Below are 72089 nucleotides of genomic sequence, written 5' to 3' on the forward strand. Positions count from 1 at the left end.
TAAGGTTAGTTTGGGTTGTACAATGTCATGTGGTGTAACTCCAAATTTTTAACTGAATGATATTTCTAAATGATATTTAAGATAGATAGATAGATAGATAGATAGATAGATAGATAGATAGATAGATAGATAGATAGATAGATAGATAGATAGATAGATAGATAGATAGATAGATAGATAGATAGATAGATAGATAGATAGATAGATAGAAAATGGATTAAAAGTCCCCCCTCCCCAACAAAATCATATAAATCTGAATACAAATAATACATTTCCAAGTATTTATTTATTTTATTTATTTAGTATACACTACATCAAATATTGATCCAAATATTGTCTGGGTTTGAATTATGTTATCTAATGTACATTGTTTTCCACGGGAGTGACTTGGGATTATATAAACACGTGTTTGTGATTTGGGAAAGCCCAGACTCGAGCAGGTGTTGAGGTGTGCTGGTTCATGATTAGTTACTTCTCTCTGGGGTCCTGTAGAAATATTTGTCCCAGGTGGAGGGCTGGTCATACATCATGCTGCCTGCAGACGTTTCCCCAAAGACTCTGGTGCTATCACAACTCATCTGTGTGAATATATGTATGTGTGTGTGTGTGGCATGTTTATCTGTGATATCAGAGAGTGAGCCACAATGATATTACTGCTGTCTCACCGTCCGCCATCACTAGGAAATCTATCAATCTATAAGAAACAGGAAATAGTCAGGAAAGGGTCGGACAAGACTGAAAAATGAAATGGAGAGCGTAACAAGAGAAGCACAATCCTTTCCCAGGAGGAACTCCTCTGTTTGTCAGGGTCACTACCAATCAAGAGGAAATGGGCAGAGGTCATTGCCATGGAGAGTACTTGAGTCATCCCATAAATAAAGTGAAGCGCAGTTTGTCACTGATCCGCAGCACAGAACAACATGATGGGACGGTAATACACTTCCCCATAGACTTGCTCATTGAAGTGACTTGCTCATTGATGCTGGGATGACAATTAAAGGGATAGTTCTTCCAAAAATGAGAATTCTGTCTTCATTCTGTCATAAACGTACCTGCTTGATGTGCAAGAACTAATGAGGTTTGTTCTCGTGTGTCACACAAGCACATTTTAGCTTCTGCATAAGCCAATGAAGCAGTCAAGATTCTTACTGCTGTATTTCATTTGCTCTATATTTACATTGATTAGTGTTCATAAAGTATTTGGATAAAATTCTGCTCTGTTCATTAGAAATAAAGGCTTCCAAAAGGGGGCGTTCACAGTAAAACCATAAAAAAAACCATAAAAAAAAAACATTTAGGGTTCCCCTAAGAACCTTTCAGTAAACAGTTCTTAAAAGAACCACTTTTTTTCTTAAATAATCTAAAGAATCTTTTTCCAATATAAAGAACTTTTTGTCCAGTAGAAAGGAAAATGTTAAATATTCTTCAAGGAATCATCAGTGCCATTGTGTCTTTTCAGAAGGCTTAAATTAAACCACTCAATTTCTATGGATTACTTTTACAATATCTTTGAACTTGGTGGAATGGAATTTTAATGGAGAGACAGAAATCTCTCAGATTTAATTATAATGTCTTCATTTGTGTTTTTAAAATGAACCAAAGTCTAAAACGGCGTAAGGGCAAGTAATGATGACAGAATTTTCATTTTTGGATGATCTATCCCTTTAATACAATCATAGTTTTTGTGGTCATACTCGTCATTCATGTTCAAACTACTAAAATAAAAAGTGATGAAATCATTTGACAGTCATTTAAATAAATGGAACATAATTTATGAACAATGTATGTTGATAAACACAAACATGTATGCTATATTGTTACAGTAATATGTTACCCTAGTTGCAAACTACCATTAGTATAATTAATAATATTACTTGCCAGGTCATTGGTGTGTTTTAATAATAAATGTAACTCTTTATTAAACATTAATGCCTTTTTAATAGTACTACATTCTGCGTTCTGCAAAGCAAAATATTCTGCTTCGTGTTGAGAAGAACATCATTTACTCATAAGAAAATCATCTTTTGTGACGTCCTTATCTCATATTACAGAAGTTAAATAACTTTTATATAGTCTTTAAATTGCAATTAGTGTTGAAAAAAAAAAAAAAAACTTTCTTGGCAGTTATATTATGGATATTTACAGTTCCACTGTTTACAATTCCTTATTCTATATTCATGTATAACATAAATTATATACAAGTATAAATAATTAGTGCTGTCAAATGATTAATCGTGATTAAACGCATCCAAAATAAAAGTTTTTGTTTACATAATATGTGTGTGTACTGTGTATATTTATTATGTAGCTATATATAAATACATGCATGTGTGTGTATTTATAAAAAAAATAAAAAATTCCCAAAAAGTTGGGACACTGTACAAATTGTGAATAAAAAAGGAATGCAATAATTTACAAATCTCATAAACTTATATTTTATTCTCAATAGAATATAGATAACATATCAAATGTTGAAAGTGAGACATTTTGAAATGTCATGCCAAATATTGGCTTATTTTGGATTTCATGAGAGCTACACATTCCAAAAAAGTTGGGACAGGTAGCAATAAGAGGCCGGAAAAGTTAAATGTACATATAAGGAACAGCTGGAGGACCAGTTTGCAACTTATTAGGTCAATTGGCAACATGATTGGGTATAAAAAGAGCCTCTCAGAGTGGCAGTGTCTCTCAGAAGTTAAGATGGGAAGAGGATCACCAATTCCCCCAATGCTGCGGCGAAAAATAGTGGAGCAATATCAGAAAAGATTTTCTCAGAGAAAAATTGCAAAGAGTTTGAAGTTATCATCATCTACAGTGCATAATATCATCCAAAGATTCAGAGAATCTGGAACAATCTCTGTGCGTAAGGGTCAAGGCCGGAAAACCATACTGGATGCCCGTGAAGCGCAGGCGTTTTCTCTGGGCCAAGGCTCATTTAAAATGGACTGTGGCAAAGTGGAAAACTGTTCTGTGGTCAGACGAATCAAAATTTGAAGTTCTTTTTGGAAAACTGGGACGCCATGTCATCCGGACTAAAGAGGACAAGGACAACCCAAGTTGTTATCAGCGCTCAGTTCAGAAGCCTGCATCTCTGATGGTATGGGGTTGCATGAGTGTGTGTGGCATGGGCAGCTTACACATCTGGAAATCTGCTGAAAGGTATATCCAAGTTCTAGAACAACATACGCTCCCATCCAGACGTCGTCTCTTTCAGGGAAGACCTTGCATTTTCCAACATGACAATGCCAGACCACATACTGCATCAATTACAACATCATGGCTCCGTAGAAGAAGGATCTGGGTACTGAAATGGCCAGCCTGCAGTCCAGATCTTTCACCCATAGAAAACATTTGGCGCATCATAAAGAGGAAGATGCGACAAAGAAGATCTAAGACAGTTGAGCAACTAGAAGCCTGTATTAGACAAGAATGGGACAACATTCCTATTCCTAAACTTGAGCAACTTGTCTCCTCAGTCCCCAGACGTTTGCAGACTGTTATAAAAAGAAGAGGGGATGCCACACAGTGGTAAACATGGCCTTGTCCCAACTTTTTTGAGATGTGTTGATGCCATGAAATTTAAAATCAACTTATTTTTCCCTTAAAATGTTACATTTTCTCAGTTTAAACATTTGATATGTCATCTATGTTGTATTCTGAATAAAATATAGAAATTTGAAACTTCCAAATCATTACATTCTGTTTTTATTCACAATTTGTACAGTGTCCCAACTTTTTTGGAATCGGGTTTGTACATAATAAATATACACAGAACACACACACACATAGTATGTAAACATAAACTTTTATTTTGAATGCGATTAATCACGTTTAATCGTTTTGCAGCCCTAGAATGTTTGAGCATTTGTCTACAACATTACCTTCCCTATATCTGACTCTCAGGAGACTGCAGAATGAACTCTGCGCCTACTATCTGACTGACTGCACCTGAATGAGTTTAGCGAGCCTGTTCATGCTAACTGCTAATATATCATGTCAATACAACCCTATGAAACCGCCAACAGAAGCAAGCTAGAGAATAAGCTTCGGATTAGCGTTTTCATAGAGTCTCCCCACCTCCGATTCCCCATCTCCCCGTGTTTGAAAAGAGAGTCGGCAGTAAAAGACTAATGAAGCCTAATTGGTTCACAGTGGGTCTCATTGCTAGCGAAAGTGGCCTTGGTTTCTGGGAATGTGGCAGCCGTTTTAATTTTCACCCTGTCCGATTGTGTGGTGGAGTGTGTGAGCGTGAAGCCGCGGGGGGGATCAGAGTATTTGTATGTGTTGATAAGAGGCGCTAGAGCTTCACTACAGACTCATGTAGGCCAATTCCAGCACATGACTGCATACAGCACAATTCATGAGGGGGAGAGGCTGCCTACAGCAGTTTTACCATTTTATAATTTTGTTTTTAAATATGGTTCGCTGTGTATTTCTGCCAATTTCCGTGCAGGTTTGTCTGGGTGGTTGACAATATGCTAACAACCCAGTTTAGAAACAGATGACGAATCAGAACGGGGGAAGAGAATGAGACTGGGAGAGAAACGAGGACAAAGAAATTGAAATGCAGTCCTGCCTGTTTTGCAGAAATAACCAGAAGGAGGTTTGTTATTGCCTGGAGATGCAAACATGATCCATAAACATGCATGTTTAACACATTTTGTGGTGTTAACCCTTTTGCATTGATCTTTTGTATGTGGTGAGGTGTGTGCAGAAATGACTGTATGGGATTGGTCATGGTTGTGTTGATGTAGCAGGTCACGTTTGCTTCGGGCAGCCTAGAGGGAGAACGAACAGACATATTCTGTCAATAGCTGTTTTCTGTAAATAAATTGATATGCAATTAATGTTAAAGGAATATTTAGCAAAGAAAATGGTCACTATTTAATCTTATCATACATTTTTTTGTGGAACATAAAGGAGCATTTTTTCTTTTTCTTTTTCTGCTCTACGATTATAATAAAAAATATATGTTGTAACTTATTATTTTACAACTTTGAGAAAAAAAAAAAATCAGAAATGTGAGAGAAAAAGTTGCAATTACCTTTTTTATTTTATTTTTTATTGTTTTATTCCGTGGTGGGGAAAAAATAAAAATTGTGAGGTGTAAACTTAGAACTGCGAGAAACAAAGTCAAAATTCTGAATGTTTTGACTTTTTCTCAGAATTGCAAGAAACAAAGTCTGAACTATGAGATATAAACTCTGTGGAACCTTTTGTGGAAATTATATATTATTTATAATTAAATAATTAATTAAAACATTTATGTAATGTTGTGCATGTTTTTTAGCATTTCATTTATGATTGTTAAAGGGATAGTTCACCATAAAATGAGGTAGGAATAGTTCACCAAAAGATGTAGGTGACTTTGTTTTTTCTTCAGCAAAACAGTTGAAGAAACCGTTGTCCTTGGTGATTCATCAAATAATATTGTAAATAATGTTTAGTTTCTTTCAGAAACCAATTGTTTCGCTTCATAAGACCTCAATATATCATCAGGAGCCACAGGTATTAATTTTGTGTTTCCTTGATATGCTTTTTTTAAATTCTCAAATATGAGAAGTTGCCGACTTGCATTTTATGAATCACCAAGGATCACGATTTCAGCTAAAATAATGTTCTTTACTGTTCTACTGAAGAAAAAAAAAAAGAGTAATCTACATCTTGGATGGCCCGAGAGTGAATAAATTAACAGGAAATGTTCATTTTTGGGTGAACTATCCCTCTAATATAACTACATTTAAATAATTTGAAGACTTATTGGGCCCCCTTGGAAGATTTCGGTGGGCCCGGCCACCTGGTTGAGAACCACTGCATTAAATAACATTAACCATTTTGCTTGTCCATTTCTGCAGTATAATGCCAGGTAGCCCCACCCACTGTAAAATCTCATTGGCCCAAAAACCTGCTCCTCATAACTGTACATTAAACATCAAATAATGTTCTGATTGGCTGTGATTTTATCATTTTGTGTGGCAGTTCGTGTTCAGTTTGGACAGAATATCCATGTCTTGTTGGAACATGGTATAATACTTTTTCTTTCAGGCTCTCCTCCTTTAATTTATGTTGCTGTAAAAGCTGTTACATTGATGGTTGGGATTTGAGTTGATGTTACTTGCACTAACAATACATAATAAATCACACCGTCCTGATATGCTCTTGATTTGTTTGACAGCAGATGCAAAATGTTGTCTGTCTTATATAAATTGTATTACACCTAAATATGAATGAGAACAGAGACAAAGAGACATGCTCAAACCTGTAATTGTGTGTCGGCAGCTTTTGTGCTGTGAATTACAACTGAGGAACCTACATATGAATGAGACGAGGAGAATACCAATGACCATGCAGAGAAATAAAGAGAGAGCGAGTGAGAGCTGGCCTGAGAGTGTGCTGTGGGTGTGAGAGAATGACACAGGGAGTGAGTGGGAGTTGTGCTGTTAGCCGCGCTGGCGCTCTCAAAGCATGTTTGGCTAGGTCACATCTGAGAGAGAGAGAGAGAGAGAGAGAGAGATTTCCTGCCTGCAGGAGTGCTGCCTATGGAGTGGGCATATTTAGCTTACAGGCTGACTGACGTGATTACACATTTGTATATAGCAGGGGTCCTCAACCTTTTTGACATGAAGAGCCACCCTGAACCCTTCACAAATATGAATTCTGTAGTGTTGGATGATGGACTCTGCTTCCCAGTATGCAACACACGTGAATAAATCAGGCAAATTACTGCATCATTGTTTATTGTTTTTACTGTTTAATGTGTTGTTGACACAGATAAATAAATAAATAACTATTTGTAAGTAAATAAATAAATAAAAGAGTAATAACCACATTCTATAACCACATTCAATAACACATATATACATATATATATATATATATATATATATATATATATATATATATATATATATGTATGAAGAGTTCAGATGCAAAAGCCTCTAAATGTCGTTTGAATTTTTCTTCTACAACGGGCGTTTTTATCAGGCTCCTATGTGTAGGTTCAATAATTTCACTTTAATGGCAATGGATAGGTGCATTTCTTCGCCATTAAAGTGAAATAACTGAACATAAGCAAAGGAGCCTGAGAAAATGCTCATTTTAGAATAAAATTTAATATATATATATATATATATATATATATATATATATATATATAAACAATAATCTTAATGACAAACAAACAATATATATTTACTTCCATAGTTGGTTATTTAATATTTGATGGATTCAGTATTGGCATTAGTTTACAGTGCTGTGGAAGAAGATCTTTGATATTCTCTTGCTATTCTATGTGTTATTCGCAGCAATCACGAGAATAAAAAAGGAGCTTGGCTTCAGTTATTCACTCATATGGGCAATATTTGAGTCACTCCTGTAAACTGCAGTGTGAACAAGACATTTCGAGAGTCACATCTGTTATCACACTAGCTGTGTGAACATAGTTGATCTGCATGTGTAATCTCTGTGTGTGTCTGTTTGTGTGCTTGTGTGAGTGTGTTTGGCACGTTTAGCACGCATGCGCACGTGTCAAGGGCTCAGGGGCCGTTTGACAGAAGATAAGATGGATGACTCTGCAGTGAGGGTTAAGCCTGACTCCCAGCACATCTCCACACACACACACACACACACACACACACACACACACACATACACATAAAAACAACTCGTTAACATACTCCTACATGGATGGATTTATTGCAGTTCTCAGGTGAGAGAGAGAGCTGATATATGTTTATAATGTAGAGGGCTACAATAAATTGAGGTATTCGTTTAGAAACATATTGATGCTCACATTATTTATTTCAAACATATGTCTGTATTGAGTTTAATCTTTGTATTATAAATATTAAAAAAAGAAAAGACAAAGGAGGTTCTTGCACTCTCTTCAACCCACATGTAAGATGAATTGCCATTGTCATGAAAAGTCATTAAGTCATTAATAGATTCTTCCAAAAAAAAAATTTTGAAATTAAATTTGCTCAATACTTGAAATTAATTTGCTTCCAGATTGAATTTGATTCAAATTACAAAGTGCAAAAAAAAAATTGCTCACAGCATTTTAAAATCTACAAACAGAAACTGAGGAAGTAGTGAGTTCATTATTTATGTATTTATTTATTTATTTTTATGCATTTTTGAAAAATTGATTATAAATAATATATATATATATATATATATATATATATATATATATTAAAATAAAATTGTGTTTATTAACTTTAGGTGTAAAAATATTTATTTTTATACATTATTTATTATTTCGTTTTCATATTTTTTATTTTTATTTTAAAAATGCTAAAGTTTAAAAATGCTAAAAAGTAAAATACTGCCCTAAAAAGGCGAAAGGTCTTCAGAAAATGCCTTTTAATTTGAGTAAATTGTAATAATAATAATAATAGCAATAGTTGGTCACACTTTATATTAGGTGGCATCAAAAATAAGTACAATGTATTTATTGTGTTCATATTGTATTGCAAAACACCTTTGCTGCTATTGAGGTGGGATACGGATAAGGTTAGGGACAGGTTTGGTGGTATGGGTAGGTTTAAGGGTGGGTTAAGGTGTAAGGGATGGGTCAACAATGTAAATATAAATGTAATTACAGAAATTAAATTACGGATGTAATTACATATAGGTATTTTTAAAAATATAAGTACAATGTAAAAACATGTATGTACACAATAAGTGCATTGTACCAAATGATTAATTTAAATGTAAGTACATAGTAATTAAGGCCACCTAATATAAAGTGGGACCAACTAAGAATTTTCATTGCATTAATATAATTACTACAATTATATATATATATATATATATATATATATATATATATATATATATATATATATATATATGTATATATATATATATATACACATACACACACACACACACACACACATTTTTAAACATCTTACATTTATGCATTTAGCAGACACTTAAAAGCGACTTATATTGCATTCAAGTTACAGTTTTTACATTTTATCAGCTCTTGCTTTCCCTGGGAATCGAACCCATGATCTTGACGTTGCTACTATTTGAGCTACAGAAAAGCTTTATCTTAATTATCTAATTTATCTAATTATCTAAATTATCTTTATCATACATTTTACATCTTTTATCATATTGCTGTCTTATCAAAACATTGAAAAGCTTTGTGTTACAGTCATTTTACTGTCTGCAGCAAAAATTGTAACTGTGGCGTCTTGTGGCTTATTATCTAATAAACATTAGAACAAGATTGGATTTACATACATTGTAAATCAAAATGTTGCAAAAAACCTGCTGAATTTCATACCAACATCCAACAGGGTATACTCATATTGCAAACGCTGTCAAATTTCATCTTCCAGATGAAAATACACACATTGAATATGCTCTTGGCAATGTACATGTGCTAACAAGTGCATTGATTTGTATTTATCTTCAGTAATTATCTTTTGTCTGATATGTCTTTTGTCTGAACAGTCCTTCCTACTGAATTCAGTAAGTAATTTAGCAAATGTCTTTCTCTCAAGAGCTTACAGGAGAGGAGAGATGTTAGTCTTGTCTTTTCATACATTTTGTAAGTTGGAGTGTAGCCGTACAGGCCCCAGTCATTCTCTCCGATTGTCTTTGCCTGATGTGGAGATCTCAGCAGGAAGGCTGATGGGAGGAGGAATACATCACAGCAAATATAGGTGTTGGGATAGCAGGTTAGAGCTATGCTAACAAATCCATTTCCTCAGCACTTGTACAACATGACTATCTTCTCATTCTGAAGGGCATGAGCAATTGAAAAGGCATTTTCTGTACATAAAATTACAGTGTTTGTGCATTTATGCATGTGGATTTTTATACAGTATGTGAATCTGTGAGCTTGAACTAGTGTAGTTTGTGTGTGTGAGAGTGAGATAGCCTTTGTGTGTTTACATGTGCTCTAGACTGATGTTTTATTCATGTTGCTATCTTCTGAGGTATTTGGTATGCTGTGTGAGTTTGTATGGACGTAGCCTGGTGTGCGTTCATGTGAGCATGGACTACTAGTGCATGGTTGAGTTTGTCCTCACTCAATGTGAATGCTCATAATTCACCTGTTGATGGGTTAAAAATGACTGCTTGTACATGTGAGATCTGAGGCTTGTCTGTTTAGTTTGCTTCAGCAAACTATTTTTAAATACTCAATTTGTATGAAAAAAGTGTATAAAAAATACTTTTTTTGCAAAGTACATTAAAGAGTTAACACATACAAAATAATTTAACACAGACAATGCAAATAAATTACTGAAGCAAGTGAAATTGCATCATTAATGTAATTTACATCATACAGTTACAGTAGATGATCTTGGAAGTCGAGAGTACATCACACTGAGCATCTACAAGTATGGAAAGCAGACAGGGCCAAAACTCTTTAAACAGAACATGTTAAATTTAAGTGTGTCAACACACACTGTTTGTCCACATTGTTGTGGCAATTTTGTACACATTTTTTTTTTTTGTATGTGTAGACATGTACATTCTGATCATTTTAAGGTGTCAGTTTTTTCCACATTTCTTTAGAACAAGTAAAGATGCACAGTTTTACTGTGTTAAGACAACGAATTTGAATATGCCTCTCAACACACACACACACACACACACACATTCTGGCCATTTTTAAGCATGTAATACTTTTTAAAGCTGATTTACCTTTAGATTTATCCACATTTTAAACGTTTCTTTAGTTTATTGTGGCATTGCTTTACTAATATCTACTGTGCTAGAGTATATTAATTAATGTTACAATGTAAATTAAACAACTAAAAGGACATGACAAATAATGACACATGACTGACACACAATGTACCGATGCATTATCCATCATGAACAAATATAAAGTCTAATGTTTGCATAAGTGCATACCAGTGTACCATTATGACATCCTTCATGAATGAACATGAGGTCTGATATTTGTATACATATATACCATCGCATCACATATGCAAATATAGTCTCAAATACAGCATTTTCATTGGCTGCTGTGCGTGTTGTTGCATTACATGGACAAACAGTGCATATTGACATGGTCAAATTTCACACGCTCCATTTGAAGAGTTTTGGCCCTGTCTGCCTTCCATACTCAAGCACCTGTAACCTTGATAGGCAGAATGTAATAAATTAATAAAAAGCGTTTTCAGTGAATTATTCATTCCAGTGTGCTTTTTGCTGTAAAACACAAGCTTTCATGTTCTGTGATTGTTTCTGAAGAGTGCAAACGGTCACATAACCATTGTATGGCCAGATGATAGTCTACACCAGTGGTAGGTAACAGGCGGCCCACGGGCCACAACTGGCCTGCCAGCAATAATATCTGGCCCGCACCTGCAGCCAGATTATTTTTATAGCGGCTAGTTCTGAAATAGATCTGTCATGACAGCAACAGTTACTCACAATCAGAGTATGTGAGCGGATCGGTGGGATTTTGACTGGAGCGAGGAGTAGATTTTCATTCGCTCCAAGAGCGCTCCACCACCACTCCATTACGAGTACAATTCATGCCAACGACCCCTAATATAACTGCATATTTAGCAAGAATTCACATGTTAAACATATTTAGCTAGCTTGATAGAGAAGGATCACTCAAATCAAGAAGAATGTGAAGGCTATGATGACGGCAGTGGACATGAGTGGGAAGTTATAGTTTTTAAGGAATTTGTTTGTTTGTGGCATACTGAATATTTTCAGCTGAAAGCATGATTTAAACAAGTACTCCAACACATATTCACACACAATCACTCTCTCAATAATGCATTCAAACAAATGTAATCTTACAGTGCTACTTCACCTGTATCTGATTTTGAATGAGCAGAAATCTGTAAGAAATGCATTGATCCGTAGGTAAAATAACTGACGAAAACGTAGTTCATTTCATCACAAACAAAATTTGCACTGCAAAAAGCAGCAAATATACCTTTTAATGCTGACAACCATGTTATTAGCTTGTCATGTGGTAGGAAAAAAGTTTGCACACTAGTGTACCAATAAGCCACTTTGAAACTCTCCCGTTATTTTATTTTTTAATATATGTTATGAACTGAACTGTGATATTTCAAACATATGAAACACTTTAGACACGGAGCAAAGACGGAGCGGTGTTTCTGATATCAGTGAGCGAGGAGTGGGAAATGGTGAACCCGGAGCAGAGCTGGAGTGGAGTGATTATTAAATGCTCGGAGCGTGGAGGAGAAATTGTTGACACTCCACTCCGCTCACATACTCTGCTGGACACCGGCACATAAATGTGGCTTTTTGTTAATGACTATCCTTCTACAGGATTTAACACAGAGTAACAGCTCACTACCAGTTGCAAAAGACACTGTAAATATCTGTCACAGGCAATTCTAGTAGCATTTTTCTTCAATTAATTTCTTAAATTATCCTTTGACTATGTTCTGGCCTGCCATCATGTGGCGAACATTTTTTTTTTGGCCCGATGCCAAACTTTTTTGCCGACCCCTGGTCTATGCAAACTACTTCTCGGCTGGATAAAGCAAACCAGTTAGTTAAGGGTTAGTTATTCTGAATGGATCCATGTACTGTAGCAGTTATTAAAAAAGTAATTTATAGCAGCTTATCATAAGGCTGCAACATAAAATGTGAAAAAATAATGAATACTTTCGCAAGACACTGTATATATAGTAATTATATTACTACTACTACTACTATTAATACTAATGATCTGGTGATGAGATTATATTTGGGAGCAAGTGTCTAATTTCCATCCAGAGTACAGGAAGTGTGTGTAGTGATGCACAGGATGTTTAAGTGAAGATGAGGAGTCTGTATGTCAGAAGGCAGAGCTTAGAGCAGTGCTGCTATATTGATCTAACTGGACTCCCAGATGACCCACCATGTTTACACTGGACTTGAATGGCTAATGCAGTGACACTCACTTCCAGCAGCCGGACTGGCGATTCTTTGTGACTCTCTCTTTCACATACTTTCTATGTGAATTAAGATGTTAAGATTTCATTAATTCTATATACTTGTTTCATTTGCTGAAGTGCATGGAGTGTTACGTCAGTGCTTTGGTCGATAGTTATATGTAAATACTTTTAGGTTTGTTGTGCCGTCCTTGATAATGTTCCCTTGGCAATGTTTTTGAGTGGAGCGTCCTTCTGTAATATAGATAAAGCAGATTCAATCAATTTATCCCAGAGGCGGGATGCCTGAGTTTGTCAATCAATCACGTATCTATTACATCCCCATGTGTAATTATGCAAAATGATTAATAAATTATGGCTTCAGGAATCTAAATAAATAATACAGTGTTTGCATAAAGTTGTTACCAGATTTTGTCTTGCTGGAACTCGTACATTTCAGCTTGGTCCTCCTTTTTCTCCACCATCGAAGCATTAACCAGTTAAGCAGTTTTTCTAAAAAGCTGTGGTTTTGATGGCGTGTTCTCACTAAATACTTCTAAGCCCTAATTCTGGCCCGCTACCCAGCAAACCCTCAGTAGCCCACAGGTCTGTCAAGATTACAGCACCTCTGAGTACATTTTTATTGAAGGAAGAAATTGATCTGCCCTCTTGATCTCACAAACAAAGGTATTGCGGAGACAGGCAAGGGATTTAAACTTTAAGACCCTGTGCCTAGATCACAACAAGGTTATTATTATTTTTCCTGATCTGCTGGTCTTGATATTCTCAACACAGTTTTTGAGAATTTATAAGGTTTTTCACAAAGAAGGCCATTTGCAACTAGATAATCAAAAAAGGGGAAAACAGCAACTACTGTATTATAACAGCATCATTTTCAGTGATGGATTATATACAAAAATGAAAATTTAGATTTTGGAGACTTGGAGAGATTTAGCATCACTTGCTCACCAATGGATCCTCTGCAGTGAATGGGTGCCGTCAGAATGATAGTTCAAACAGCTGATAAAAACATCACGATAATCCACAAGTAATCCACACCACTCCAGTCCAGCAATTTACTCTTTTTCATCCAAACACGGAATTTTCCGGATTTCCGCGTTCTCGTTGTTATAGCCTATCGGGGGCGCTAATCGGGGGCGCTATTACGCATCTCCTGAATGAGTCTTGAATCACTCGATCAAAAGCACAGACGAGGAAGTTGCAAAAACGTGTGATCTCATATGTAAGCATATGCATATGAAAAAATATGCGATCATCAAAACTAACCACATATAAATGAAAACTGCCTAATGCTACAGAGTAAAATGTCGATCCAGGAAGTAGTAAAGGACTATGCAAGCTTTGGGAGTGCTGATGGAAGCCATCTACTGCATCTTTGCTTTGATCTTCACACTGAATATGATCCAGATGTAGTATTTGATAAAAATGCGATTTAACTCAGCTTTTTGCTCAAAATGTTGCTTTTTTATAAAACCTACATACATTCGATTGTTGATTAAAATAAATAAATAAATAAAAAATGCTTGAAGCTAGAATAAAACAGATTCTTTTTTGTTTAAAAGTAGAGGGTCTATTCTTTATTTTGATGTATTGCATGTTTAGATATTCATACAACAGCATATTCTGGAGGCATGACATTTTTGTGAAAATCATCAAAAACGTTGGCGGTGGCTGGCAACTTTTTTCAAAAATGCTGGCAGGGAAAGAGTTAATGTCATGTGAAGTGAAAAGTTGTTGTGGCTTGTAAATGGAGCCTGATCTGGGCATATTTCTCTCTTGATGCAGAGGAGACAGCTATTTTCACTGGAGAAAGCAAAATTATGGATAGAGGACACATATTTCAGCTGGAAGTGATGGTTTACAGTTTAAATCTAGAAATGTTTATGATAAAATCCATCTTGATTTTCTTTATCAGTTAATCATTGCAAGTTTAATTTAAAACTAGACCACTTAAATTTAGATTGCTGATAAACTTATGTTAAATTAAATAAAATTGGTGCCACAGTTTCAGTCTGGTTAAATGTTTTTTTTTTTTTTTTTATATTAAAAATAGGAAAAAAACCCCCAAAAAAACATAGGAAATAATATTACTTCTATTAAGCAAGCATGCATTACATTGATCAAAAGTGACAGTAAAGACTTTCACAATGTTACAAAAAACAAATAAAAAAATAAAAACATATTGTTTATTTTTATGCAGTTCAACTATTTTCAGCATTAACAATAATAATGATCAGCATATTAGAAAGATTTCTGAAGGATATAAGGTGCATTTAATTTTAGGCTGCAATTAAGTAGAAGTTTTAAGTTTTAGTGAGTGGCATATAATTCTGCTCATGATTTACACTCACACATGCAGTGCATATTTAGTTTTTTTCATTTAAAATGTCTCTATTTGTTGTTACAGTATTCGATTACCACCATTACTGTGCGTCATACCGTGGCCATATCTGTCTCACTCTCCACTGTCTTCTGTGAGATTAGAGATACACATTCTCAACTTTTTCCAGAATATATTACGTCCTTGTTTTTAATAAACTGCCAGAGCAACAGTTGCGCTGCAGACTTGCGCTGTATGACAAGGCCTGTCAGCGAACTACAGCGATTCTCTGCGGGTTTTCAAAATATTTTGCTGAGAGAATATGCAAATGGAACACAACAGAAAAGAAATGTGACTTAGGCCACCTGCTAGTAAAAGCAGCCTCTTAACCCTGACAGCACATCTCTCTCTCTCTCTGATTGGTATTCTGCAGTATTATCACTGTGTTCTGGGTGTAAGCAGAGCAGCTGTGGATGAAGCGGGAGGGATAATGGCTGCTGGGAGGTTCAGTCGTTTTAACTGATGGAACAGCCTGTGTGAGCGTTTCACTGTGACCTTATTAAAGCTGCTGCCGCAAAGTCAAGCTCTTCACAGGAGACAGTGCCGCGGCTAATGATGGAGCGCAGGGCTAAAAGTCACTACCGTGCGCCGCTAATTTGTTTATGTCGGTGTTGTTTAAAAACGGGTTGCGATAAGCAACCCATGCAAATGGGTGTCGGGTTTATTTGAGAGAGAGAGACCCTTGAGACATCAGGCTTCTTCTATGTTCGTTTTCAGCAGATTTTTCCTGAATCTGACATATAATTAATAGAACATTGAGAGCTTTATGATCGTGACATGACTAGAGCACAGGACGTTTTAGACATCATCGGAGGATTAGGGTTAAGTCGTGTTCTGAACATGTTTCTAGCCCTCTTAAATGTATAAGACCCTTCTCTCATGTATAAGGTCCTCTGTATGATGCAGGTAATATTTTTGGGAGATTGTAAACCAGAGCGTTTTAATGGGCTAATGAAATCAGGTCATGGTCTTTAACTGCCTTTAGTATATTTTATTGCATCCGATGTATCTGTTCAGATCCAGAATTACAATGTCTCTCTGGATCATTTCATCTAATGGTTTAAATGAGTTTAAACATAGCACACAACATCATTCGTTGAGGCCAATCAACACACACACACACACACACACACACACTCAGAGACAAAGAGACATAACACTCTGTTGGTCGATAAGAGACAGATAACTCTGTTTTTTCACTGCGCATTCTAATTAATCTCAATCAAACTGCAGTTAATATAAAATACTAGCTAAATAACACAATAAAACATGATAACAGTATCTGTTTTTGCAAATAAACACTTCATATACATATATATATATATATATATATATATATATATATATATATATATATATATATATATACAGTATATACACACTGCCACTCAAAAGTTTGGGATCAGTAAGATTTTTATTTTTTTAAAGAAGTTTCCTCTGCGCATCAAGGCTGTATAAATTTGATCACAAATACAGAAAAAAAAAACTGTTATTTTGTGAAATATTATTGCAATTTAGAATAACAGTTTTCTATTTTATTATACTTTAAATTATAATTTATTTTTGTGATCAAAGCGTAATTTTCAGCATCATTACTCCAGTCTTCAGTGTCACACGATCCTTCAGAAATCATTCTAATACGCTGATTTATAATCAATGTTGGAAACCGTTGTGCTGCTTCATAATTTTTATTTATTCTTTTTTTTTTTTTTTTTTTTGGGACCTGTGATATTTTCTTTTAGGATTCTCTGATTAATAAAAAGTTAAAAAGAACAGCATTCATTTAAAAAAAAAAAAAAAGAAATGTTGTGTTACAATATAAAATGCTATTCAAAAGTTTGGGGTCAGTACATTTCTTTCTTTCTTTTTTTTTTTTTTTTTTAAGAAATTAATACTTTTATTCAGGAGGGATGTGTTAAATGAATAAAAAGTCATAGCAAAGACTTATATTGTTAGAAAAGATTTCTATTTTGAACAAATGCTGCTATTTTTAAACTTTGTATTCATCAAAGAATCAAAGAAAAAAGTATCATATGTTCCAAAAAACAATGAAGCAGCACAACAGTTTCAACACTCATAAAAAAATCAGCATATCAGAATGATTTCTGAAGGATCATGTGACACTGAAGACTGGAGTAATAATGCTGAAAATTCAGCGCTTGCAAAAGTTGATCCCAAACTTTTGAGCGGCAGTGTATATAATATACATATATATATATATATATATATATATATATATATATATATATATATACATACAGTCATGGCCAAAAATATCAGCACCCTTGGTAAATATGATCAAAGAAGGCTGTGAAAATTAATCTGCATTGTTAATCCTTTTGATCTTTTATTTAAAAAAAACACAAAAATCTAACCTTTCATTGGATAATAAGAATTTAAAATGGGGGGGGGGAAATATCATTATGAAATAAATGTTTTTCTCAAATACACGTTGGACACAATTATAGGCACCCCTAGAAATTCTTATGAGTAAAATATCTCTGAAGTATATTCCCATTCATATTCACAATTTTGAGCACTCCAGGGTGATTATGAACATGCAATTATCCAGCCATGGCTTCCAGTTTCACAGAAATATAAATAGGAGGGAAAACAAAACCCAAATTCCCTTATTCATCCATCACAATGAGAAAAACCAAAGAATATAGCAAAAGATAATTGAGCTTCATAAATTAGTGAAGTGGCTTTAAGAAAAGAGGCAATAATTAAGAAATTCCAATCAACATAAAATGTTATGAAACTTCCTGGAAGAGGATGTGTGTCTATATCGTCCTAATGCACAGTGAGAATGAGAGTTTGAGTGGCTAAAGACTCTTCAAGGACCACAGCTGGAGAATTGAAGAAAATAATTGAGTCTCGGGTCAGAAAACCTTTTAAAAAAATTGTCAAACAGCACCTACATCACCACATGTTGTTTGGGAGGGTTTCAAGAAAAATTCTCCTACCTCATCCAAAAACAAACTCCAGCATATTCAGTTATCAGACATGACTGGAACTTCAAATGGGACTGGCTTCTATGGTCAGATGAAACTAAAAAAATGAGCTTTTTAGCAGCAAACACTCAAGATGGGTTTGGTGAACACAGGGATAAAAAGCACCCCATGTGTACAATGAAATATACTGCTGTATTTTTGATGTTGTGGGCCTATATTTCTGCTGGAGGTCCTGGACATTTTGTTTAGACACATGGCATCATGGATTCTATCAAATACCAACAGATAAAAAATCAATAAGATACTGACTCTGGTAGAAATCTTATAATGGGCCATGTTTGGATCTTCCAACCGTACAATAATCCAAACACAAACCTCAAAAACAACACAAAAATGGGTCACTGAGCACAAAACCAAGCTTCTGCAGGCCATTCCAGTCCTCTGACCTGAACCCTGTAGAAAGTGAGTGGGGTGAACTGAAGAGAAGAAGCACCAACATGGAGCTGGGAAACTGTTTTTACTGTATTTACCATATGTAATTTATTGTACCATTATTGATTACCATTACTGATGGTAAAGCTGAATTTGTTGCATCATTACTCTAGTCTTCAGTGTCACGTGATTCTTCAGAAATCGTTATAATATTGATTTACTGTTCAAGAAACATCAGGTCTTTAACTGTTTTAAACATATTTTATTTCCTTAAATGTATCTGTTCAAATCCAGGATTACAATATCTCTCTGGATCATTTCATCTAGCTAATAGATTAAATTACGTAGATTAAACATGGTACATAACATCATCCACTGACCCTGATCAACACACACACACACACACACGTCATAACACTCCTGATGAAATTCCTTTGTCTCATAGACATGCAATTCGTCTTTGTCACGTCTATACTACAGCGCTCAATCTGTATGTGATCCAGACTATGACACACACACACACACACACACACACACACTTACATACAAACCTAAAAATACATACAAAATTACATACAAAAATACATAATTGTTTGCGTTTTATCATCTTAACTTGAACCTGTTTGTAAAGATCACTGGGTTTATGTGTGTGTGTGTGTGTGTGTGTGTGTGTGTGTGTGTGTGTGTGTGTGTGTGTGTGCAAGCATGCATGCATGCACTTCTCTAAGATGCTCCATTCAGTATGTTCCTGGCCGAGGGAATTAAATGTCACTCAGAGAGATTGATGTGTAGTGTGATAGCAGCTTCAGAAAGAGCAGTGGAGGCTGCTGGGACGGAACCACATCTCGTATTGTATCTGAATTCAGGATATACTCCTCTGTGCATTCACACACACACACACACACACACACACACACACGCACACACTGAATGAAAGTATATACTGGGCTCACACTTTGACTTTTTTCAGGTACGTATATTGGACTTATTGGTGAAAATCTGTGATTTTTCCTTTGTTTAAACCTTGAATTGAACGCAATTGTAGGATTCTAAAATATTTAACATATGAAAAATAAATATATATATTTTTTTAATTCTGTTTACATGTCTGTCTGGTGTTTTTAACATCCTTAAAGTCAAACCATGTGGGCATGCATCAGTCAACATCATCACTGAGCATTTTCTCCTTAAACCTGCAGGCTATCAAAGACAGTCTCAAAAAACAGCCTGTTACCATCACAAACATGTAACCAATCCCGGCCTTTTATATCATTAGTAAAGTGTTTCTGCATAAAAAAGCTGTGGTCAGTAGACTTTGCTCATAATATGAAGTCATGCTCTGTAGTGTCTTAAAAAACAAAATAAATAAATAATTCAACATATAATACATTCAAAGTGTAAAATAAATAAATAAATCTAAACCACTGTACTGCAACACTGTAATTCTGCAGATTTAAAGTTTGTGTTCCTCTAATTCAGCTAAGAGCTCATGCTGATCTTCAATTGGTTACAATGCAAAACTTTCCTCATAGGTTTGTGTTTCCAGGCTCTTGCATTCGTGTACGTATGTCAATGAAACAAAAAGTGAGTGTGACTGCATCTCAAGGATCTCAAGGAATTTTAGAAGGTAGCTTTCTGAGATGGCAAACAGGAACATGATTTGTGTAAAATTAACAACACATTATTAGCTCTTTGTTAATCATGCCAATGGCTGATGATACAATTACCGTTATGTGACGTTGTAGAGAGTGATGTATAAAATGCAGTACCATTCAGATAGAAGGACATGTAGACGAACATGTAACAAATAAATAAACTAAACTAAACTTGTATAATTTACTCTACCTCTTCTTCATTGGAATCAGTGTCTGGTGCAAACATACATGACTAAAATAATATTGCCACTTGCCATTGTGTAGCGTTTACTACTTCAGTTAACCCAGTGAAAAAGAAGCAGGTCTGAGCTGGTGTGCTAATTTGCATATTCATTGGTCTGCATATATTAAAATAAATATGGGTGTAGAGTTATATTCAAGCCATAATATTCAAATTATTTTCATGGGGGGAAAAAAAATATTTTGATGATCAAAAATTGGATTTAAGAGATAAAATTAGTAACTGCATACGGACATTCTGTACTATTCCTGTACTTAAAAAAATTATGTGTGTCATTGATTAAGAAAATAAAATGTTGTTTAACAAATTAACGCAGTTTTCAAAATTTGCTCTTGCATTGTAAATATTGGATTGCATTTTACAAGAAAGTACAACTGAGTGGCGCACTCTGCTAAGCCACTGGCTCCGAAGCCTGTTGTGTTGTGGGTTCGAGTCCCGCATGGTGCAACTTTATGAGGGCAGTCGTGGCCTAATGGATAGAGAGTCGGACTTGTAACCCAAGGTCCGGCGGGGATTGTAGGTGGGGGGAGTGAATAACCAGCGCTCTCTTCCACCCTCAATACCACGACTGAGGTGAGACCCTTGAGCAAGGCACTGTACCCCCAACTGCTCCCCAGGCGCCCCAACAATATGGCTTCCCACTACTCTGTGTGTGTGTGTGTGCACTTGGATGGGTTAAATGCACAGCACAAATTCTGAGTATGGGTCACCATACTATGCCACTTTCAATTTCAGTCTTTCTGCTTCAAAATTTCATGTTAAATTCATTGCCATTTGTTTGTTCTTTGTAATGAATTGTGAAATTTACTAGTAATTACTAGCAATTCCTGTGGCTCAGTGGTAGAGCATTGCATTAGCAGCACATACTGATAAAAAAAAAAAAAAAAAAAAAATGTACAGCCTGTACAGTCGCTTTTAAGCATCTGCTAAATGCATAAATGTAAATATCTATCTGCAAATTATTCTACACATTTTATTCAGTGTGTGTTCATGTTGGTTTCATATGGTTTTGAAAATATTTATATAATTTTCAAGAAAAGTTCCAATTCAATGATGCTTAAATGCCATGTGTTGTAACCATCAAGTAAAACTAAAGCTTTTTTATTAGTTTTTAAATCTATTCTTAAGTAAACAAGTATTTTTTTATGCATATTATGAATGAATGAATGAATAAATATTCAGTTTTTGGTTAGTTGCACCATTTGACATATTACTACCTGAACTAACCTTTACTTGTTATAAAAAAATATATATATATATATAATCATGTACTTTAAGAGATTTATTGACCTTGATACACAATTTCTATGATATCATTTCCTGTTTTGTTTATTTATAATTTTTTTTTTAATGCTGGTTGCACCACACGTATGTGTGATCCAGCTGCATATAACACGAAGTGGTATGCGTCGTGTGCTGGGCAGGGATCGGCTTGCAGCCGTCTCATTCTGCGTCTCAGGGGCTTTGTCAAGTTTCATCACGGGGTTACCCTGACAACACTAGTGGGGCCTCATGCCAGATATATCACCATAATGAAAAGGTTAGAGTTTCATAGCTCAAGGGACTCTCTCGTCCAATTGCGTTTCAGTGCTTTGTCCCATACCCCTCTTTAAAGCATTCTGGGATTTATTCTGTGGTTGATAAACATGAGATTGTGTGTTTGTGTGTGTCTCACCCCCGGAAGCCTATCATATCTACTGAGGGTCATGACAAAAACCTATTATTATATTTCATCACGATAACCTCACAGACTGTTTTCTTGTCGTTTTGCAAGAGGACACCTCTTAGCAGTCAACAGCAGGAAGTTAATCACACACTGATACAAATTACTCTGTAACTTGGATGCCAAAAGAGGGGGTTGTCGCTGTTATCATGCATGGATTGTCTGAGGTTACCTAAGTCATCATGTAAAGATGTTTTAGGATTCTTGAGATGTTTCTAGGCCGTAGCTAATTTAATGCCACAATCAGCACAGATTGCATGTTCGTGTGTTGAATGTCAGGTATGTGTTTATGACGTGCTTTTGATCCCGCTCTCTTTCTTTTTTCTCTTCCTTCTCTTCATGCATTGTCTTGTGTGGAATCAGTCGGATCAGGTTAGTGTTTTTAAATCATTCTCTCTGTTCTCGGCTGGACCCATCTCTTTCCCTTCTGTGTGATTTATTCGTCCCAATTGATTCCCATTCAGTGATGGGCTGTCTCAGAAACAGAAGCATTTGTCTCCTTTGTTTTTTTTTGTTTTTTTGGTTGTTTTTTTTGTCTGTTGTAAACCTGGCTGTATGATGTGCTGTATCATCATAAAACTCCTTTTCAAGTACCATTTATAGGGAAGTCTGAGTTATTTCAAAGCAGGTGTCATTTTTAGAAAAGTGCGGAGTGAACAGGAGTCACTGAATGAAATAACCTTGTGATATTTCATTTTACCAACTCCGTTTATAGAAGGTTTCTTTCATCAAAACCGTGTTTATTTACCAAAACAATGTGATGAATGTGAATTTAAAATCTCTTTTACCCAAAATGGTATTTAAGCTTTATTTTTATTATTTAAACAAACAAACAAACAAACAAATAAATAAATAAATCAAGGGTGCATTAAACTGATTGTAAATGATAGTGACAACTATTAAATAAGGAAAAATGCCGTTCTTTTGAACTTTCTAGTTCAAAGAATCCTGATTTCCCTTCCAAACAATATTAAGCAGCACTATTTATTATCTATAGATAATAATAATAATAATAATAATAAATGTTTATTGAGCAGCAATTCAGCATATTAGAATGATTTATGAAGAATCATGTTAAACTGAAGACCGGAGTAATGATGGTTAAATTTCAGTATGTTAAAATAAATTTTGAATGGTAATAATATTTCGTTTTATAGTTTAGTTTTTAGTTAATAGTTTATTATAATATTAAACATTATATGTATATATGTAAATAAATATTTCATTTATATGTTGAATAATAATGTAATGTAATTGAATAATTATTGAAAAGCTTATATAAAATAATTACATTTTATTTCAAATTTGATTTATTTTATTTAAGAATAGTATAATTATAATTGTGTGAATTAATACATGTGACTGCATAAACATTTGAGGATTAATCAGTTTACTTAATTCCATGTTGGCCTAATTTAAATAAATGTCAATATTTTGGTGATGAGCTGATGATAACTATCCAGTGTTATGATGAGAGGCTCTTCTTACGAGCTTGACTCATGTATTGTGGATATTTACAGCGATAACGATTTTCAAGGACACAATGTTGCGAGTTGGTCTATGATAGCAGTACTACACCTGGCACACCTGCCTCAGAACACTGGACCTGATAACACACTCTCTGATACACTTCTTCGCCAAGGCTAATCCATTTTTAATTGGATCAGGAACATTTTTAAGCTGTAACCTTGAGGCAGGAGGAGTATGGAGGTCTTGTAGTTGCTATATTGTGCTGAAATCGGTGCAGAGGCTTTTGACTCTTGGCTGAGTTTAGCACAATGCACTTAGTGTATATTAGATTACATTTCCAACAGCAAATGCTGCTCTGAATTGTGTGTTGAATCCTAAATAGTCAAGTGTTAGTCCTGGTAGGCTGGTGGTTAAGGCAATGAGCAGGTCAAACACATGTCCTAAACATAACAATAATGTAAACATAATAACATAACAATTCTGTGAACTAGATTTATTAAAACCCATTTTTTTCACCAACACAGTAGGCGTTAAAACTTGGGTGTGTTTGTCTATGAAAAACTTGCTTTCATAATGCTAGGGTGTTGTGGGCAGTTGCTATGTGGTTGCTAAGGGGTTCAAAGTGGTGTTTAGCATGTTGATACGCAGTTGCTCTGGGTAATTACTATGGAGTTTCTTACTGACTGACATCAAGAGTACACCTGTAGAGTCCAATTGCTTAGAAATAGCATAGTTACCCACACAATTTTACATATTCATATCTGACGCATAAAAAGTATAGCACCAAAGTTCAATGCTTATGGATATGGGGTTGCTGAGCACTCGAAATAGTGATAATTGCTTTAGCAAGTACTAACTAGTAATCCTTATTTGTTTGAGGGTGGTTTACTCAGTAATGTAGTCAGTTATATTACAGAAATATACTGTATTTTCTGGGAAATTAAATCGTACTGGGTCAGAATTGCATTATTGAGAGGGGGGGAAAAGCACAAATAAATCACATTGGTGTATAAGACACATGTTATTATTACATTCAGAAATAATGTAAAATACATTAAGAAATTAGTCAAATATGGTAAAAATACGGTCAAATACGGCTAAGTGAATGAAAACATCCTGCAAAGTTTTAAATCTGAAAGTGCACCGTGTATAAAGTTATTGTCTCTCAAAAGTCGACTCTGAATCATTGAAATGAGTCATTTTTAAAATGAATCCCAAGCTGTTTCATGTTGACATCAACATGAAACATTAGCATACTGCCCACCCACTAGTTGCGCACGCAGACATTGGTCTGAATGAAAATGAAAATTCATTCTTTGCAACTAGTTGCCACTTTTGGAGCGGTAAAAATAGCTGTTTCCCCGGTAGCGGCTGTACACAAAAGTAGCACTGCGGGCTTACAGATATGTATAAATGCCCTATTCGACCTCTTCAGATACATTGACACGACCGCCATGTTGGAACAGTCAACTTGACATCATTCACCATATGAATGAATATTCAAAGATATACAAGCATATCATTTGCGGTTGTAGACACACACAGTCAACGCACTCAAAGGTTCGCAGACCGTTCCAAAAATTGCGGATGGCTTACGTATCACGGCCCATAGAAACAGTCGCTAATGAGGCATCTACATATATATGGCATTACAGGCATGATGAAATGGAAATGAAATCGACCAATCACCGCAGATTAGCGTCATGCAAAGGAGGGTTTTGGAAAAAAGAATCGTTGAGCAAATAAGGTAAAAATAAATGCATATTATAAGAAAATGAAAGTGTTTTTTGACCTTGTATGCATGTCAGCCTGTTGTTGGGGACTCCCAAAACCAAAATATGAACCTATCATAACCCATAATAGGGCCACTTTAAGGCCATATAAGGCCTTAATAAGGCCAAGTTTTGTGGCATTTGAAAAATGATTTGACGATTTTGAAAAAAGAGGAGTGCCTTAAATTTGATAATGTTAATAACCAACTGATAAGGGTTAATAAAGATTTTAAAAGGTCAAAAAGTGATAGTTTCTGTAATTTTCTCACCGACTTTCTTCTGTGTAACACAAAATAAAATATTTTTAAGAATGTTTCGATCCAATACAATGAAAGTCAATGAGGTGCAAAACAACATTGAACCCTACTGATTTTTATTGCATCTATTCATAATACTGTATTGCTTTCTGCATGGTGAAAAAGTTATCTCATCTGAATCAGGAGAGACATGTACAGGTCAAGCACATTTAGAAGTGAAAACAGTTCTACACTAAAAATGTTGGTGGATGTGATTTTGATGTGAGAGGACCACATCGGGATGGACTTTTTCACCAGAGGAAGCGTTATTATGGATTATGGACTTGTATTTTGATCAGAAGCAACGGTTTAAAGTTGAAATGCCTTCATGATGGATTTGTTTCTTACAAAGACGCAGCTCTTCACTTCACAAGACGTTAATTGGTGGACTCTTGTGGATTACACGATTATTGTGATGTTTTTATCAGCTGTTTGGACTCTCATTCTGACGGCACCCATTCACTGCAGAGGATACATTGGTAAACAAGTGATGTGATGCTACATTTATCCAAATCCATTTTGATGAAGAAACAAACTCATCTACCCCCTGAATGGCCTGCGCAGGAGTAAATATTCAGCAGATTTTTCTTTAAGCAAGCCCCAGCAACAACAAAGTGGAAATCAAATTTCAGAAAGTGAGGGCCGTTAGGGTGTACTGTTAGCCACCTTGGATGATTCGTCTGCTGAATGACAAGTTTCAATCACAAAGCGCACAAAACATTCCTCTGAGACGCCAGAATAAAGTGAGTTTTTCCTCCCATAGATTGAATATTCATCTCCATGTTCATCGTTCGATATCTGCTAGGACTCCATAACCCAGTCTATAGGAAGCTCAGGGAGACGCAAGACGTGTTATGCATCTAAAATGACACAGTACTGTAATGGTTTGTGTGTGTGTGTGTGTGTGTGTGTGTGTTAACTAGGTTAAAGCCTGAATCAATGGAAGAGACTATATGACTGCTGACTGTAAACTCTCTTGAAAGGAAGCCAAAAGTGAAACGGATGACAAAAGCCAAATGAAACAATAGCTGGGAGATCTGCTACTTGAATATACATGGATTACATTATCAGTACACTAACGTTCTCTGTTTTGCCCTCTCATTGCTTTTTGAGGTCATTTTGACCTTTAAATATAGCCATATTTCTGTGCATTAGTGAGACACGGGACTAATTATATGTATGTGTCTTGAGTCCCACATCAGCTGAGGGTCAAAACATTCTTCAGCATCTCCCATGACGCCACTAATTTACTGACACACGTTTTGTGTTTTAAAGTTTCATAGATAATATGTATGTACATATTTCTCCAAGGAATACACACACAGCTTTGTACATGTTTAATTTATCATGCAGCGATGCAGAGAAGCAAGGAAACATTGTCATATTACTGTAATGTTGTGTCATTTACATATGTATGAACTGTAAATGGCTTTTGCAGTGATATGATTACTTAAGAGTTTACAATATGCAGCATTCATCACGAACCCAATCGCTGCAGCCTCTCTCTCTCTCTCAGAATGTGTATGTGTGTTTTCTGTCTATTCCTCATCTCTTTCTCCTGCTGTTCTGTGGTTTAATGAAATGTGCACAGTGAGCACAGTATGAATGCTAGAGGAAATGGTGGAAAGCAAGGGATAGGAATAGGATAAGTGGAGAGGATCTGGGGCGATTAGACCTGCTTCTCAGTGGGGTGATGTCAGTGGGATTTGTGTGTGTGTGGGGGGAATTTCACAACAATCTGTGAAATTGGTTGGTGAAGGACACAGAACTTCTGTAACCTGCCTAAATATGGTCTTGCATTACTGTCCAAAAGAAACAGAAAGTTACATTCACAATATAAACTGAGGTCAAAAAAGACTTAAATGTTTCTAATTTGTTTTTCAGTACAGTTGTTATAAATTATCGATTTGAAAAGTTGGAGTCAAAAAACTGCCAAAAGCACATAATAAAATAATTTGGCTCCCAGAGGCAGTTTTGATGTCACTGGTTTAGGTACATTTTTAAAGAGACAGTCTGCCTCTCCTATTGCTGTGGAAGTGAATGGAGTCTCTGCCTAATGAGATATAGATTAAAACGCAAACTAATTAAAATACCCATTAAAAGTTTGGGAAGACGCTGCCCCTGCTGAAGAAGGAAAGAGAGAAAGTGATTGAGAGAGAAAGAGTGATGCCTGCCAATAAATCAACCACAGGTCTGAGATTTAAGATTATTTATTTATTTATTGTCTCATTTTTTTTTAATCTGCCATTTAAAAAAGGGAGAGAAAGAACATTCAAGACAGTCCCACTAACCTGAATTTAAATCTCAGACATGCCCAGGTCAGAAATTTAGCTTTTTATGAATGAATGCATTAAAATAAAATAAAATAAAACAATGGCTATGCATCATGGGTAAATGCATCACTATGAATGATGAAAATTAGCTGTTAACATTTCAACATCATCAAAATAAGTGTACAGTAAATCTTGAATTGTAGAATCTCAAACATGCTTTAATCAATGGAACTGTGTAGATGTTAAAATATGGCAAAAAAATTTACAACTTTGTTTGCCTGTGCAAAACTCACCACCAAAATATATTGTTCTGGGTGCTTGGATATGCATTTGCTAAGGTACTCTCATTTAGGGTGATTTCTAAGGCATTGCTATGGCTTCCCATGTAACTGACATTTGAAACCCTTCTATAATAGATATATTCTTCTACGCCCAACATTTTAAATGCTCTAATATGTACATGACACACACATGCACAACTACACCCCACGCAACTAATTACCGAATCTGTGAGGTCTGGTTCACCTGTGATATCAAATGGGTTCTCCATGCTTATTTCACAGTGGAATTTTTGCCGTATAGATTTGAATATGCAAATGAGGTAGCATGCATGATTAATGAGGCATTCCATAATGCAGATGGAACCCCCAAGAGCCGGTGAGGAGTATTACTCTACATTACACGTTCATGGAGCAGAATGGAGCTGATTTCTATGGTAATGCAAGCAACTAATCCTGTTCATTTCTTGAAGATACTTCAGCTGTTCTATTGCATCTTAAAACCATCACCATCACTCCCAACACAAATAGCAGATTCAATTATACTGGTTTCTATTAACTAACCTTCAACAATGTGGACCATCAAAGAGGATAAGGTTCTCATGTCCCTCAATAATTGGCTCCTGTGTTTGTGTCTAGGACAACGGGGAGCGCTGGGACCTATCCACGCAGAGAGATAATGATCAGCTGTACCATACAGTCTGAAAGAAAAGAGAGAGAAATAATGTGAATCTCCGGACTTCGTTGTCCAAACTTCCTATAAACCTTGAGCTAAACTCAAACTCTCTCTTTCTTGATCTGAACTGTGCTGCAATCAATGCTTCCACTTTCACTGAGGCCCCAATTAAGGCCACACTGGATCAATCCATATTTTTTCCCTCATTTTGGTGAAAATCAGTGGGCCGCTCCAGATCAATGGTCACTGTGCTGAAGAAGAAAGATGGATTTGAGTTTTTTCAATGCACTCTGGCTCTAATTGATCTGCAGGATGGAATGCTTAGGCCACATATGATGTTGCCATGTCCATTCTTACTATTTTGACACCAGATGATACAGTTCCAACATGGTTATTTCAACTCTTGCTCATACTGGGAGAAAGATTGCAGGGTACAATTCAGGGATTGTAGAACCAAGGAGGTCTATAATACATGGAGAAATCTGTCTGTTAACTTTTATTTCAGCATTCATTTCAGTGAACAGAGTATATAGTGTAGTACAATATACTGCAGCATGTGAAATTCAGTGTGGAGCACTGGCTGTTGTCAGACTCCTAGAACAAATACTAATGTTCTAATAATTTTGGCCACAGTATATACTGTATATATAAACCAAAATTTATTCAGACACCTTCAACATCTCTCACATTATCACAGTTCACTATAGCTTAGAAAATTGTAATAATATGACAAGAACTCAGAGTTAAACTGTCAGAACAAATTCATCTTGATAATGTCAGATAACTTTGATATAAAGGTATGTAATGAATTAGGCTGAATAGTTGTCAGCTGTTAAATGCACACCATTAGATAATACCAATTTAGGTCAGCCAATTACCAAGCAATGCTTCATTTTGTTCAGTCTGTTGTGTAAAAAGTTTGCATTAGCAATTAAAGAAACACACTTAAGCAAAACATGGTCAGGTCAAAGTGTCTGAATAATTTTTGGTCCCACATTTTTATAGGTTTTACTGGTAGTCCACTGTATGAAGGATTTTTGGGTATAGTATTGCAGAGTTTACTTTATTTTGCTATCCTCACTTACATAAATGAACTATAGTGTCCTGCACCCCACTAGTAAAAAGATATAAAAAATTATATCTGGTGTCTGAATAATTTTTGGTTTGACTGTATGTATTCACAATGGTTATATGTCTTGCACCTTTTGCAGCACTTTCAAAGTGAAATGTCCAGTGAGTGGCGCTATAAGCGCTTGAAAATACCGTACCACCTACATTTAGGGGTGTAACGATAAATCGATTAATGCATCGATTCTGTGATTTTCCTGATGCATCGCGATTCTCTCTTGAACCGATTCTGAACTTAGTTTTTAAAAGCAGTTGGTGCTCTAGGCTAATTTTTAACTGCACACTCAAATGCTCACGAAGAAGACCAATTGTGCGTTCAACTGAGTGGTTAAATGTACTTGCACCTCTGCTTTTATGCTTTTATGACGCAAGATTAATGTAAACACAACCCACTGTGAACACTCTTGTAATTTGCTTCAACCTTTTTGAACTTTATGAATGATTATTTTAAGTTCAAGTGGTGTGTGTGTGTGTGTGTGTGTAAGGAACTGAAAGCAAGCTGTTTCTAAAGCATGCAGTGCCATCTGCTGTTAAAACTAAGCTCAGAATCGATTTCAGAGAGAATTGCGATGTATTAGATTAATCGATTTATCGTTACACCCCTACCTACAATAAACTCTAACCTAAACCTAACTGATACTGTTAACAAAAGCAAACTTGGTAAAAACCCATCGTTGAAGCAATCATGCCATTCAGTCTGCATTTACAGGTCACTTTTGCCATACCATATCACAAGTGCAGTGTTATACCAGGTGTGCTACCGAACAAGTTTACGATGTCAGAAAAGCCATACATATGGAGCTGCACTGTAAAAACAATTTCTGTAGTTTTTACAAAATAATTTTGGCAGCTGTGGTTGCCAGAATAATTTTGTAAAAATACAGAAAAACTGTAAACACATTTACAGCCAAAAACTTAGTTTTACTATCCACTAGTGTTAATTTCAGCAGGAAAGTTCATTGTATAGGGATTTTGTGTATGTACTGTACCATAACAAGCATTACCTCGGGGAGGAGGGGTGCTGAGGGTGCTGCAGCACCCCCTGGAGTGTAGCCCACAAAAAAATGGAGGTGCTGGGGGTGTTAAAAATAAATGAATAAACAATTTGTAACAAAAATAAATAAAATTAATTTTATTAATTTGTATATTCATTACAGTAACTACAATTACCTGAAGCAGCGGTTAAACATGAGTTGAACCAAATTGACTGTGAACGTCGTTTCAAATTATTAAACTTATCAAACTGACTTAAAAATCATTTGATGCCATGGTTTTTTATTAGGCCCTATATTATTACCCGTAAAGTCTGTGCCGTACCCAAATTAAGAATTAACGATTAGTTCTACAGACATAGCAATAGAGACAGCAAGAGTGAACGAGAGTGTTTACCTCAGCGGCAACAAATCTCGCATTCTCACATCTGTAGCGCTTATTTTGATCTTTAACGGTTTGGTCTTTCCTATTGAGCAAAATTAATGCTTACAGTTGATTCAATATTACTCATAAAACATATCAGCAATCCTACAATGACAAAGTCCCTTATATTAAACACAACACTTTTATGAACATAACGAAGACTGATGTACAAGTCGATAACGAAGTAGTAGATAACACAAGTAATCTATACATGAAAGGTTTTTGGAATTTCCCCTTCCTTTAAATAAATGCTTATGGCTTATTATTATTAATAGAGGGGGGAAAAAAACAAAAAAAAACATAGGCTATACAATAAAATAGTACAATGACCAATTTACCTAAATATTAAACAGTGTTTTACCCACGTTTAACACACAAATAGGCTAAATGTGGTTTTCCCCTTAGGCTACCTTAAAACGATCGTAGTTTGTGGTTTATCATCTTATTAATTAAAACACATCAGCCATAAAATAGTAGCTACAATGGCATATTCGCATATATTAAACATCTAACTTTTATTAACAAAATGATGGATATAGCCTTGTATTGTTACCCAAATAAATAAGGTATTTTCCCTTATTTAAAACGTTTGTGGTTCATTGTTATTTTTTTTTTTAATGAACACCCAGCAACAATACACTCATTTATATTAAACAAAGAAATATAAATTGTATTAGCAAAAGTAGCGCCATCGTAGTGTCAGTCTTTATCGCATCACTCTTGTCACGTGTGCCCCCCACCTCCCTCTGTTTTATTTCTCAGCCCCCCCTGCTCAAAATTCGTTCCCTATGATAACAAGGCATAACAATTTTGCTAGCCACTGTTTGAAATGGACTTTACACTTATAAAGCTTCAGTATGTTGTTTACCCAGACAGTGATTTGGAACAGAGCTTAATAGTATAGTCGAATAAAAGGCATACATTAAAATTTGAAGAAAAATTAACACTGTCGCTGACCTTGCTGTTGCAGTAACACCCACGCTGGTTCATGTCTATCTGTCATGTGTACACGCATCTGCTCTGTGCGCTTACTACTGTTTACATCCGCTCATTCTGTGTTTGTTTACCTTTTTTGCATCAGAAACAATCATTGCGGAGATGGGGCAAGGCATTAATTGTATGCAAATATATGAAAATTACTGTGACTCACAACTCGGTTCGTATTAGTCCTATGCAAATGATGTTTGCTAAACAGGAATCTTGGCATGGCTTGTGCTCAAACCTCGTTCCCACCCCCACAAACCCTCTTTTCCACTAACCACACAAACCATTGTCATATCCCCCATCCTCATTAAACATGAGACTCTAAAACAAAAATGTTCCGCCATCCATTCCATTGTCTTGGTTAGGATTTGGCCATTTCAGCCGAATGTTTGAAGGATGTCTAGAAAGCAGAATTCCTCACTTGCGGAGGTTCTCTTCACGCTCATTTTGATTTAATTGAATGAGAAAAGAATAAGTGGGATAAAAAGAGACTTTCCCTGCGTCCCAATGTGCGTACTATCTGCCCTAAATAGTCTAGAAAATTACTAATATCACATAGAATTTAGGATGGATATATATGCACATTGGGACGCAGGCCATGATAACAGAATAAGGCACGGTCAGACGGTGGCAGGAAGAGTGGGTTTCCTCCACTCGTTATCATTTAGAAAGATGAGGATGGCTTTGTCTCATTCCAGTCTAAATTCCCTTTCTTGGGTCTTCTCCTCTAGGAGAGATTGTAATATCATAGGCATGACTTCAAAGGGGGAAAGGATGCGTGTTGGGATGTGTGGGAGATTTTGGGAGGTTTAGGGATTGCTGGTAGGCAATATGCACTGTGCCATGCCATGGATGACAGAGATCCACACGAAGGAAGTTAACAAGAAGGAAGTTAGGTCAGTAAATATCTGTAAATGAATATGAATCTATCCTTTGCTGAAAGACAGGAATATGATAGACAAATAAATGTTGCAAGGTTACATCACTGAACAGTATTTTTATGAGGTAAGTCTTTCAATATTATTGAAGTTATAAGGTCCTGCTAATCATCTCAGCTTTAGACATCCCCAATGGTCAGAAGTTGGACGTATGGTTTTGAGTAATATAAGGATGTATTATAAATAAAGAAACATTTATTTATGTATTTATTTATTTCCGCTGTCTATTTGTCTATCTGTTTGTTTGTTGTTTTGAATGTTATTATTATTATTATTTTACACAGTTCCAGCGTAATGTGAAATGTGGGCTTTTTCAGTTATTATTTTAAAAATATATATTTTAGTTTGTTAGGCACTTTCTTTCTTTCTTTGCATTTTTATTGTCTTCTAATAGGGACAATTTATTTATTTCATCTTTTGAATGTATTAATACTACTACTACTACTACTATTACTACTGATTATTATTATTATTATTATTATACAGTTACTGCAAAATGTTAAATATGTGTTGATGTTTTTTTTTCAAATCCTTATTTTAAAATATATTTTAGCTTATTTGGCACTTTTTCCCTTTTTTTTTAATTTTTAAATTTTTTTATTGTCTTGTATTCATTTAATGCAGAGTTCACACTGCACGATTTTAGCCCCTATTTTCACTTGCTGACAGGTTTTGCGAAATCACTGACAAATGTCCAAAATCGAATTATCAAAGATGCGATCTGTGAGAATCGCCTACGTCTGTGAAATATTTGGCATGCTAAATATCTGGACCTGTCGGCGATGCAAATCCTGCTGTGTGAAATGAGTTTAACTGAAAAATACATTGATAAACTACAGCCAATGAGAGAGCAAGATACAGGGCAGCGGGAAGTTTGGGGAGTAGTTATATGAAACGTGGACACAGACAGAATTTTTGGCGATTCTTCCTATTGTAAAGTCAAGCAGTGTGTAACCTCCTGTTGCTGTTCCATCGTGCAATGTGAACATAGCAGCAACTGAATGCTACCCCAGGTAGTCATGCAGTGTGAAAACAGCAGTGATTCGATGACTTTGAAAATCATGAACTCAACATAATAGGCATTTATTTTGACTTATGAATGTGTTGTTGTTATTAAACTACATGCAATTCCTGCACAATGTTTTTTTTTTTTTTTGGCATTTATATTGTATTTTATTCATTTGGTAGACACCTTTTCCCCATTTATTTAAGTTGGTTATATTTATTTATTAAATTAGCGTTTGGGTGAGTAACTTTGTGCATGTCTAGAGCAGGATCTTGTTCTCTTAGTAAAACTGAATGTAGAATGCAAGAAACGGTTTACCTTTGCCCTTTGGTTCCCCCGCTCCTTCTCCTCAGGTTTGCTGCAGGGCTTTGAGCTCACGTAATACCCGAGTATTGTTCTCAGAGACAGCGAACTGAGCTAAAAGAGCATTCCTGACTTGAGACAAAACCGTGATTTGTTAGCTCGTCTCAGGCAGGTCATTTCTGCGGGGTGTATGAGACACCGGAACACTGTGTGTGTGACTGTAATGTGTGTATGTGTGTGACAGGCAGCTTGGAGTTTAATAGTGACACTTGCACTAAAACACAGAACTTGCCTGAAGCACAGCCTGCAGCTACATGCCACGCTAGCACCGCACGCACACACACACACACACACACACAGTCTATTCTTATCCAGCCTCACGTAGCCATTGTAAATGCGTTGAGACAGTACAGTGCATTGTCATACTCCACCTGCCCACTGCAAAAAGTGTTCTGCTATTGTTTTGTAACTGATCAGGACTGGCAAGATACAAACCCAGGTTAGAGAAAGAGAGTGTGAGAGAGCAATGCTGCGTGAGAGTGTGTATCTGTGCTTGTGGGTAGACGGGTAGGTGGGTGTCTGTGTGAATAATTGATGTTATGAGAATTGTGTTGTGTTGCTGTGGAGTCTCTGTCAGTCATTGCTGTCAACAGCTCCGAATCAAAACAGACGCCAACCTGACAACTTCCTCTAGGGTCTCCCCTTCTGCCACACTATACACACATGAGAGAGACAGAGATACAGCAGCAATGGTAACGGAAAGAGACTGAACTCTTTCAGACATTAAAATCACTGACTTATCCCCTCTGTCTGTTTGATTATGTACATTGGTGAGTTTATTTGCCTCGGGACCTGATATACACACTCTTTCAACTGACTACTGCCACTTATGTGTGTGTGCGATACAGAGAGAGTGAATGTACGTATGAGGAGTTGTGTGTGTGCGGTGCGAGCAGACCCTGAGTTGTGAAAGCACCTCCTCACAGCTGGTTTTATATCGAGTTTTTAGAACAGTCCATTCTAATGGTTTTGCCCTGAAATTGAAATTACTGTCAAATGTTTTCTGATTCACAAAGATTGACTGATTAATTGATTGATTGACTGCCCTTTTGTTGAATTGCAAGGATTTTAGTAGTTTCTTAGTAGGTATAGGTAGGCATATGATAAATATTATTAATAATGTTTAGTTAAGTACAACAACAACAACAACAATAATAATAATAATAATAATAAAATAATAATCTTCTTCTTCTTCTTTACTGATTTAAATGATTTTTCATTGTTTGGTAGTAAACAACCAACAATTTACAATATAATTTATAGTTTTATCAATGTTTAAGAATGTTTGTTATTATTATTATTATTGTTGTTGTTGTTGTTAACTATACAAAGTTCTCACAAAATGTGAAATAGCTTTTTTATTATTTAATTTGTTTGGTATTGGTTTGTTTGTTTGTTCATTCATTCACTTTTAATAATAATAATTATTATTATTACTATTATTATAAAATACACTTAATTCCCACAAATATGTGAAATGTGGAAATTTTGCCATTTTTATTATAATTGATTTGTTTAGAAAACACTTATTTATTTATTTAAAGTGCCTACCAAAAGTAAAATAAATATATACATTTTGCAGGAACTGTGTGTAGTATAATAATAATAATAATAATAATAATAATAATATACTACACACAGTTCCTGCAAAATGTATTTATTTATTTTTTGGTAGGCACTGTTATCTGTCTGTCTGTCTGTCTGTCTTTATGTCAATATATCACTCTATCACTCTATCACCTAGCTAGTTTTTGTTGTGGATGTATACAATTTCTTGATCAGACCCAAACTCGCATTGTCCAGATGATTTTATTTGGGTGTATAATAGCTCTGTGGTGACCCAGTGATCAGGAGTCTTTGAGTATGTAGCACCACATACTGTACCCTGACCACACACACATCAAACTCATGTTTCATTCATGAGGCATTTCCACTGACAGTGCAGTTGTTTGATGCACAAGACCCGACAAGTCCGACATTGATATAGCAAAGACTTGTGTGAATATGTGATTGATTGATATATGAAGGTTTGAGTGGCACTGAAAGATCACCTGCTTCATGGAGATCACCAGTTTTTTTCTCTCCCTCTCTCTTTCTCTCCCTCTCCCTCTCTCTTTCACTCTCTCTCTCTCTCTCTCTCTCTCTCACTCTCACATACACACACATGCAAAAAACAAACAAACAAACAAAAACCTGGTCACGTCATGTTTCTAATAATGAACTGAGACTTCAAAACACAAATGCAAGTGATTGAGGAGATGATATAGGACTAGTTCAAAATAAAAAAGGAAAGTGTGTGAGAGAGAGATCAGACAGACCGATGGATTGATCCATCTGTCCTATGGTGTCTTCAGCACTCATCCGAGTCCAATACAATTGATCACAGAGAAGGGACAAAGAGACGGAGAGAGGAGAAAAAGACAAATCATTTTTGCAGGCATGCTTACACCAACTGCCTCTGTTGGGCTGATTTCTATTCCGCTGGCACAGACTCTCCAAGAATGTTATTGTGTTTCTGTCAGAGGTGCTTCAAGCTGATGGGCCGCCATGCCCGCTTGAAAAGAAAGGCAATTTCACATCTGGAGTGGGAATCTTCTCCCGTTCACAAAGACACAGCGACTCGCCCCCTCGTGCATCATGCTTCTCATCAGAATAAAATATAGGAGTCAAACCAGCGGGATCACAAAGTCTAATCAGCTATCGAGTGCCTCTGCTATCTGGCCTTATTAATCAACACAAACCATACTGACCTTTTCAAACAATGCTATGGGACTGTTGAGATCACACACAATTACAAGCTCATCAAGAGATGAGAAATGCCCAGCGTGGCTATGACCAGTTACAGTTAAACACTAATAATGTCATTGATTGAAAACAGGAAATGGAGTGCTCTTAACACTAAGAACAATAAAAAGGAAAAGACAGTAGATTGAGGCAAAAGAATGCAGGAAAAAGAGATTTGAGCAGAACAATACATGAGATACACAGATACAGATATGGCAGATACACATTCCTATCTATCTATCTATCTATCTATCTATCTATCTGTTGTTGTTGTTGTTTTTTGTTTTTTATGGGGACCACGATGGACTGCCATTCTAAAGTCTGCGCTAAGTACAATTATTAAAACAACAATAATAATATACTTTTATTCAGCTAGGATGCATTAAATTGATCAAAAATGATGGTAAAGACATGTATAATGTTACAAAAATTCAGATGAATGCAGTTTATTGAACTTTCTATTCCTTGACTTTCTATTCCAACCTTTCTACAAAAATATTAAACTGTTTAATCATCAATAATAATAAGATAATAATAATCATTATTAATCTCTATGAATTATTTTGAAGGATCATGTGACACTGAAGACTGGAGTGTATTTTTTATGTATTTTTTTATATTAATCTGGGTTTTATTGTACCGGTAGGCTATATTTATTGTCTTGTACAAACACTGGCAGAGAAAGGATAAAATATATGATTGGGAGTTAGGGTCATCTGAGTATATGTCATGATTTGTGTATTAGCACAAGAACTATAAAGAAGAAAAAATGAATCTGTATCTCTCACCTTCTAGCTGAGCTGCCATGTTTTAGCTGAGGAGCATAAAGTCACCTCTGAGGATTCTGAGTGAAATGGCAGTTAATCTGTCTGATGTCTGTAGCTCATTCCACAGTGGACCTCAATAAGCCTGATGGATCACCGCTGAGTTTCTCTCACTCCAAAAGCATCTTAGAAATAGAGAGAGAGAGAGGCAGCTCCAGACTGCTAATTTGTTTGTTTCTAGGCTTAATCAAAAGTAGGTATCAATAACATTGACAGCCTTGTAGGGTGTGAATGGCACACAGAGAAACTATGCTTCACGATTGCCTTCGATGATCTATGATTATTGATACTTACCCTCAATGAAAGAGACAACTGTATGTTAAAAGCGAGATGTGTAATTTTTGTAATGTTAATATGCATTCTCTTATCGCAGATGCAGACAGCTCTTAGTAAGTAAGCCATGTGCAGATTGATTTTCATGAGAAGTGTAAACACTGTGTATTGTTTCTAAGGTTTTCTGAGTGATATTTAGACTGAAACAGCTTTCTAGCCAGTTGCTAGTGTATTCTGGGGTTGGCTAGGGTGTTGCTAAAGGGTTCTGAGTGATTTTTAGACTGAAACAGCTTGCTAGCCAGTTGCTAGTGTGTTCTGGGGGTGACTATGGTTTTGTTAAGGGTTTCTAAAAAGTTGTTCAACTGAAACGGCTTGTTAGTCAGTTCCTAGTGTGTTTTAAGGGTGGCTAGGGTGTTGCTAACGGTTTCTGAGTGATTTCTAGACTAATACGGCTTGCTAGCCAGTTGCTAGTGTGCTGTGGGGGTGGCTAGGTGTTGCTAAGGGTTTCTGAATGATTGCTAGACTGAAACTGCTTGTTAGCCATTTGTAGTTGTGAGAATATTGCTATGCAGTTTCTAATGGTTTCTGTGTGATATGCTTGCTATACAGATGCTAGGGTGTTCTATGGTTGCTACAGTATTATTATTGGGTTTCTAAGAGGTTCTGAGTGATATATGTTTGCTATTCAGTTGCTAGGATGTTCTGAGTGATTAATAATCAATTGCTCTGTAGTTTTAGGGTGTTCTTGATGATGGCTATAGGGCATTGCTAATGCAATTGCTATGGGGTCCCTTTCAAGAAAAGTCAGTTCACTCTGCAGCCATATTTGCAATGCTTCCAGGTAGTATTTCTGGGCATGCATGTTGCGTGTCACGAGTCGTGATAGAGGCTATTTACACCAAGCGAGAATATAAAGGTATTCTTTAGTAATATGCTATTTACACAGTGCAATTAACATTATTAGAGGAAAACATTACTTATTGCAAATAGTGGCAATTATCTGCACCTCTGCATTGTAATACATTATAAAATAGTAAGCAACTTATTGAGTGTAATTTTTTAATTTTATTTCAGATTATTAAATGGATGCCACCTTATTGGGACAAAAGCTCTCCCTACACCTACCCTAATCCTACCCGATGCTTTATTCAAATTTTTGATTATTTCCTTCATTTTTATAAAAAAATTAAATGCTTTTCTGATGTGATTTGAAATTTAAAAACGGAGAAAAAAAGTTCGCCAAAGGGCAGATTCGAACCCTGGTCGATCGTGTCAAAAGAACGATAGTACACGCTTTACCATCTGCGCCTCTGAATCTGACGATTGACGACCGTCTTTTGCAAATTTTACTATCCCAATCATACGTTTGTGGGTGGAGTTAGTGTAAATAGCCTCTGCCAACAACATGGCTATTTGCACTTAAATAGACACTCTGATTTTTTTTTTATTTTATATTCCCAACAATTAAACAGTTGCCCACCGAAAAAAACAGGGGGTGCTGCAGCACCCTCAGCACCCCCACTTCCCGCACCCCTGATATTCTGTCCTGTGTGTTAATAAGCAATTGCTATGCAGCTCCTAGGGTTTTCTAGGTAGGGGCTAAGGTGTTGCTGCTTGGTTGCTATGGTATTCTGGATGGTTGCTAAGTGGTTATTTACTGCCTGAATTTAAAGGGCCCACCTGCTGGGCGTGATTGCATAGAAAAGTAATAGCATACCTCTCGTCAACAAGCCGCATGATTTGAGGTATAATTCATGTCTGTAGCACAAATATTGCAGAACGACTTTAAAGGAGAAGTTAAAGTTTAAAGGAGACCTTTTATGCTCCTTTTCACAAGATGTAATATAAGTCTCAGATGTCCCCAGAATGTGTCAGTGAAGTTTCAGCTCAAAATACCCCCAGATCATTTATTATATACGGTGGCCGAGAGAGCTCAACGCACTGCAACTTCAGAAAACACATGCAAATAGAAAAAGCACCAGCAAATCAAGAACACATCTTCATAAGTTTGACAGCAAGTGCTGCAAATGCTCACAACACAACCAAATAAAGAAACACACTGCAAATGCTCACAACACAACCAAATAAAGAATTTTATTTGCGGTGCGTTTCTTTATTTGTAGTGCGTGTGTTGTCAAATTGATGAAGTTATTTTCTTAATTTGCAGGTGTTTTTTTTTTCTATTTGCAGTGCGTTTCTTTATTTGGTTGTGTTGTGAGCATTTGCAGCGGATGTGTTGCCAAATTGATGAAGTTGTTTTCTTATTTTGCAGGTGTTTTTTTCTATTTGCAGTCCGTTTCTTTATTTGGTTGTGTTGTGAGCATTTGCAGCGTGTGTGTTGTCAAATTGACGAAGTTGTTTTCTTAATTTGCAGGGGTTTTTTTTCTATTTGTAGCACGTTGAGCTCTCTCGGCCACTGTAATTACATAATTTTAAAAATGCCTATTTTGAGTGGAAGCAGAAACATGCCGTTTTCACGCATGTGTCTTTAAATGCAAATTAACTGCTGCTCCACGCCCCCTTTTCCAGAATAGGGCTGTTTTACAGCTTATGCCTCAGATATTCAGCCAAAAAACATGTTTGGTTTTCATTATCATGTCTATTGCACTTAAATCATGCATTTTAAAGCCAAATCAGTTTAAATTTCTGTTTTCTGAGCGCACATCTGAAGCATACATCTGAAAGTGGCTGTCACTAAACTAAAGTGAGTTGCGCTTAAACTGTCCAATACACATAAGTTTATGTTAAAAACACACATAAGTAGCAAAAACACAGTCGGTATGTCCGTGAAGGTAAACAGCTGGGAAAGAAATTGCATGTTTATGTTAGATCTGTGTATTAAGTGACAGCAGTGTAATATACAGTACCTATACTATAGACCTATTATCTATGGTGACAATATGACCCAAGCAAAATCTTGAATTAATACTTTCTGTAGCTCTAATAAGAAGATATTTTTCAGTTGAATGCCACTTTTAAATGCTCTAGCATGAAGATAAATATGGCAGATTGTGTATGGCCCACTCAGGGCGGGATCTCTGCTAATACAGCAGTGTCCGTGAACAGTTGTGGGCGGGGCCTATAAAATGTGACATCACATTCTACGGATTCTGCAAACGGCTTGTGCTGAGATGCTGCTTATGATTTATGGGGATAAAAAAAAAGGAGTGGGCAAATTTATATCATTATAAGGTGGTTGTGTACACACACTGTCAACACACATCTATGTTCAAACAACATTTAAAAGTGAATTTTGCATAATAGGTGCCCTTTAAGCTTATTCACAGTTTGCACATTAAAACTGGGATAAGAGAAAAAGTGAAAAATTACACACTTCATCTTTTCGTTAACAGTGAAGTTTTCAGTGTTATGGTTCCAAAGAAGCAGATTAATATTTCTCATATTATAATCGATTGATCTAACTCACCATGCGAAATTGCATTTTTAAAATACAGCGAAACACACGTGTTCGCAAACCCACACCACTTAGCTGCTTCACAGCTCTCAGACAGGAAAAGGAAATCGATGCGGAGAGAGCGAATCACTCAGCCCTCTCCGTGTCTCTCTCTCCCCAAACGAACAGCAGGACATAATAGCAAGTGACAGAAGTTAAACGTCTCCAAAATCCAACACACATACCCTGACAAAAAGTACTAGCTCAAATAGTTCTGAGCAGTTCTGAAGCATATGTCTGTCTCCAGGCCAGATCAGGAGGATGAAAAGAGAGACAGACTGTATCCGAGAACGAGAGCGCAAGGGAGAGTCCAGCCAGCGGATTGCTTTTGGCGTGTTGTTCCGTGCGCACATCTCCCTCGAGTCTTCTGTAACCTCTTCTCGACTTGTCACCAGCCAGGAGAAGAGGAGAGAGCGAATAAAAAAAATATATCCGAGAATAGGAAACAGAGAAAGATACAGAGACTGACATGAAGAAACAGCCTCCTCAGCCAAACTGGCACTAAACCAGAGCATTACAAAGAGTCTTAACAAAGACACGAGTGACTGTGAGGAAAAGATGTTTCTGAAGTTGTCAACGGGAGGAATGGATAAGAGACCCTGTTTTTACAGATTCTGGGTGTTTTTCTCTCTCTTTCTGTCTGGTAAACGAAACTGAGTGATTTTTAGAGTGCTGCTGTGCTGTTTTTGGTAGTTTCGACATCTCTGAGAGTCTCTGTTGTGGCAGCGAATCTCTGTCAGGATCTCTGTCAGTGTCCTGTCTCAGCTGTCTGAAGATCTCACGAATCAGTCAGACATGCATCAAACTTACAAAAATTTTGCAGAAGGATATACAATATAAACTACTGTTCAGAAGTGTGGGGTTGGTAAGATTTTCAAAATGCTTTTGTAATAATTCTTGGTTACACTTTATTTTACAGTACATGTGCTTACATTGTACTTACAGTGTACTTACCCAAAAAGTACTGTAGTATAAGGTACGTACATTACGGTTAAGGTTAGGTTTAGGGTTAGTTCAGGGCTAGTTATTATCCATTACTCCAGTCTTCAGAGTCACATGATCTTTCAGAAATGATTCTAATATGCTGATTTGAATATATATATATATATATATATTTTTATTTTATTTATTTATTTATTTTTTTTTGTGTGTGTGTGAAAAGAATGATGCTTTTTTTCAGGATTCTTTGCTGAATAGAAGAATAGAAAGTGCAAAGAGCATAAGTGAACAAACAAACAAATATTTAAATAAATAAATGTGTGTAACAATGTTAATATCTTTACAGTCACTTTGCAAAACAAAATTATTGTAATCTTTCAATAAAATAAATAATTAAATAAATAAATAAAAATAGAATTAAATAAATAAAATATCTTACTTAACTCACCCTTATATCATTCCAAACCTTTATGCTATTATTTTTTGCTGATTCAGTAATTTCCTTTGGAGCAGTTCTGGAGTTAACAGCTCACTGGAGGGTAAGATTATTAATGAATAATGTCTTTCAGTCATATGAGTTAAGAAAACCTATTATTATAGAGCAGCACGAGTAATATGGACTAGTTTAATGGTTCTTTTCATTATAAAGACCTAGGGTGGGCGATATACCGGTAGACACGATTAACCGGTAGAAATTTGTCAACCGCTGTAGAGATTTTGGACAATCGTCTCTATCGTGATTACACACTCACGTGACATTGCTGTGCTACGTGGTCATGAATATTTATTGTTTGCATGTTTTTAAGCATTGGCATTTAAAAAGAAGTGATTTTAAGCTATTGAAATGCAATCAGCAGTGAAAGAAAACTCAATTCGCTATATGCATGCGCCGCTGGAGAGTGCGCATGTGAGTTATTTTTGCTGCTTTATAGGCCTTGAACTGTTAAATACACACACTTTTATGTATCAAAATGCTTGTCTTTGCAAGTATCCTCATGAACACAGTAGGTCTCAAGTGAAAGCAAACAGCTGAGAAAGAGCTGTGTAACAGTATATTGGATCAAGGCAGCTCTTAGTGACAGGACTCTAATATTGCTGCTGTCTGCCATTCATGTTAATCAAACAACAAAAGAGAGAAAATCTCTCAGTAATCTTTACTAAATCACTTTTGTAACTTTAATAAGAAGAAATATATATTTAATTTAAACAGTAAAGAATAATATAACATCACAGTGAAATAAAATTACTCATATTATGATATAAGATTTTGGTGATATTGCCCACCCGTATTAAGACCAGTGCAAAAATTCTCAAATTCTGCGATCACATATTGTGTTCCACAGTAGAAAAAAGTTATGCACGTTGGAGTGATATGAGGGGGTGTAAATGATGACAGAATTTTCACTTTTGGGTGGACTATCCCTTTAAACAACTTGATGTCGATACCAGTATTTATTTATCTAAAATACTTCCATCTCAGCTTAGAGGCAATTGTAAGTTAGCCATTTGTAGGTTGATTTCTCTGAAGAGTTGAATACCATAGCTCTGTTGTTATCAAAGCATGGCTTTGTTTTTTTTAAGCATCCCCATGAGCCTGCAATATAACAGAACTTCATTTTAGACATCAGGATTTGACTGGATGGATAAAAGTAGGCTTAATTTGATGGCAATATGTCGATGGACATGTTTTAAGAATGTAAATGGGATCAATTTTAATATACAAAACTGAGAACATAAATATTTTGTAAACATTTCCTCAAACGCTGACTTTGGATTACTTCCAAGATTGCAGAAACTAGGTGAGTGCTTCTCCTCAAAGCTGCCAGCTTGCTCCTTCATACTGAACTAGTCTTATGAAAATCACTTATATAAGAAGACTCTCATGAAAGTTTTATTCTCTGATGTTCTCTTGGGCAATTACTTCTGTAAGCAGCACTATAAGCGTCATATTTCATTTTGTGAAGTTGAAAAGTGCTCTACATTCCCTCCCAGAACGAGGAAAGTGTTTTCACGCAGTATTCGCATATGCATAATTTTATGCATCAAACCAACTGACACGAACACGTCTCGACATTTACCAGCACGCGTGACAGCTGATGCATCTCCATTTGTCTCTGTCCGGAAAGTGCCAGGCTCTCTAATAGCCATCATGGGTGCTTAGTACGCTTACACAGAACTAAAAAAAAATATAGATTTTTATGTTCCAAATTGGACATTGGCATGGAAACACACAGTTAGATAGATGATGGATGCTCTGTCTAGACATTATTTGGCTCATTTTTTGATGTAGGAAAACTGCATACACACTGTTTATTTGATAAAATGTCTGCCCACATATGCATATGCACACTCACTTACCATGCACAGATGAATTATAGGAGAAACTCTCATTCTTCAGCCCCTTCTCCCTTGATAAGTCCATTACCTTGGCACTTGGCTGTGGCAAATTCACTAACGTGGGCCCGACTTCAAACCATTAATCAGGACTTCAACGCTTAGCACACCGTAAAAAGGTTATTTGTGTAATAGATAAAAGGGTGAAATGAATTATAAAGCCGGAATGCAAAGTTCTCCATTTCTCCATGGCTTTCTCACTCCCAGGCGGCAGCTTGAAAGGCTGACCCTGTGTCCACCACCATATAGCATTTTACTTTCATGGATGCCTGGCTGTATCTCGCAGGAGCACTAATGACAGTCTCAGACTTAACCTTTGTGTACTCCTCTAAACTCACCTCACTATCACTTAGAAATGAACGCTCTCAGTTTCCAAGTCTTCTGTGTACTTCATCTCTCTCGTGTTCAGCGGTGAGATTTGCTCTGATCTATACAGTAAGGAGCGAAGAATGAAAAGTTAGCATTTGATTATCTCCTGCCAGAGCATATGGTGCCGGCGTGTCATTAATCGAGGCTCTTTTCAATGTAAATTCAGATCAGCTGTGGTTTTGTGATTGACAATAGCACCACATTGACTTCCTGTTTGTCACACATGTATGTACAATGGGTCATGTCACACTGTTTATTCCCAAACAGGATTAAAGAGGTCATATGATGCTATTTTAAAGATCATTATTTGGTGTATTTGGTGTAACAGAATATATGTTGACATGCTTTAATGTTCAAAAAACGCATTCTTTTTCAAATGTTGTACATTATTGTAGTTCCTCTATACCCTGCCTCTCTCAAACGCGTCGTTTTCTACAAAGCCCCTCCTTCCGACAAGCGCAGTCTGCTCTGATTGGCCAGCTGACAGTGCATTGTGATTGCCCGAACACCACAAGCACACATCGGAAATGTAACGCCCCTTTCCATAATAGCGAGCTTCAGCTTTCAAAATAAATGTAAAGACAGTTAATAATGTCCTTAGTTTTATGATCAGTTCAAGCCCGAGAGGGGAACAGAGTCGCGTGACAGACACAGTGATGATGCTCGTATGTATTTGCACACAAGCCGCGATTAAGAAAGATGACTCCACTGTGATGTGTGACCCTCTCTCTCTCTCTCTGTCTCTCTCTCAATTCAATTAAAAAAACTCAAAAATCTGCTGAAGCTGGCTGCCTTAAAATTTTAAATTGGCTCAACTTTTTTTTCTTTTTACAGTGTACTTACAGTCGCTGATTCAGAAGCGCCAGATTGTCATAGTAAAGTAAGAATTGACACATTTTTTTTAGAAATAGCCTTTGCACAGCCAGCTTTGTACTCTCCCAGGTTCACGAAACTGTCATCCATAAAATGCATTGCACAAATTGAAACATTTGGGTTGTGCTGTTCTGTTGTAAGTAATCTTAATGATTCTTAACTGCATCTGCTTTCGGAAGGCCAAATAAAGTGATTTTGCATTCGCACTGAAACACACAGCATCTCCCTGACACAGCTGCATCAACACTACTGCGGTTACTGAAACTTGTTTTAATGAGGCGTTTTAGCCTGGTCAGGATCAGCATTATCTTTTAGATAGAATAAATCCTTTTGTGGGAGACTTTGAGCTTTGTAGCTCTGCAGATCTTATACATGCACAAACAGCTACATACCACACTAAAGAAAAGGAAAAATAGAAATCGCATCATATGACCCCTTTAACTAACAATGGGCATTCTCTGATTTGTATGCCATTTATGCTTGAGTATGTGAGTTGTGTGATTTTGTGATCTGAAGTGTTTGTGTTGTTTCTCATGTCACAAGTCAACAGGAAACTACAATAGATATTAATCTATCAATACTGTGTTTTAGCATATTTTCAGAAAGATTGAATAAAAAATAGATCTTTTGCCAGCATCTAATACTCACTTAAAGATAATCTTTAAAAATATAATTTAATAACTTTGTTAAATGTAATCTATAATTATTATAAATAAACTGCATTTTAAAATATATTCAAATTTGTATTTTTAATGAAACTGCAGCCTTGGTGAAAATAAGAGACTTCTTTTAGAAAATGGTAGCGTGTATTTTCTCATCAGACAGTAGGGAGTGAGAAATCCCAGAGTGGAGCTGGAGTGATTGTGGGTTCGGATTGACTGCCGATTGCTTTGAGTGGGCAGGGAGAAATTACATACTCTGACACTGAGACATTTTCATAAGAACTGATACATCTGTGCTCTGTACTGTATGTGGAGAAAATGTCAAGACTGAATGTGAATGAACATAATGAACCAATTGTCCGATCTAACCGTCAATAGTATGTGTGGCTATAAACAACGTGCCTTTGATGTGCAGCAGTGTGGTAGAGCATCTTACTCTTACTAATTATAAAAATCTTGTTTCATAAACATCAAAGAGACTTTGATTATCTTGATGTAATTGCAGCTCAAGGAACTTCAACAGATAATGTCTTGATCAGAATAAGTGTTTCATGTAAAACAGTCTGTTAGGAGAAAGACAAGAAACATGGAAAAGAAATACAAAGCAGCCATTTATTTCTTATTTTAATTTAATTTAATTTAATTTAATTTTATTTTATTTTATTTTATTTTATTTTATTTTATTTTATTTTATTTTATTTTATTTTATTTTATTTTATTTTATTTTATTTTATTTTATTTTATTTTATTTTATTTTATTTTTAACAAAGCTACTTAGAGTGAAGAAAATGAGGAAACAACAAAACCATTTATCCCTGGTTATTATTACCAGCTAATTGGTGAAACAAACAACTGGTCCATCAGATAGATAATACTGCTTCACCGGATAGTCTACCAGCACCAGACTAGCAATAATCAGTTTGAACCAGCACAAATGGTTAGTCAAAGCAGTTTTGAAACAAGTGATTTTAATAGAACAGTGAGAGAAACATTAAAAAACAGCAAGAAACTTATAGAGGCTTGTCTGAAAACACTTATTTCCCTCTCTCCATCCCTCTTTCTCCCTCTCTTCCATCATATCTTTGGTCTAATCCCTCATTTCAGTGTCTCTGTAGCTTTGTTCAACCTTTTGGCAGTATGTGTGATCCACCCAAACCCTGCTGAGCTGTTCATCAAAACACACATACACACAAGCCTACACATACATCTACCTGTCCACATTTCAAAGTCAACGACAAGCTGCTAAATGACACTTTCAACCAGCAGCTGCTCTGATTGACAGGTTTTCCTCCCGTGGCGACGTGGTCTGTACACTTCCTAGGTAGCCATGACAATAATAGAAATGCACAGACCTTTGAGACTTTCTCCCCAGCCGCTTCTGTTTCAGACTTCATAAAACATGCAGGCACTGTAGTACTTTTCCAAGAGTGAGTTCACTTGGCGTGCCTTTTGGTGTCGGTAGACTGTGCTGCTTCAAAGGAAAAGGACTGGCTTGATCATGTGGATTTGATCAGCGTTTAATCAGGTTTAGCATTTAAGAGGGGCCAAAGTAGTTACAAGTCTGAAGATGAGAGATTGTTTGCTTGCTGGTAGTTTCTGAACACCTGACAAGAGTTCACATCAAATGGAAATTTCACTGTTAGCTGTGCAACTTGCCTTCTATGATGCAAAGTTGTAAGGCACAGTTTAACATTTTAAAGAGATAAAGTTTACCCCAAAATGAACATGTGACAATGAATTTGTTAGCATTTACTCACCCTAATACTGTTCCAAACTGATTCATGCAATTCTCTTATGCTCATCAAGGCTTAATTTATTTGATCACAAATACAGAGACTTTTGTGAAACATCATTACAATTTAAAATAACTGTTTTCTATTTTAATATATTTTAAAATGTAATTTATTACTGTGATGGCAAAGCAGCATCATTACTCCAGTCTTCAGTGTCACATGATCCTTCAGAAATCAATCTAATATGATGATTTGCTGCTTAATCATTATCGGTGATAATAGTTCCTAATATTATTAAAGGGACAGTTCACCCAAAAATTTTAATTAGCAAAAGATTTACTCACCTTCAATCATCCTAGGAGTGTCTGTCATTCCTCTTTCAGACGGACACATTCGGAGTTATATTCAACATTGTCCTGTCTGTTCCAATCTGTATAATTGCAGTGAATGGTGCCCCTGTTTCTGAATCAGAAAACAAAGTATCCATCCATCGCAAAACTACTCCACACGGCTCCGGGGTGTTAATAAAGGACTTCTGAAGCGAAACGATGCGTTAGTTTAAGAAAAATTACGATTCTTAAAACTTTATAAGCTGTAATGTGCAGCTTCCGGTCGCTCAAGCAGGCGCGTTCCCGAAAAGGCAGTTGAGCGTATGACGTAGGCGCAGCGAAATGTGCAACGTAAGCTCCGGGGAGATATATAACTCCAAATGGGTTCGTCTGAAAGAGGAATGACAGACACGCCTAGGATGACCTAAAGGTGAGTAAATATTTGGTTAATTTTCATTTTTGGGTGAACTATCCCTTTAAGTTGAAAACATTTTTGCTGCTTAATATTTTTGTAATAATAATAAAAAATTTCAAAAATCATACATTTTGTCTGGATTCTTTGATTAAAAGAAAAAAGTTTATAAATAACAGCATTTATTTAAAATAGAAGTATTTTATAACATGAATATCTTTACTGCCATTTTTGATTTAATATATCCTTGCTGAATAATAATATTAATAATAATAATAATAATAATACAATTTAAATTTTCATTTAGTCATTTAGTCAAAATATGTTTAACATACTCATTTCAAAGTTTTGCATTATAGTATCACTGTTTCTACAAAAATATTAAGCAGCAATAATAATAATTCATAATAATAAATGTGTCTTGAACACCATATACAATCTTGGTAGGTCGCACTACATGACTTTGATTTTGTGGACAAAATTTGTTCACATTAATGCAGTGAAGCACACAAACAAACAAACAAACAAACAAACAAATAAATAAATACATATTTTTTTTTCAAATACTAGTTCTGGTTTATGTATAAGTTGCTTTTTTAAAAAAAAACAATTAATAATGTAAGTGTATTTAGTAGTATAATTTAATAATATAAGTATTTTTGAGTACATTAATAAATCGTGAAGGGTTCTTGGGCTAAGCAGTTCTGTGGTTGGTTTCTGTGTGTGTGTGTGTGTGTGTGTGTGTGTACGATAGTGGTAGTTCTGTCAATAGCGTGTGAAAAGGCTTCTTTCTTCTTCAAAGTACAGTTTAGAGAAAGTGTGAAAATGTGACCTGCAGATGTGGGCTGAGAGTAGACCTTCACACGCCTCCCTGTCTTCTCTTTACCGCTGCGTCTCTGCTGAGAGTGTGTGCTACTTCAAACCCCAGCTCCGCAACTCTTTGACGAACAAGAAACCAGTTATTGCAACACACTCCCCTTTTCCTTCCCTCTCTTTGGGAAGAAATGCCTCTCCTGGTGGAAGAAATGAGTGACAGATAGTCAGAGACAACAAATGGAAGTAAAAAGGTAGTGGAGAGTGAAAGAGGGTAGACTGGAGACATTATAATGTGCTTTTGTGTCTCACAGACCTGTTGATTTCTGCCTGTTTGCTTTGAGTGAGGTTGTCATGACAGTGGCTGCCATTATACTGGTTTATCATGCTGACAGCATGTGATTTATTCAAGAATATGTTCCTTGATCAACAGTCTCATTGGTTCTTGAAGAGCATTCTTATCAGCCAATCAGATTTATTTTGGGGGCTTTAATGATATTCTTATCGGTGTATCATTTCGCTGTTTAGCTTATGCTTAGGCCTGTTTTTCTAATCTGTTTGGATGCATTAATTGATTTTAGACTAAAGGTTGAATATTGAGGTATTGGGGTTAGGAATTTAAAGGTATAGTTCACCAAAAAAAGAAACATCTCTTGTCATTTACTCACTCAGATGTTGTTCCAAATGCAAGACAGCAGTGGACCCCAGTGATTGATTGATTGATTGATTGATTGTTCGATCCATCTATCTTGTTTTGCCATCATTCAGTTTTGGAACAACAGGGTAAATAATTGAAAAAAAGCCAGACCATTTCTGGAAAAGATCAACCTGTACCAGAATGACGGGATGAAAAAAGTATGGAGAAGGCTTGGAACAGCTCATGATCCAAAGCATACAACATCATCTGTGAAACATGGTGGAGCAGTGTGATGGCATGAGCATGCATGGCTTCCAGTGGCACTGGTTTGAAGTGTATAGGGATATACTCTCTGCCCAGATTCAGTCAAATGCAGCAAAGTTGATTGGGTGGAGCTTCATAGTACAAGTGAACAATGACCCAAAACATACAGCAAAAGCAACCCAGGAGTTTTTAAGATACAAAAGTGGAATATTTTGCAATGGCCAAGTCACTCTCATGATCTCAGCCCAATTGAGCATGCATTTCACTTGCTGAAGATAAAACTAAAGGCAGACAAACCCACAAACAACAACTGAAGTCAGCTGAAGTAAAGGTCTAGCAAAGCATCACAAAGGAGGAAACCCAGTCTCTGGTGATGTCCATGAGTTCCAGACTTACGGCAGTAAGCAGCTCAATGATAATTCTAATGTAAACTTTAAAGTGTGTTTAATAGGAATGCTATTTAATGATTTTTAAATGTTAAAAAGGATGTTGAACCAACAGCATGTCCTACTTGGTGTGTTGTGTCACCACTGCAGAACTGTTTTGAGGGCAAGGTCTAATAAGCAAGGTGTTCTCCCATAGGCCAACTGACCTAACAACTCATGGTGGTTTGGAAAAAAAAATTGTTTTATTGTAAATGCATTCCAGCAGGTTTTGCCCTCAGCTCCTGCCTCAGGTGATGTCTCATTCACTGCATCATTATGAAGCCACAGCCATCGTACTCTCTGGATCAGACCTGTGTGTATGACCTCTCTCAAGGTCTCGGTACAAAAAGGTCAGATCTCGTCACGGTGCGTCAGATGTGTTTAATTTAGCCCTCGTCCCTGAGGCAGGGCTGTCTGGTCCAGGCTGCCTCTGAGTCCTGGTGTCCCATCAGCTACATTCAGCCATCTTCAGTTCCACAGAATGTCTCCCGTGAATTTGCTTTGGCTCAGATCCGCAGTCTCCTGTCCACAGGCCCTGTAACGCACCTGCAGCGCTCTCAGGCCTTCTGAAGAATCTCTTCAGGGAGGCGAGAGAAAGAGATGATGATCATGAGAGAGACAGAAGGAAATGAAGAGTGAGAGGTCATTTTTGAGGTGTTGCTTAATTTTTGCATTATGAACAACATGATTTTGAGTTTAATGTTGTTGTTATACAACAATTATTTAAATAAAATAAGTTCATATGGAGCAGCTAACATTTCAGACAAAATTTTGCTGGCTAGTTTGTATATTTTCTAATTTGCCAGAGATATTAGAAGCTACAGCATCAATCTTTGCTCGTCACAAAGCAACAGAAAGACATAAAATACAGTAATACCAACAATGTCTAATGTCATCTGTCAGAGTGGACAGATCTTCAAGCATGTGAATTTCCTTAAAAGCTAACAATTAGCAGTAATGACGTAGGAGGAGTTTCACCACATTTAATGATAGAAGGGAGGCTGCAAATCGATAAATAGCATCAGATTAATTAATCTGATTCATCAACACTGAGAGAGGACCTGTCATGGCAAAAAGCTTCATGACAAAGCAGCTGGTGATAAGCATTAAGGTCCTCGTTGGACATTACTGTCAGTCGTTTCATTTTTTATTGTAAAACTGTTGTCAGTTATTAAGTTTCGCTAATTCCATTCCTTACCTCACTCTCTTTCAGTGTGAAAACTGACTGCTCACTCTGGAATCAGTGCTCAGCTTTTGTGAACACTAAACCAAGCCTACTTTGATTTGATTGGTCATTTCAATCATTTTGACATTGACGAGTGCTGTTAGACTACTAAGACAGATCAGCCTATAAATGTACATTATAAACCTTTTTGCCATCCTACAACAAACAGAGTGTTGTCAGTGTTGGGGAGTAACTAGTTACTTGTAACAGAATTACATAATATAATTATAAAATAAATGTAATCTGTTAAGAAAAAAAAAGTGTAATTAAATAACAGTTACTTATGAAAAAGTTAACAATTACAAAGGGGATTACATCTGAATATGTTTACACACATAAAGATTTGATTGATTTTTTTCCCCAAATTGCACTGACTGCTCTAAAATATGAGACACCCATGTTTCAGGTGTTTAGGACATGGAATAGGACACATGCTTATTTGTTAACTGTTTTATTTTCTACAACCCGAATTCCGGAAATGTTGGGACATTATTTAAATTTGAATAAAATGAAAACTAGAAGACTTTCAAATGACATGAGCCAATATTTTCACAATAGAACATTGATAACATATCAAATTTTTAAATTGAGAAATTTTACAATTTCATGCACAAAATGAGCTCATTTCAAATTTGATGCCTGCTACAGGTCTCAAAATAGTTGGGACAGTGGCATGTTTACCATGGTGTAGCATCTCCTCTTCTTTTCAAAATAGTTTGAAGATGCCTGGGCATCGAGGTTATGAGTTTCTGGAGTTTTTGTGTTGGAATCATAGACTGTATAAAAACTTGGACGTAGTGTCCGTGACGGAGGTTTCTGTAAAGCATTTTTGAAGCCTAAAGTGGGCGGAGCCGACCGCTGCCATCTTGGCAAGCACGTCACCATGCGTCACTCCTGGATAATCGAAAATGGGCAAATAGGCGGCACATGGGTGGAGCTGGTTGCTGAAACCACGCCCACCTAGCTCGCCAGTGGTGACAACAGCGGCAATCCGCCTGTCACTCAACTGGCCACTCTTAATTATGCAGAACTTTAAGGGTAAATATAATTTAAACAGATGAGTTCTAAAAAAAATGCACCCCCTTCACAGTTGTCATGAAGGGAAAAATTAGCTATATAGACCAAAATAATTTTTTGCACCAGGCTGTAAACATGTTTTTTTCTGCTGTAAAGTTGGGCATTTTAACATGGGGAGTCTATGGGATTGACTCCCTCTTGCAGCCAGCCTCCAGCTGCCAGTCGATGAATTGCAGTTTTAGTCACTTTCGTGTTGGCTTCACGAGAGAAAGCGGGAGGTTGCCGCTTGGTTGGAATTTGGTCCCATTCTTGCCTGATATATAGGTTTCTAGCTGCTGAAGAGTTTGTGGTCGTCTTTGACATATTTTTCGTTTATTAATGCGCCAAATGTTCTCTATAGGAAAGATCTGGACTGCAGGCAGGCCAATTCAGCATCCGGACTCTTCTATTACGAAGCCATTCTGTTGTAATAGCTGCAGTATGTGGTTTTGCATTGTTCTGCTGAAATACACATTGGTCTGGAGGGGAGTATATGTTGCTCTAAAACGTTTATATACCTTTCAGCATTCATAGTGCCTTCCAAAACATGCAAGTTGCCCATACCATACACTGTTGCCAGTAAGTTACTGTAATTAAGATTTACAGTAGCAAACTGTACTGTTTTACAGTAAATTACCAATTCAATTAATCAGTATACTACTGTAATTCATTCATTTTAATATAGATTTCATTAGATTTGATTATTTTTATATAGAATTCATTTTATTATAACGCTACATAGGTACTACTGGCATTCAATTAAAACAGACACAATAATTACAAAATATCAAATTCTTTATTTAAAACATTGCATGTATAATGCATAAAAATATACAGAACCCATTATATATTATCTACAGTGAATGCGGACACTAAAGTGATGCCCTGGGATATTTCTGACGTACAGATGCACTCCAAGCGCTTGCGCTGTTTCTGACATGAAGTACAAACGGATTTTCCAATCATTACAAGCGATGTAACACATCCAGTGTAGTCAGTCCCAAGCTGTTGCGGCGTTGTAGACATGGTGTTGGGCAAATCGTGTCAATCCAAATGTAAGAAATGAGGAAAATAAAACAACCTCAATAGAATGGCGCCAAAGAGGGCGTTACAGCAAATACAGTAGTGTACAGCAATTTTTAAAAATACAGTAAGTCTCTGTACGTGGGGTCTGACGTCACAGAAAATTCCCATGATGCAAAGGGTATTATAGTTATTTACTGTAGAGGGAATTTGCAGTATTATACTGGGTGTTATACAGTAAATAACTTCAGAAATTACAGAAATGTCCAACAGTGTATGCACTTATGCAACCCCATACCATCAGAGATGCTGGCTTTTGAACCGAATGCTGATGATACGCTGGCAGGTCTCCTTCCTCTTTAGCCCGGAGGACACGGCGTCCGTGATTTCCAACACGAATGTCAAATTTGGACTCGTCTGACCATAGAACACTTTTCCACTTTGAAACAGACCATTTTAAATGAGCCTTGGCCCACAGGACACGACGGCGCTTCTGGACCATATTCACATATGGCTTCGTTTTTGCACGATAGAGCTTTAGTCGGCATCTGCAGATGACACGGTGGATTGCGTTTACCGACAGTGGATTCTGGAAGTATTCCTGGGCCCATTTAGTAATGTCAATGACAGAATCATGACGATGAGTGATGCAGTGTCGTCTAAGGGCCCGAAGACCACGGGCATCCAACAAAGGTCTTCGGCCTTGTCCCTTAAGCACAGAGATTTCTCCAGTTCCTCTGAAACTTTTGATGATGTTATGCTCTGTAGGTGATGAGATTTGACATTGAGGAACGTTGTTTTTAAAGTATTCCACAATCTTTTTACGCACTCTTTCACAGATTGGAGAGCCTCTGCCCATTTTTATTTCTGAGAGACTCTGCTCTGCTTCTGTAAGACATCCCTTTTATGTTACAGACCTGATGTCAATTAACTTAATTAGTTGCTAGATGTTCTCCCAGCTGAATCTTTTCAAAATGTCTTTCTTTTTCAGCCCTTTGTTGCCCCTGTGCCAACTGTTTTGAGACCTGTAGCAGGCATCGAATTTGAAATGAGCTCATTTAGTGGATAAAAGTGTAAGATTTCTCTGTTTAAACATTTGTCATGTTCTCTATGTTCTATTGTGAATAAAATATTGGCTCACGTGATTTGAAAGTCTTTTAGTTTTAATTTTATTCAAATTTAAAAAACGTCCTAACATTTCTGTAATTTGGGTTGTATTTGGGTTGATGTACTGTATATATGCTTTATTTTTTCCAAGGCATTGTTAGATGCCAGTGTTTCCTGTCATAACTATGCAAAGATTTGATTTCAAAAACAGTATCATAGCTATCTTGTTTGATTTTAAATCTGTATTTAACCTCAGAACGATCTTAAAGTAAAACGAGGTGCTAAAGTCTGATTTTGTGTTGGTTGTGGTTTGAAATTAAATTATTGTAATCTTAATTCAAGTGATGAATAATTTTGAAAGTCTGACAGTAATCAGTGTTTAGTACTACTGTAAGGTTAACCCTGCCTGCTTTAAATGTTTCAAAATGATTAACAGTTGAAAAAATTAATTAGAAATTTAGAAAATTAATCAAAAAGTAATCAAATGTAACCAGTTACATTACTTTTATAAAGTAATTGAAATAGTTACACTACTTATTACATTTTAAATAGCCTAACTTGTAATCTGTAACCTATTACATTTTCAAAGTAACCTTTCCAACACTGAGCGTTGCGTACTGGAGTGCATTAGATCAGTGCTGGATTTTCAAATAATAGGTGGGACAATTTAGCCATTTCTATTCATTTTGGGTTGTGACGGCCCTGCTTTATAGTACCATGCTTGTTAAAGGTTTGCCCCGTGGATTTATATATATATATATATATATATATATATATATAATGGTTCTGCTTTGAGTAAATGTTGTGATCCATCAAGCCTCAGACATCAAGGATTATTAAATTCCAAAACTTGTTCTTTGAGATCCCACTTTGACGTGACAATATCCTCTACGTAGAACACCGGGCCTTTAATCCCAGTGCTGTATCTCATTTTTACATTTCTCTCTGATCAGCTGAGATAGTGTCTTCAGAGAACCTCCTGTTCGCTAGACAGCCAGCACCTTGAATTTGATCAAGTGCTGATATGACTCGCAAATGCTGAGCTCCATAGTACTTGCTGACAATTCTGTATTTAAGTCAAATTACGCATGTCCATTGTAGATCATACACTCCTCTTAACTGCCACTGCTTTTTGATGTATGAAAAGAAAAACTGACATTCTATTTAGGATGAAGGGGAAAGATAGGAAAAAAGTGAAATATTCATGCCTTTACATTTCAATGAGAGAATATGGGATTCTGTTATGTTAAGCTCATTAGGTGGAATTGTTGAAATTTCTGCAGAATTTTATGTAAATATGGCCTAAAAATCTTACAGAGCTTTTGTATGGTGGCGGAAGAGCTACTCATGGTAAAGACTTTTTTTTTTTCTTCTTTTTTTCAATTTCTGTCATTTTATGCAGTGCTGACATGCAATTGTTTATTTTCTTGTTTGTACACTTTAAGATTGTGAATAGTTAGTAACTTTATTTTTGTAGCAGCTTTTATACAAGAAATGCATCTCAAAGTGCTTTACAATAAAAATGCATTACGACAAACACCAAGTAATATTAAAAAAATAAATAAATCAATCAATCAATCAATCAATTAAAACAATTAATAAAATTAAATTACCGTAATTGATATAAAATAAGAATAAAGATAAAACTAATTTCATGATAATAATAATAATGAAATTAGTATACATAAAATGCATAACAAAATGTGGTAATTAAAACTTAGTAAAAAAATGTATTTATTTATTTGCATACTGGGTCTTGCATTTGTGCATCATACTTTCTGGATAATAACTTGAATATAAGTGGCATGTGGTCAAAAAAAATCATATCTATCCATTTTCTTTTTACATTCAGAATAGAATAAGCAAAATAGAAAGTAAAAACATTATAACAATATTAACACTGTAAACATCTGCATACTTAATAAGTGTGTCATCAACTTTTCTTTTTCACAGTTTTTTTCAACCTGGTCTCATAAAAATACGTACCTCTGCGCACTTTTTGTGCAACACCATTTTACGTACCTTGCTGCACGTTTCGCCGCAGTTTCAAATAGAAATGTCTACTGAGTGGCGTTAAAACACAGGTTCAATATGTGAACCCTGGCACGTTTTTATTACGTAGATATTGGTACGTATTGCTGTTTTATTATTACGTTGCTTCAGATACGTATTGCGGCGGTTCAGAATTCAAATATCCGGGGACTGTCGCTAAAGTTTAATGCTCTATCATTTTGGAAATATGCTCTACACCAAATCCAGCCCTAAACCTACCCGATAGTGTTAACAAATGCAAAACTGATATAAAAACATATTAGCTGATGCAACTGTGACATTTGAACTTCCTCTTATGCATATTTTAACTGCATTGTCGATCCGTAGTTACACGGGATTTGAACCGGTGTTTCTCGTCTCCTAAATCCGTCTCCGTACTCCGTGAGCTACCGAACAAACGTATCATCTATGAAAACCCATAGATATGAAGCTGGATGTGTGCGATGCTAACATTCAAAAGTATCAGTTTTCAAATCTCCCAGCATATTAATATTGTTTTGAAGTCATAGCATGATGTTCTTCAAGTAATTGTGCTAAAATTACACTTTATTAATCGCAACTCTGTAAATTTGTGTGAAAGTGTTCATTTATTTTGGAGACTGCAGTGATATGTACTTATTGGTACGTATTTCATGTCACGCTAAAAAGTGCACCCAGGTACGTAAATGCCATGAGACCAGGTAGGTTTTTTTGCAATTTAAATTTAGCCATGCAACTCTTTCTGATTTTGTTTACTACATTTTAGTTGAGTATGATGATGAGTAATTTTTAAGGAACCAAAGTCTACAACATAAGCTTACCTAAAACTTTAACATTATTCTTTTGATGCCTTGAAACCATTGGTATTCCTTCTAGAAATGCAAATCTAGTTCAATTCATCACCCTGCTAAAGCACAATTAATTCAACATCTGTATCATTTTTAGCATGGTTGATGCAGCAACAGTCTGAGACACGTGCTTTCAATATTTTAGAGCATAAACTGGGTTGGCGGAATGAATTATTAAGACATTGTTTTAGGGCAGTGAAACACAATTGTAATTGACATGAGATAAAAAGAAAATTGGAATTAGACAGATTTGATTTCGGGGTTCAGAGCATTTAGATACTGAGTTAATCTTAGACAGCTACACTGTTTAAGGTCCACTGAGAACCCACTGACCCTTCATGCAGAAGAGTGTTCCTCTCAGAGAGAGGGAGAGAGGGAGGTAGGCATGCTATAGTTTTGCCATAGCTGGCCAGTGACAGCCACAAGTCAATAGCTGCTAATACTGGAGGGGTTAACCACAAATCCATCAGCAGTGTATGAGAGAAAAGAGAAGGACAGAGTCGGAGAAACAGAGAGAGAAAGTAAAGAACTGCTGGTGAGAGATGCCTCTGGAGGGTTTTAAAAGAGCTTCACTGAAAGATAGAAAACAACAGTGTGTAAAAAAGGTTTTGGCAGAGGTACGATGTGCACTGAAATTTTTTTTGGAGAACACTACACTCAGAGCTGTGTGGCCCAAATGATCAATCAGTGGCAGAGGAAGTTAAGCCAGGGTAGAGAACAAAGATATGTGGTATTCTTCACTTTTTGGACTATGAGTGATTTTGGGGTATCTTAAAGGGTTAGTTCACTCAAAAATGAAAATTCTGTCATTAATTACTCACCGTCATGTCGTTCCAAACCCGTAAGACCTTCGTTCATCTTCGGAACACAAATTAAGATATTTTTTTATAAAATCCGAGAGCTTTCTGACCTTCCATAGACCGCAATGGAACTACCACGTTCAATTGCCAAAAAGTTAGTAAGGACATCATTAAAATAGTCCATGTGACATTAGTGGTTCAACCTTCATTTTATGAAGTTACGAGAATCCTTTTTGTGCACAAAGAAAACAAAAATATAAAAACAAAAATATTCAACAATTTCTTCTCTTCTTGTGTCAGTCTTCAACGCGTTCATAAGAGTTCAAAACGTGTTGAAGACTGACAACAACAACAAACATTTACATATGCATTTAGTTAACTAAAACTGTTAACTGAAATAAAGTTGAGGTAAAATAAAATGTAAATATTAGATGAAAAAAACCTAAACTAGACAAAAGTTAGAAGTGTTGCCTTGAGGAGAAAAAAATCGAGTAAAAATAACAATTACATAACAAAATTGCTAAAAATTAATCTGAAAATTAGAAACAGAGTCCTGCATGATTTTTTTTTGTTTAAGTTACAGTAAATCATACTAATGCTTATAATGAACGACTACTAGTTGACCAGAAAAATCTTCAGTCGAGGGCAGCCCTACTATCCATTGACCCATGTGTTCTTTTTTATTCCATTATGCTGTGTTTTCACATTTTTAAAGACAAGAACACATTGTGTGTGAACGGCCCCTCAGGCCTTAGCTCAGATTGCTTGGAAAAGCTTTTATACCTCAAACAGGCTGTCAGATCTACAGGTTAGTATATGCTGACTACTGAATTCACTGCACACAGTTTGACTGATTGTGTCAAAAGAACGGCTGCCAAGCAGGACGTGTTCCCAGATCACAACAATCTTGTCCAGCGAACACAGTTCCAACCCCAACCCTGACCATCAATTACTCCTAAATTCAGAGGGACATGATGGGTTGATAAGACAGCTGTTAAAGCACCAGCCCAACGCTAACCCTCAAATCTAATTGGCTGATAAGAATGAAAAGATGTGGATCCAGGAACACGTCCTACTTGGCACAGTCAGTCAGTAGGTACACAGGCCTTGCTCTAGCTGTGCATCCATCATTAGGACTTTAGCCAATTCTGATGCCCTACATGGCTTTGCTCTGGAAGATCTGACATGGCTCCCTTTGTATGGTTCTGGTTCATTTGTCCTCTCTGTGCTGCGTTCGACCCGTAGGGTTTTCAATCATGCTTTTAGCATGAAGCTTTTCAGTAATGGGCTGTGTAAGAGCGCTGACAGTCTGACGGATGCAATTAAAGCTCTCTCTCTCTCTTTCTCCGATGCTAGCAGAGCTTATCAGAGCAGAAGAAGGCCTTCACACAAACGTCGATATAAAACAGCTAAACCCCCCACGCTGAGTTGACGCTTGGTCCTCTTTGGGCCAGTGGTCTCTCCGCAATGCTGCCAACAGCCACATGTCTCCAACATCTCCGTGAAGCCCTGGTCCCCGAAGAGCTAATCAAGACCAACATGTCAGAGACTATGTGCATGTGTGCCAGAACCAACCAGAGAGAATATTCCCCTACAAAACACAACATAAGCATGCAATTGCTCATCTTTGGCTCCCTATATGTGAGATTGTTAGTTTGGCAGCAGTCTGTGTGCAGTATGGTGGATCGCAGTCAGAGGTGATGCATTATGTGATGCATACTGTGAGTTCTACCAGTGGGCAATAGTTCAAAGGTCCTACAGTCAAACCGACAAGGTCAGCATACACACTGCTTGATGTATTAGATCAGTATTCAGCACGACGGGTAACACACACACACACACGTTCAACATGGATTCCATAATTTTCTGCCTTGTGCTCTCCCTTGTGTGAAAGAGAGAACTAGGGAAACCTGTATGGATTCTGTTTAAAGAAGTCACATTTTGAGATACAAAGTCATAATTGTTAAAATCACTACAACAGTATGATAAATAGTCACAGTCTGTCAAACTGTGAGATGTAAATTAGCAATTTTGAGATACAGAGTAACAATTTAGACATATAAAGTCACAATTTTGAGATTGATCATTTAGAGTCATATTGGTGAGATATAACTTCACAATTGAGATATAAAGTGGCAATTTTTTTTAGAAATAGTGAGATGAAGTCAAATTTTTAGATATAGTTACATTGTAAAATATACAGTAAAGTTGCAGTTGTGAAATACAAAATCATATTTTAAGATGTAGAGTTGCAAATACGAGATTAACCCCTGGTTTCACAGTCAAGTCTTAAGGCTAGTCCCTGACTAAAATACATGGTTGAGCTGTCTCAACTGAAAATATCTTGCTCTGACATATCTTAAAATATGTTTGTGCCATTGTTCTGTCTCAAGATGCACACCTGTAAGGTTCATTTGAAGGCATTTGAATAAAAGCTGCTTGAATATCTTAATTTAACAAAGGCCTAGTCCTGGCCTAAGCTATGCCCTGTCTGTGAAACCAGGCCATAAAGTTTTAATTGTGACAGTATAAAGTCACAATTTTGATTTAAACAATGAGACATAAGTCAAATTTTTAAGATTGTGAGAATTGTGGAATATATTGAGTCATAATTTTGATTGTCACAGCTGTGAGAAAGTCACAGTTTTGAGATAAAATCATACTGTAAGATATAAAATAACAATAACAATTTTGACAGTCACAATTTAGAAATATAAAGTCACTGAGAGATATAAAGTTGCAAATATGAGAAATAAAGTGACTATAAAGTCAATTTTGAGATATAGTCACATTGTGAGATATAAAGTCACATAGTGAATATAAGTGATAATTTTGAGATATAAAGTCAGAATTGTGATAGTCACAGCTGTGAGAAAGTCACAGTTTTGAGATAAAATCATATTGTAAGTTATAAAATAACAGATAAAGCACCTTAAGTTTTTCGCTTAAGTATGGCACTTAAGGCGTGATTTCCCCTTACCTAAGGGCATGACTTAAGGGTGTTGCATACAATCCCTTAAACCATTCCTTTAGTTAAGGGAAACCGTTAAGTATTTCACAACAGCAACCCAGGTTTTGCCGTAAAAAAAAAAAAAAAATCTACTGTTGCTATGGACACGTTATTTGTTAATGCAGATAGTGTGTAAGTTTTCACAGAAACATAACATTTTCAGGGACTAATGTGAATAAATCTATATTTAAATTCAAAGAGACAAGATAGTAATTGTATTCGTATCCAAAACGAGGTGATGTGAACATTATGAAGCGCTAAACGCTCCTATGCAGTGTATGTTTCATTCATACTCAAAGCCTGAGGGCGCTGTCGCGCTGAAAGTCCAATCCGGACTCATATAAGTATCTTATGATTGAATACAGCAGCGATCGCTGCAGCTAAACTGAATAAAAAGCAGAAATGTAAACACAATAAACACACGATTGCAAAAATATATTTTTTATGTGTTTTTCAAGACATCTCCCAGTTAATATGTAGGAAAATACAGGAATAAAATATTATTCCTATAATATGTGTTTTCGCATGACACACTCACATTTGAGCTAGCTGTCTAGCTTTAAGGGATACTTAAGAGAAATTCTAAGGGTTTATGACATTTCACCTAAAGAAACATTTCAAAGAAACATATGACATTTCACCTTAAGTGTAATTTAAGGTATATTTTATGCAACGCCCTTAATTGTAAGGGAAACTTAAGGGCGATTTTAAGGGAAAATTACACTTAAGGGGGGTTTTTACAACCCGGGCACTGAGATGTAAAGTCACACCGTGAAATAGTCACATAGTTAATAAAAGTTACAATTTTGAGATATAAAGTCATAATTATGTGTGAGAGTCACAGTTTTGGGATCATACTGTGAGACTTTGAGACAATTTTAAGATGTGAGATATAATGTCACAATTTAGATATAAAGTTGCAGTTACCAGCTATATAGTCACATTGTAATATATGTGATAAGTCAATGAGAGAGATAAAATTGCAAATCTGAAAAATAAAGTTGCAACTGTAACACAATTTTCAGAGTCACATTGTGACAGTACTGTATAACATTGACAATTTTTTTCACTCTCAATCTGAAATAGACTTACATAGTGAACTGCATTTCTTGGATGGTCTCCAAACAATGATTTCCAGTAGAACTGGAAGCACTTGAATCACATCTTGAAAGCATGTCTTCAGGGATTGCTATTAATATTATCCTCATTGTTATTTCACAGTAAGAAGATAAGGACTTAAAGACTGGATGTTTTGTTTTGGACGGCATCACTGAGGTCTCTCATTTGGCTAGCATCTCCTCTGATTGGCTGTACTTCACAGAGCTGCATTTGGAATCTCAATTATTATTAATAACAGTTTCATTTCATCTGTGCATATGGTTTTTCTGGAGCAGGGACAGTGGAAATTTCTCTCTTTTTTCTCTCTCTGTCTGTGGCAAGAGATGAATGTGTAGTGTGACTGTAATTGAAATGTAGTCCAAAATGATTTTCATACTACGAGCACTCGCCACTTTGGAAATTAGCATATTTTTAATTAAATGCCTTGAAATTTTGAAATAATCCAAACGAACTTGTCACTTCCAACATTTTTGGCATTAATTAATTAATGTTTGCCCTTGACTTGTCAGCACAGACTTACATGTTTATTCATTATTTTGAGACTTGTATTTTTTCTGTAACCCCTCGAGGATGAGAAGACTTCTTGGGTGAAACAGCGTGAGAGTGGGAGACTGCGAGACGAATTACTGAATGCAAATTTGATAGTATAAGCTACTTCCAGGAAGTGTGTGATTTAATGACACTATCGTGAGCAAACATTAAATTGTTCTGCCTTTCTTCGGCCAATCATCATGCTGTGGATTGGTTGCCATGGCAGCCTTCTGACTGGCTGGTCTGCGGATTGCTGACTGAGCGGAGTGAACGCTGTGATGTGTGCTTGGCCAACGTTTCATTCTGACTGAAATGTGTGTGTGCGAGTGTGTGTTTGTTTGTGTGTCATACAAACTAGTATTTGATCAAAATCCTACAGCTCAAGACTACTAAATAAATCTAAATGATCACAGTATAGTGAATCAATAATGTGACACTCATTTTTTGACCCGATCAATTAATCTGAGGGGGGAAAAAAAACCTTGGTAACACATCATTTTAAAAATTAGTACTATTACTAGCATATTGGCTGTTTATTAGTATAAAAAACATATTAATGCCTTATTCTGCATGACCATATATTAGATCCCTTAATCCTACCCCATACCTAAATTTAACAACTACCTTACTAACTATTAATAAACAGCAAATTATGAGTTTATTGACGTAAAAGTTGTAGTTAATAGTTAGCTAATAAATGCACATTTCTATAATGTATATGTAATGCGCTTAATTTCTGAATTAGAATGCATTTTTTATATTCTCTGCTTTCATGTTTCATGTTCATTATGTAATATGTTATATATATAATATTAATTGAAAAGGTCTAATGAATGAAGTTGTGGTGCAGTTAATGATATTTATGAATTAATGATTCATATATATATATATCTATATATATATATATATACTGTTATTTTGTGAAATATTATTGCAATTTAAAATAACAGTTTTCTATTTTAATGTACTTTAAAATATAATTTATTTCTGTGATCAAAGCTGAATTTTCAGCATCATTACTCCAGTCTTCAGTGTCACATGATCCTTCAGAAATCATTCTAATATGCTGATTTATAATCAATGTTGGAAACCGTTGTGCTGCTTCATATTTTTTTTTGGGACCTGTGATATTTCTTTTTTTTTTTTTAGGATTCTCTGATTAATAAAAAGTTAAGATTTTCACAATATTACTGTTTTTCTTTTTTTTCGTATTTTTAATCGAAATACAGCCTTGAGGAGCAGAAGAGACTCCCTTAAAAAACATTAAAAATCTTACTGATCCCAAACTTTTGAGCGACAGTATATATACACACAATTTTTTATCTGTACTCTACCGTGTTTTACTTTCTTTTTTTTTTTTTTTTCTTAATGGTTATACCACATTACATAAAAATGTCTGAACGTTTTTTTTAATAGACTTTTCAAAGATTTTTCCTTTACCGTGGACCAAGTTATTTGTCTCTAATGCAATTCTTGAAACAGGAAGTCACAGTCCTTGGATTATGTTAAAGGCCGTATGGGAGCGTGTATGTGTGTGTGTATGTGTGTTGCATGTATCCTGAAAAAAAAACAAAACAATACTATTTATGATTATTCAGATCACTCAGGGGCTTATTCATAGTAGCTGTTTGGTTTTCCTGCTTTAAATTGTTTCCCAAATGGATGTCAAAGGGAATTGTCTGCCTTTCTATAGGCACCCTGCCTGAGAGGAATACTCAGTGGTCCTCTGCATTAAGAGAGCCACAGGAAGTGAGAGAGAGAGAGAGAGAGAGAGAGACATGGAGGAGAGAAGATATGGGGGGTTAGAAGGGGTCAAATTGTATCACGAGTTCCAAATGAAACCATGGCTTGAGAATAACTGTAATTACTCAGCATTATTTAATTAATTATGGGTAGTTAGTAGAAGTGTGGCCAAACGGCAAATGAATTGCGACACCCCTGTTGTGATGTCTTTCCACGAGTGACCACACTGAGGATGTTAATTTCCTCATCAGGTTAAAGATGAGATGAAATTGTGTTTGGCCTCGATCAGGCGCTGGGCGCTTATTAAATAACCCTCACATAAGGTGGATGTCCTTGTGATTGTTATCTCAGAGAGAACACGGCCGCCTGAATGGACGTGAGATGGAGCCATTTGGCCTGGACTGTTATACACTCTACCTCACTTTTTCCATTCATTATATCAGTTGTTCATCTGGTCACTTACTCATTTACTCACCCATTCATTGGTTTACTCAATCATTTATTAATTCATTTACCAACCATTTACTAACTCAGTGGTCTTTGTTGAGAATCTATCACGTCTATCTTCTTAATCCATATAGAATAGGGATGGGTTGCAATGCTCAACTAGTCATCCAGCAGCTAACTAATTGTGCATTGAAATCATCTAATTTGTGTTTATTTATTGATTGTTTGTTTGATTGATTGATTTTAGTTTTGATATTCAAGCAGTGGTTAAATGTTGTGCTTTTTCAATTATACAGTAAAACCATGGAACAACCATATACACCCAGATATATTCACAAAAAGTAAGACGAGAGGTGGTTAAATTTGTAGTGGCATTGATAATCTAAGATGGTGGAGGAGCTCATTTCTATTTTTCATGCTCATTCTTGGCCTGACATATTAAAAATATTTTTGCGGCCCAGACACTGACTGGTCGATTTGGATATTATGTAGCTTTTTACATCTGAAACAATGGAGAGAAGAAAGAGATGTTAATGTTACACTTCTTTTGTTTCTCCTTGAGTTAATCCACAATGCTGTTTTATTGCGTCTTCCATCATAATCAGACACATCTATCATGTAATGTCCTCTATGTTCGGTCCCACCCCCCCGACCGCATATATCCTTCAGCAGTGCTGTCCGTGGTGCTGAAACTCATTGAGCTCATATATTTATTCACTTATTCCCTTTCTGTCTGTCTGTGTATATGCTATATTCTTACTGAAATGCATGAGTAAAATAATGATAGTAATTTTGAAATTATCCTTTATTTCGCCTTTGAATATTTTAATATGGTCTTCTGATTTAATAAAAACACAGCAAGCAGATATTACAGCAGATTTGTGCTACCCATTTGTGGTATTGGAAATTAGACATGCTCCTTTCAGAAATGTGACTGTGATTCAATATAATAATGACATTTCTGTTTGGGGTCAATTTGAACACATTATTGAAGAAAAATATCAAAAAATAAATAAAAATGTTTTTAATGTACAGATGCAACTCAATAAATTAGAATGTCGTGGAAAAGTTCATTTATTTCAGTAATTCAACTCAAATTGTGAAACTTGTGGATTAAATAAATTCAATGCACACAGACTGAAGTAGTTTAAGTCTTTGGTTCTTTTAATTGTGACGATTTTGGCTCACATTTAACAAAAACCCACCAATTCAATCTCCAATCTCAACAAATTAGAATACTTCATAAGACCAATAAAAAAAAATTTAGTGAATTGTTGGCCTTCTGGAAAGTATGTTAATTTACTGTATATGTATTCAATGCTTGGTAGGGGCTCCTTTTGCTTTAATTACTGCCTCAATTCGGCGTGGCATTGAGGTGATCAGTTTGTGGCACTACTGAGGTGGTATGGAAGCCCAGGTTTCTTTGACAGTGGACTTCAGCTCATCTGCATTTTTTGGCCTCTTGTTTCTCATTTTCCTCTTGACAATACCCCATAGATTCTCTATGGGGTCAGGTATGGTGAGTTTGCTGGCCAGTCAAGCACACCAACACCATGGTCATTTAACCAACTTTTGGTGCTTTTGGCAGTGTGGGCAGGTGCCAAATCCTGCTGGAAAATGAAATCAGCATCTTTAAAAAGCTGGTCAGCAGAAGGAAGCATGAAGCGCTCCAAAATGTCTTGGTAAACGGATGCAGTGACTTTGGTTTTCAAAAAACACAATGGACCAACACCAGCAGATGACATTGCTCCCCAAATCATCATAGACTGTGGAAACTTAACACTGGACTTCAAGCAACTTGGGCTATGAGCTTCTCCACCCTTCCTCCAGACTCTAGGACCTTGGTTTCCAAATGAAATGCAAAACTTTCTTTCATCTGAAAAGAGGACTTTGGACCACTGGGCAACAGTCCAGTTCTTCTTAAGAGGTAAGACGCCTTTGACGTTGTCTGTGGTTCAGGAGTGGCTTAATAAGAGGAATACGACAACTGTAGCCAAATTCCTTGACACGTCTGTGTGTGGTGGCTCTTGATGCCTTGACCCCAGCCTCAGTCCATTCCTTGTAAAGTTCACCCAAATTCTTGAATCGATTTTGCTTGACAATCCTCATAAGACTGCGGTTCTCTCGGTTGGTTGTGCATCTTTTTCTTCTACACTTTTTCCTTTCACTCAACTTTCTGTTAACATGCTTGGATACAGCACTCTGTGAACAGCCAGCTTCTTTGGCAATGAATGTTTGTGGCTTACCCTCCTTGTGAAGGGTGTCAATGATTGTCTTCTGGACAACTGTCAGATCAGCAATCTTCCCCATGATTGTGTAGCCTAGTGAACCACACTGAGAGACCATTTTGAAGGCTCAGGAAACCTTTGCAGGTGTTTTGATTTGATTAGCTGATTGGCATGTCACCATATTATAATTTGTTGAGAAAGTGAATTGGTGGGTTTTTGTTAAATGTGAGCCCAAATCATCACAATTAAAAGAACCAAAGACTTAAACTACTTCAGTCTGTGTGCATTGCATTTATTTAATACACAAGTTTCACAATTTGAGTTGAATTACTGAAATAAATGAACTTTTCCACGACATTCTAATTTACTGAGATGCTCTGTACTTCTATACTGTGCATCAGTCAGACAGTCTTGGCAAAATTCTCATTTTACCACCTCCTTAGGATGAATAACTTCAGTTATATTTCCCCATTTGTAAGTCAGTTTAGAAATGCATTCATGCAATTATATAAGGGGTCTCAGACATAAGTGATGGACCTTAATGGAACATATTTAAAGGAATAGTTCACCCAGAAGTGAAAATTGACTTAAAATGTACTCATCCTCAGGTAATCCAAGATATAATTGAGTTTGTTTCTTTATTAGAACATATTTGGAGAAATTTAGAATGATGTCACTTGCTCACCAATGGATCCTCTGCAGTGAATGGGTGCCGTCAGAATGAGAGTCCAAACAGCTGATAAAAACATCATAATAATCCTTAGTAATCCACAAGCTCTGTGTCTATAATAATCAAATTAATCACTGCTTTCATTGCTAAGAAGAAAAAAAAAAGTCCTCTATCCGTAAAAAATTGCTTTCTACTGTGAAAATCAGTCTGAATCAAGAGATAAATATGCACAAATCAAGAACCATTTACAAACTAAAACAGTCCAAAACAGTTCTAAACAAATATGTCTGTGTATTTTGATGTGAGAAGACTACTGGGGGTGGACTTTTATAACTAGATGAATCTTTATTGTGGATTATGGACTCTTTAAGTTTTAAAGTTAAAACATCAAAACAATGGATTTGATTTGATTAATTGATGGACTGGAGTGATGAGGATTACTTGTGGATTGTGATGTTTTTATCAGCTGTTTGGACTCTCATTCTTACGGCACCCATTCACTGCAGAGGATCCATTGGTGAGCAAGTGATGTAATGCTAAATTTCTCCAAATCTGTTCTGATGAAGAAACAAAGTCTTCTACATTTTGGATGGCCTGAGGGTGAGTAAATGTTCAACAAATTTTTGGGCAAGCTATTTCTTGAAAGCATGTTAGCAAATTTTGTTTATAATCAGTTCTCATAAGATTAAGGAAAGTCATGTCATACATAATTTAAAGCATGATTTTAAGCTTTCCTTAAAACATGAGGGTTAAGCAGTTTTAAAAAATCATTTAGCTTCCGTTTTTACTCTAGTCATCTCTTTTTGGTTCAAATCCCATTAAACGAGCCGTTAGTGATGATGTATTTGAGATTGTATGTGTCCTAGTCATCATTTGAGAAATGCAGGCTCTGTATAATACATTTTTGTATCCAATTCATCCTGTGAGTTTTTATGTGCCTCAGGTGCATCATCTGTGTATCTGTAAAAGTGGCAGTCGGTTTATCTTGTTAGCAAGTCGTAAGCAGTGCTTCATTTTGTGTAATCCAAGACCAAGTGAGAATCAATTTAGAGAGTCATGCATAAAAGAAAAATGCTTCTGTCAAACAAATGTTTGGGTTAACCCAGTAAATCACCCTGATGTTCGCATTACAGTAAAACAAAAGCATAAATAAGCCTTTATAGCGGCCGACATCTGTGTGGAAGTGCTGCATTCACGCTTTTAGGTTTTGCTTATACTTTCCAAATATAGCTGGTCTAATTAACAGTGTCTGAGAAGAGAGTGAAAAAGAGAAGGGTGAGAAAAAAAAGAAGAGCTGCTCTCTTCTTGGCCAGCCTGTACCCTGTTATCTGAGAGCTGTCATTAGGGAAGGCTTTGTTTTGCTACTGTTCATTAGCATTCCCGCTGTGGCCTCTTTACCTCCGCTACGCTGTTAGGGAGTGTCGTGAGGAAAAGCACAGCCTACGATGTAATTAGCATTAGCATGTTTGTGCACTGACTAAGTGTGATGACAGCTAGGTTTAATGTGTCTTAGCGAAACGCGTTTACTTAGCAGAGCTTTTAAATGCAGGGTGCGATCAGAGCTCTGGCAGGAGGTGCGTACGCTGCATTTAATTGGGAGATAGCAGGATGCTACACTAACCCGGCCCTTGATCCACAGTGTCACTTTGAGCTCGGTTTTGTATAGTGACTTGATTTTAATAGTTGTATATTAAAGTAGGTGGTGTATAAAATCGATCATATATTGCTCCTTGCAGTGTTTGATATAGCCAGATTTTTAACTTTTGGCATCACATCTGGTCCACTTTGCAGTTTATTCATGTGAGAAACATCCTGTTGAATGAAAGGTTAAGGTAAAGTTTTCCTACTATAATCTGATGTGTTTTTAGGGACGGTTCATTTTGTAATAGTTCAAACCACCATGATACACTGTTAAAAAAAACAACAACAACAAAACGGCAGCTGTGGTTTCCAAAACTTAAAGATATTGTAGCAGCATGTTAACTTACATGCAGCATGTTACGTATTGAATTTAAAGGGATAGTTTACCCAAAAATGAAAATTCTGTCATTAATCACTCACCTTGATGTCGTTCCTAACCCGTAAGACCTTCGTTCATCTTTGATGAAGTCCGAGAGCTTTCTGACACTGCATAGACAGCAACGCAACTGACACGTTCCAGGCCCAGAAGGGTAGTAAG

Source organism: Onychostoma macrolepis, chromosome 20, assembly GCF_012432095.1.
Source record: "Onychostoma macrolepis isolate SWU-2019 chromosome 20, ASM1243209v1, whole genome shotgun sequence".
NCBI classification, from domain to species: Eukaryota; Metazoa; Chordata; class Actinopteri; order Cypriniformes; family Cyprinidae; genus Onychostoma; species Onychostoma macrolepis.